This window comes from Centruroides sculpturatus, unplaced genomic scaffold (assembly GCF_000671375.1).
Source record: "Centruroides sculpturatus isolate CEXI.00-Female unplaced genomic scaffold, Cexi_2.0 scaffold240, whole genome shotgun sequence".
NCBI classification, from domain to species: domain Eukaryota; kingdom Metazoa; phylum Arthropoda; class Arachnida; order Scorpiones; family Buthidae; genus Centruroides; species Centruroides sculpturatus.
In genome coordinates, this window is record NW_019384461.1 from 292,067 (window position 1) to 353,014 (window position 60,948).

At 32.4% G+C, this 60,948-nt stretch overlaps 1 protein-coding gene across 3 annotated transcripts; it reads left to right on the top strand.

Annotated features, from left to right (window-relative positions):
• Nucleotides 1-20,654: 20,654 nt before the first annotated feature.
• Nucleotides 20,655-58,876, top strand: LOC111620862. 3 transcript variants are annotated; one of them, XM_023362863.1, is made up of 3 exons: nt 20,655-20,788; nt 24,800-24,996; nt 46,789-49,207. In XM_023362863.1, the coding sequence occupies exons 2-3, from the start codon at nt 24,939-24,941 to the stop codon at nt 49,104-49,106; spliced, it is 2,376 nt and encodes a 791-aa protein (XP_023218631.1). In that variant the 5' UTR covers nt 20,655-20,788; nt 24,800-24,938; the 3' UTR covers nt 49,107-49,207. The 3 variants fall into 3 exon arrangements, with proteins under 3 accessions (XP_023218631.1, XP_023218629.1, XP_023218630.1); XM_023362861.1 differs by lacking the exons at nt 20,655-20,788; nt 24,800-24,996 and adding exons at nt 44,375-44,811; nt 56,262-58,876 and having other exon boundaries at nt 46,789-47,129; XM_023362862.1 differs by lacking the exons at nt 20,655-20,788; nt 24,800-24,996 and adding exons at nt 44,375-44,811; nt 56,203-58,876 and having other exon boundaries at nt 46,789-47,070.
• The last annotated feature ends 2,072 nt before the right edge of the window (nt 58,877-60,948 follow it).

Here is a 60,948-nt window from a genome sequence, read left to right on the forward strand (position 1 = left end):
GAAAATCATATAATAGAAAGGAATTTATCAAACAGGCATCATCGTGCAGGCATGACAATGCATGAACATACTTTGTGAAAAAGCTCTGACCGGCCGGATCGAAATCTTTTAAAAACATTAGAATATTCGCAAAATTGAATGCAAATGAGTTTTCTATTAAGAAAATTGTTTTCAGTGAGATACTGTATTTCAAAAGCAATATTAAAAATTATAAATTGATTTAAAATAAAGATCTGAATTTTAAATAAATTTATTTCTCAAACTTTCAAAATAATTTCAAAAGTTTTATTCTTTTTCATAAGTAACTTTTGTAAAGTTAAGAAAGAAGAGATTAATAGAATTTATAAAAATATTTGGAGGTTTTCTTCGGTATGAATTCAATTCAAAATTCTAATGACCGTGACATCGAACTAATTGGCAAGTCATACACTGATCAAAATGAATATTTAACAGGTTCTGGCTAGTATACTCATATAAAAATATATATGTATAAAAATGTATAACCTGTACCAAAAAAGACTATGTACTAAGACTTATAATAAACTTGTAATAGATCGGACCGAAAACAATTTTACATCGACCGAAATTCTAAGGAACGTTGACAATCTAACACAGATGAAAATGGAAATGATACTATTTTTGTGATAACTGAGGATGTATTTTCTTCATAATTTGAAGTTTAGACTATTTACAAAAAGTCAAAATTAACTTTTGAGTCCATCTTTATCCCTTATACACTACCACAGAAGTAACAGTCTTAAAAAGTGTCAGAAACCTACAAGGAAAGGCTGACACTTGATCTTTTTTAACCTTGTGAGATTTTTTACCAATTTTTACCTGTGTTTAAGAAGAGTTCTTCAAAGCAATTTTTTAAGACTGTTACTTCTGTATAAGGGATAAAGATGGACTCAAAAGTTAATTTTGACTTTTTGTAAATAGTCTAAACTTCAAATTATGAAGGAAATGATACTTTGTTTAACTAGAAATTCCCTGTCAACCATGACAGAATACTTTTTATCAGAAGGTAGAGAGTTCAAGAAATTCAAGAAGATACGTTAATATTTTTACAAATTAAATAGTTTATACTATCTGTTGTATCATAAAGAACAACAAAAGAATATTTTATCTGAAGTAGATAAAAATAATAGGAGTTATAGAGAAATCACTTAAACACACATAGGCCTAAATAGATACTAGATTTTATATTAAAATAATAATAAATTTTTTTTATACACTGCATTCTCAGTAAACACTATTTTAAAAGATTTCCTTGCTGTCTTCCTTTAGTAATAGACACTTTAATACTGTTCCGATGATTGACGTTGTGATGCTGTTTCTGCAGCCCTTGACAAAGCCATTCTTACTCGATGTTGCTCCAGTCGGACTTCACTGCCTTCAGGGATCTCGGTTATTCTTATTCTTTTAGATCTAGAATTTACCTGATCAATTTTACACTTAATCTTTCCCCTAGCCTTTTTTTTTTTTTACAAAATTTCGAGTGTTTTTAATTCCACGTTGATAAAACAAAGATGAATTGTATGTACGATTGTACAATGCGTTAGATGAGAGATAACACTTTTTAAATAACGGGCCCGTTAAATCGTTACTTACGATTGGACAATAGAACGACGCGTGATAACTATGGAAAGATTTTTTTTTAAAATTTGTTTTAGAAGTGACACGATGAGACTATCTTTTAGAAAATGTCTTTGCAAAATTATTTTGCAAATTCGACCAAAAAACAAACTTTATAAGTTGTAAAATTATGTTGAATAATCTTGTTAAAATGATAAGTGATTTCCAATCTCAGAAAACATCTTCAAGCTGTAAAATTAAAAANTGTATGGCAGAGTCGTTCCTAGGTCGTCTGCCTTGTTCTATGGCAGTCTGTGTATTATTGTCGGCTTCCTTGAGATTATGATTTCTCTCCTTTTTATTCTAAAATCCTCTCCAATTGGGTTTTAGTATTCGTAACATCTGATGGGATATTATTTCTGACGTAAATAGTCAGATGTTCGTCGGAGATGTGTCATAACATCTCTCCAAAAGGAAGTTTTACTTCCCTTTCCACAAATTTGACAGAAATGTGTTAATTATTTTCGCGAAACCATTACTTTAATTTTAATAATTGATTTAAATAAAACTTATCCTTTGTCTCACGATTCTCACAATACAATTCTAATTTTATTTCGTTTAATCACAAATAAACTATCAAATAAACGTAAATGCACATATTATCCCGCAAAAATTACTGGCATTTTAAACTTTAAGGAAAAATATTATAAAATCGAGAACATAATTTTTTCATGTAAAACTGGACAATCGGGAGCCTTTATATTGCCATTTCTTACAGTCGAATCTACTCTCCGTCGATTACACTTACGAGTTTCTCCGAATTCTGATTTCCGAATAATCATTTGTTTTCACGTGAGAATGGATTAAAACTCATATCGGGCTCCAGTGTGGTTTTGTAATTTCAATATGGAATTCAATTCAAAAGCTTTGATTTTCTTATTTCTATTCATCTTTACTCCCGACATTATACAAGAACGATTCAAACGACCCAGATAAAACACTTATGTTTTCAAATACAAGAGGGTAAGCATCCGGTAAAAAATGCGAATACACGATTCACAAAAAAGCAAAGAATCTTTCGCTCCCACATATAGGACGACCTAGGAATTTGAAGTTGTGATAAATAAATAAAAACGTCGTTTTATAGGCGAGTATATACTGTACTCCTTTTTTTTATAAAGAATTGCTGACAGTTTTACCGTATTAGAACACTATTCTATGTTAGGAATTGCCGCAAAGGTATGTTTTGGGGTAGTTGTGTATCTAAGAAAAGCATTGTAGGTTTCGTATAGAAATCTTCTAGTGATCAATTAGATGAACTCTACGCGGACTATTATTTTTTATTTTAGCTTATTTTAACCATAGCACATTAAAGAAATATAAATACTTAACCTTTGCTCGTATTATTATATAAACTCAAAAAAAGTAAAATTTTACGTTTTAATGTGTGAAGTTTAAGCGAAACGCAAAATATGTTCGTAATATAAATATATGAGATATTCTTGTATAAATAATTTTTCTAGAATATTTACTTTAACACCACATTATACTGCGGTGGCGGATCTTGGCCCTTGCGCCAAAAAACACCAACCAACCACCATTATACTGCTAGATAGATAAATAAACTAGTAGCACTAAGTTATTCACGTGATTTACCAATGTATCGACCACGCCCGTCTTTTCTCGTTGGCCTCGAAATGTGGTCACTGACGTCACTGCAACGAAAGTGCGATCGCCGATCCGAAATCCATATAACGCAAAATTCTTCCCCCCTAAATTTCGTTAAAAGCACTCAATCGCATCAGAGAGCATGGACATTGTCACTTTGATCCATTGTACTCGAAAACGAAGTCAAGTATCCCCATTTTTTAATTACAGTTTTGGATTCTCCATCGCAATTAATGGAAAATGGGAAAGTTTGATCAAAATCGGTCTATAAAATTTTGAGAACTAATACAATTCTGCAAGTCACTAACACATAGAAGAGGCTTCACTAACGCTCTGCCTCAAATATTCACGTTTAGTTTTCGTTTCTTTTCTTTATCGTAGTTGTTATAATTATTATTCTAATTCCGTTTTGCCTGATGTTACATGAACAAATGTTAATGATGTTAATGAATCATGTTAATGAAGAATTTTCTTACTAAAATTATTGAGGCAAAATACAATTTATCTAGTCATAGCCGTTTGTGTATTAAAAATGAGATCCAGCAGATTTTCAAAGGAGTCATAAGGGTTCCTACGACGTAACCAGATCGTTTCCATGCGTATTTAATCATATTCTTAAACCATGGTGAATAAAATTAGTTTTAAACACGTGAATGCATTCTGCTAATAATTCTTCTGTCATTTAATTTAGTAGCTCATTGTTGTCAGATTTTATCTGATTTCAAGTTCGATCCTACGTATTTATGTTCTAGATTTTTCGATGTTTAACCTGGGTCACGGAAACAATTGTGAAGTTAGCGGCCTACGGAATCATTTTCCTCGTCTCCAATTGGAGACGGAATCATTTTCCTCGTCTCCAATTAACGATTTCTAGTTCCAACTCAACATCCTCCTGAAAGGGCTTCCTTTTAGTCTCTCTTTAGCCATTGAACACAGAAATATCCTGGAAATTGAATAAATCCAGGTTATATCGAATACTTTGCTATTTTGATAAAAGATATGATATTTTTTAACCCCATTTGTGAAACTATTAATGTAAATTTTATTTACTTTCGATAAGAACGCTTTATGTATACTTCTTATGTGTTTCAACAATAAATGGAAACGACAAAAATACACCTGAATTATTAATTCAGGCTTCATTCGTCTCGCTTGTACATTTTAACATCAAAAATCAGATTTTCATCTTTTAACAATTCCATAATTTCTTTCAGCTATTTTTTGTCAAAAGTATATACATATATGTATATAATACATATGCATGCATTTATCGGACACGTAGCCCATTATACAAATTACACGAATAGATAGGCAGAGAGCTTTCCTCGGTGTATTTATAGGCTATAAATTATAGAATCAATATAAAGCCAATTAATGCAGACTAATTAAAATATTTGAAATAATTTTCTCGGTCGTATGTCTAATAATTAATTTATAATTTATATTAAAGGTTCCCAAATTTGTCAGTAATATATTTCATTTAAAAAACTGCAGAACGTCTTTGATATTAAGTGAATCTTATGAGTCAATCATTCTACTCCTACGTCAAATATCTCTATCCATCAATCTTCAAAACAGGGCCCTTAAGTATAATATAATTCTGTTCTTCCTCAACAGATTATAGGTTTCTTTTTCTTCGAAGTTCTTTCATCTGTTGAAAGGTTATATCAACATCCCTCCCGGAATTAAAATGACTTCAGCATGTTTATGTTCTTGACCTATCCTATCCTTAGTTTCATCCCGTTTTACTAAACGAAATGATCTATTATGCTGTCATGCATCAAACGATGATTACCTTGCGGCTGGTTTAAAAATTTGCGTATATTTCTGAACTTAAAAGTCCAAAACTTTCATGAAATTGAATTACTATTCAATTTTATGAAAGTTTTATGAAAGATTAGTCTATAGGCCATTGTTTATAGCCTATTGCAGTATAAAAATTGTTCATCAGGACAAATCTTTTAATGCCACTATTTGAATTAATTTGTACATTTAAATTTCAAATAAAATAAAAATTTTATTAAAATAAAACTATAAATAGGGGAGACCGGGGCAACTTCGGCATGCGGGGCAAGTTTGTCAAGCGCTTTTTTTTAAAAACAAATTAAAAGGAGACTTTGGTTATAGGTTAGGCAGTTGAGTTTTATTGGTGGCTTGTTGAGTGTAGTGTTTTTATTGTTCTCCAACAAGCGTAGTTGAATTATCAAGCAAATTTTCATTTTCGTTCAATTCCATATAATATTTTTTTTCCATTTATATTGAATTGGCAGGTTTTGTTATAATTCCATGATAACGAAAGTTACTTTTCCTGTTAGAAGGATGTAACTTCAACTTATTCACGTGGCCAGATCGTGGCTTGGCATTCTGTTCTCAGGGTTGTACTTAATGTTTCGAAATCATGACTAGCGGGGTAAGATCGGCAACATAAAGCCACATTAGAAGCAAAGGATAAAAATCAAACAGATGATAAATGAAAACATGTTTGCATTTGTTATTCATGTATATATGTCTTTGAACTTGCATTTCGTTGTAATAATATTAAATGGGTGTTGGATTTGTATTTCTTTGTTTTAATAGTGAATTCCAACTTATACATTGTTAATAACATAATTTTATATACGTGCCTATCTTGCCCCATTACTGTTGCCCCTATACCAGGGGCAACTTTAATAAAAATAATTAAAATAATTACAACTTTACAAAAAGAGAGAAGTTGCCGATCTTGCCCCTATACCCGGGGCAACTTCGTCAATTTCTCTCTTCTTGTAAAGTTGTAATTATTTTAATTATTTTTATTTCCAAACTGATTTTAACCAGTTCTATAGTAAGGTAACATTCCAATAGACAATATGCAAAGCTTTTTTTTCAGTTTACAGCAGTATTTATTACACAAAATTTAAGTAAAGCTTAACATGCCGATCTTGCCCCGATCTCCCCTATAAATATACAATTATAAAAATAAAAGAAATTTTCTTAATTTTGTTATTATGAATAATTCTAACATCTAACTTTTCTTGCTACCATAATTATCGAGGCATAGAATTATATCTTATCTAACAGATAAAATTTATGAAATTAAATATAATCTCAGATAACAAGTCCTCGTCAGCATCATGATAATTCTATGGTACTCCCCTTATTGTAATAACTATTAATAGTTAGTAAATATTAATTTTATAAATAAATACTTCGATGTGAGAAACAAATATTAATTCGATAATATTTCCTAAAATATTATAAAATATTATGTAAATTCAGCATTTAAGAATTAATTATCAATATTGTACAGTGTTAATACGTTGTTAATTTAACACGTTAATTGGAAAGATGGAATATGTAATAAAATAAGCGAGACTTGAAAGTAACGAGATGTTAAATAAGATTTAATATGCATGTTAAATTTTAATTAAGAATTTTCTTTATTTTACGTTCAAAATTGCTTTCTTATAATGTAGATTGCATAGTTTACGATGACATTCGCTGTCATCATTATATCGCAAAAATTAATGAATAATAAAAATGAATAAATCTCTAGTATTTTCTTTTTCTCAATAGCTTCTGTGATCTGTTAAAGTATGCCAAAAAACGGGGTGTTTTCAAATAATTTAATCATTTGTGTTCTAACATAATTTTAGATTTATGAAAGGTTTTAATATATTTTTTTCAAGAAAGATGAATATTTAGACAGCACATAACATCTGCACAGTTAAGTTTCTAATATAATGAGAAAGTTTAGCTTATTTTTTTAACAATTTATTCTAAATGTAAAGTCGTCTTTAAAAATTATTGCATATCGAAAATTATATCAAAAGCTGGAAAGTAAGTTTGAAGATATCTCATCTAACTTATAAACTAACTATCAGATGAGTCCAGCGTTGCTTGGGTAAAGAATATCAACTACAAAGATTATTAGATTATTTCATACTTCTAACCATTCTATTATATTATATTATACTATTTGATTTATATTAATAACGGTTATCTTACGTAAAAGTTTATCACATTAAGTGACCAATCTAACACGTTTTAAAAATTCTTTAAATTGTATACAGTAAAGGAATGAAGAATTTTTAAAATGTGTTAGATTGATCATTCGATGTGATAAATCCTTATCTAAGATAACCTTTATAGTTATACAGCCGATTTTACTCGTTTTTACCGGATGCAACTATACCGANCATAAATGCGAGGCATTTGTCTGAGCGTATGTGTTAAAGCACAGTATAACAAAATTATGAATATAAATCTCATCTCATAGTGCCATATCAGGATTTTCCCGACCTCGGCCACACCCGGCGCAGATTAGTAAGCAGTTAGTAAATACGCCAAGGCGTTACTAGGGAAAGTTAGTACCCAGAGTGGTTTCCCGTTGCCTTCTCTGGGGCGCGATGTTACGCGAGGGGAACTAATGCCTTCCGGGAGGACTTTTATGGGAAACTGGCCTCCTATTTAGTCGTTATTGGCAAGGAGAAAACCCGGAAAACTCCAAGCAGCCAGCCTGTCCGATCGCGGCGCGAACCCACGACCGAACTCCCAGTGTTTAGGGTACGAAGACTACTCGGCCACTGATGGGCACATGAATGTAAATACATGCATTTAAAAAATTGTTTATTTACTGATTATAAATTCAATATTCAATAAATTTGCCATTCATTGTTTCATAGTTTCAAAACACATTAAAACTCAGATGCAGGGGTCGCGCTGTTCAGGGCCAAAATCGCCACTTGGCGATATTTTTATTAAAGTGGCGATAAAATCCTAGTCCGCTTGTTTAGAAATTGGCTTGAATTGAATCAATCACACTTCAGGAAAAACAGTAAAATATCGAGCTTCCATACAATGGGAGTCCCGTGCACCACATATGTAGAGATTTCATGACGTCACACGGCAAGTTCGCGGGAAAAAGTGACGTCGCGAACCGAAGGCAGTTTTGTGCAATACTGCCTAGCGTTTCTAGATTGGAATTATTTTATCGACCGACAGAAATTTTGGGGAATTTTTTGTGATGACATTTTCCCTTTGATCTTTTTTCAGTAGACTAAACAAAAATTTTGACACGACAGAACCTGTGAAACACTGTTTAAACATTGTTATCAAATGTTATTGTTATTCGGCATTATTCATTAAAAAATTATTCAAAAATGTTTTTGAATAATTTTTTGATGAATAATGCCCAGTGATAGCCTATTGCGAATAAGGAAGAGCCAGACGTTCGATCACCGATTCGAACGAAACTTAGTGAGCGCGTAGCCCTAAACACAAACAGCTCGTCGTCCAAATAATAAGACCCACTTCTCAAGCGTTTCCAAAAATTGGGCCTCTGAAAATTTAGTGCTTAGCTTATGTCTTTGGAAGTTTCATATCCAAAAGTGGCGATGGCTCAGTGAATAGGACGCTAAGCACTGGAGCTAGATGTTGTAAGCTCGGCGATTTGGTTTAGTTAATTTTATGTGTAACTTTATTATTTTACTGCATTATTATTATTCCTTACGTTTAAACATCGTACGTATATATATCTTTAAACATTACGTTTAAAGATTGAAACTTGTGATGTCATTTCTGTTTAGCGAAAACAAGCCTCTTAGATTCAACTCTTTTATGTCGTTAGATAAAATTTTTATTCCTTCATATTCATTTTCAGATCTGTATGTAACCGAGAGCGAAAATATCTGAAAATAAATATGAAAAAATAAAAATTTTATCTAATGACGTAAAAGAGTTAAATCTATAGACTTCATTTTCGATATACAGTAAATAATGTTACGATTTTTAATCTCCTGTTTTATAAGCTTATTGTTGAAACACTTTTCGAACCCGGGTCCCCCAGAGCAGTAGGATGCCACCTTGACCGCTCGGCCATCAGGCCGCTGATGTTTGCATTCAACACGCATTAAGTGAAAGAAGAAAAATCGAGTATAATTTTATCATTTTTGTCTCACCAAGATAAAATGAAATCCTAGAATTGCCTATCATTAAATTACTTACTTATTTTTTTTTTATCATAAAAGATATTTATAGATAACAAAACAAACTTATTAATCGAAAATTTATTCTAACAGGTGGCGTTATTTAGTCCAGTACAGAGCTATTTTGTTTTTTCTAGAATTTATGTACGAATACCGAGTTACCACTGTATTTCGTTTGCCATTTTTATTAATTACTTCTACGGGTTAAAAACAGTTTAATAACACTTACCTAAAAACGTTTAAATAAACATTACATAAAACGAAGACTAATGAATAAAAACAAAACGCAGTGAGTGACAGTCTTGAATGATAAAGTCTATAAACGATAACAACGACACCTGTTTCTTATCAACAAGTAAGAAACACATTGCATTGTAAAGTAAGAAACACATTGCATTGTGATGCAGAAAGTTTCGAAGCGAAAGTTTGAAATAAAATAAAAATTTTAATTCGTAAAATCAGTGCGCAAATCTGAGACGACACGCATGCTCACTTGTATAAAAAAAATATCGAATAACAGAATTTGCACTTAAAAACTGTGAAATTTTGTACGGAGGTTTCTCGAACCGTGTTATAGCGAAACCGAAAGTCGTGTTGTACGGGGAATATCCCCAATTTTCAAATCGTGTTAGAGCGAAACCGTTTTATAGAAGTATCGTGCTGTACGAAGGACAACTGTAGTTATATCTTTAGAATGTGGATAAATGACTGGCAAACAAAAAATTCCTCCATAACAGATGACTTTAAAAATTCGGATAGTATCAACGAATTCAAGTTTCAAAATTCTGACGATATGTTAATAGGAGAATTAAATAAGATTCTCACGCTAAGAACTGTTTGGTTCTATCTACTTTCGTTTTTGAGAATTTTCGAAAAATGATTTTACAACAGGAAAACGATGACTTAAGTCTAACGCAAAGCAGTCGATAAAAACTGTGATAAACGCTAGGTCATTTTTTGACATTGATGAAATAACAATAAAAGGCTTTCGGGAGAAAATTTTCAACTAGATTATTTACAACTTCCCGTTCTAGTTCGATGTCGGATCCGATTTCTATTAAGAAAAAAACGACCTATCAATTAAACTATCGTCAAAAAGAGACAATGGCAACAGAAACTAACAGTAGATAATTCTTAGTAGGCTACTTATCAAAGCCATTTTGTGTAAACAATCATCATCTGAAAATTATGGAAATATACAACGGATTAAGAAAACGTCTTCCGGATATTTCATATCGTCTTGGTAATCGCTGATGATTGGCAGAACTCCAAAATTTGGTAGCGTGCAGGAAGCAGCTGCCAAGCAAGTTTAGTAATTTCTGATTTTGTATAAATGCAACATTTTAAAAATAAAACTGTTTTTAACTTATTATTGTCGGAGCGAGGCGAAACCGAGTGACGACTTGACTTCATGCATTCCTTGACAGCATTATAACTCTAGAATGAGTTGTCCGATCTTGATGAAATTTTCTAGGACGACTCATCATCACTCAAGAATACTGATAGATGGCTGCCCCACTATCAGTATGCACTGCTGTAGAGATGCGATCTGTGATGCGATTTTTGAGTAGCGAAGGTGTTAAACCTATTGAAATTCATCTCAGGATGACAGCACAGTACGATGATTCCTGTTTGTCCCTGCAGCAAGTGTACGAGTGGTGCAGAAAGTTTCGAAGCGGCGTAACTTCTGTGGAGGATTCCCTATGACTAGGGCAGGCTCACCGCGTAGTGATGAACAAAAACATTGCGTTAGTGGAAAACCTTGTAAATCAAAACAGGCGTATAAGTGTGAACGAAACACCTACAATTTTGGAGATTCGTTTTGGTTAAGTGCAGAATACTGTCCATTGAAAGTGCTTCAATTCGATAAAGTATCTGCGAGATGGGTTCCGTTCCATGTCAGTTGACTGCTGAATTGGAAGACTCGCGTCAATGTCTGTGAAGAACTTTTGCATCTTTTCCGCGTCAAAGGTGATGTATTTCTGGACAAAATTGTTACAGGTGATGAGACCTGGGTTCATAATCATCAACCAGAAGCGAAAAGATCAAACAAGGTATGGCGCCATAGCACATTGCCGAAACCAAAAAAAATCCCGCTCTCAACCATCAGCAGGAAAAGTCATGTTCACTCTCTTCTGGGTTGCAAAGGGAGTAATTCTGGATCATTGTATAGAGGAGTAACAGTAACCAGTACTCCCTAAGCAAATCTACTGAAAAAATCATGTTTGCCCTGCAATTAAGACTTTTTTAAAATTCTTTTCGCCCTGTGGGCACTAAGAGGGCCTCTTTTCGCAAGCCCATTATGGGTTCGGCCAAGCCTACAATGGAGTTCGACATATCCGGACGGACCACTCCCCCAAAGAATTCCTGGGGATTTATTGACTTGTACGGATTCGAACCCAAGTCCCCCAAAGCGGCAGGCGTTTTCTTAATTTAATTAATTAATTAATCCATTGTATCTTTCTAGAATTTTCAGATGATGATTGTTTACAGAAAATGGCTTTGATAAGTAGCCTACTAAGAATCATCTACTTCTAGTTTCGGCTGCGACTGTCTCTTATTGATGGTGTTTCATTGATAGGTCCTCGTTTTCTTTTTCTTAATAGAAATTGGATCCGACATCGACTAGAAAAGAAAACTGTGAATAATTTAGTTGAAAAACAACTCACGAAAGCCTTTTATTGTTAAGTGATTTTTCGTTACTTGAAATACATCTTCAGTTTGGAAAGATCTACAATTTTTAAAACTACTGTAATTTAATTTAAAAGTTCAGTTAAGACGATAAAAGTAGATTTATTCTTACTGCGCATGGCATTATCAACAAGTTAAGTATCAATATAAAAAAATGATCTTGAGTTTATCACCATGGAGCTATAATATGAGCATCTAACTGGTGTGGAAAAGCTCTGTTGATACTTCCGGTAGTACGCCGGTAGTCTTCACTGTAGAATAAACCGCCATATTGTGAGAGACAGAAAGTTTGCTTTTCTTTAGAACTTTACGTTGGAAAAGAGAATGCAAAGATAACGAACAACATAAAAATTCAGTAAAGAAAACATTCCTTTAGTTTATTTATCATAAACAGTGCAGCCGCATTTCTTAATGTTTTATCTATCTCTCGCAACTTCTGGGAAACCATCTCACTTTTCTAAATTTTTACTTAGCCAATTCGATAAAAAAAATTTTATTTTGTTCGACGAGGAACAGAGTTCGATTATAACAAAAATTGACCGGCGATACACTGTAGCCAAAAACATGTAAATTTCTCAAAAGGCTGTTAAGAAACTTATATCAAATCAAAATAAATAAATTTTTATGTGAATTTTTGTCGTATTTTCGGGTATAGCATTTGGTATATTTATCCGGAATTCTAGCCAGGACTCCTACAAATACTTTTTGATGCTCTATCTAATTTTCCAACTTGTAAGTTTGTTACACAGATGTTAAGCTACGCCTTATTAAATATCTTAAGATTGATTTGGTGTAGTTCAGCCGTACTATATCATATTGAAAACTATTTTTTTCGATGGATATTTTTCAAATACGCTTTTTTACTTTTGAAATATCAATTTTTTGGCTGAGATAAGCTAATTTTTATGGCATTGCAATGTATGTCAGCTTTAGATCTGATTCAGTACTTTTTGTGACTGCAGTTAGATATGTTTTAACATCGAAAATGAAAAAAAAGATCTGCTTGAGGTAAGCATACCACGTATGAGCTAAGTTAAAGGAAATCTGCACCAATTGGATTAATCTTGTTTTTTTTTTTCTTTTTGTTTTAGCACTTCTTTGGTACAATTCATCAAACTGGTGGGAGAAATTATTATCCAGCAGTGTTAATATTTATACACCTGTAACAATTGCTGATGAATTACTCTTTCATAAAACCACCTGCACATTGAAATTGCACAGTTAATGAACAAAATCCAGTTTTGTATTTGATAGATTTCCAGCCTTTGACAACAGAAACCTCTGATTCAATAGAAACCATTCACATTAATTACATTATGATGCTGGATTCTGAAGGTCTGAACTTTTAATTCAGATCCTCAGAGAGTGATGCGGTTTTTGAACACGATTACGGCAAAGCAAATGTTCAAGAATGCATTATTTACTGTCTGTGGTTTTCTCTGTAGGCATCGAAGCATTTGCTACATGCAGTACTTTAACAAGATCGGCTTTTAAATTGGATAATGTGGAAAATACAGGCGGATTAATTATTAATACAGGCGGATTAACTCAGCAGAAAGAAATAATTATTAATCACTAATCACCTTATGACTGTGCATCTTCAAATAAATGTTTCTCAGCAGTTATGATTTGGATAAATAATTATTAATTAATCAGTAAACTATGGATTTGATCTGCTAATACAAAACTGTGAAAAATGTTTTGAAAAACATTGTGAATAAATATCTATTTACAAAGACTGCGAAGAACATTTTATTTAACAAGACAGTGAATTTTCCAATTGAAGAACATACAGAAGAGATGCTAGCTTACATACAGTACATCATTATTACGTTCTATTGAGAATACGTCAATACACGAAAGAAAACAATTAACTCTCAAAGATGTTTTTGTAGTAATTTTTATTGTGTTATAATAAAAAAATGGATATTTACTGTTTTTAGTCATTTAATCTTTAATTACTATATCTTTGCAAAATTCAGATTTATCTTATGTTTATAGTATACTACTACTACTACTAGTAAGATAACTATATTCAATAAAAAAACAGACAACTTTACATGTTGTGCCATCTGGCTGATTTTAGGCAAACGATGATAGAACTGAGGACGAAGTATAGAAAACGAAGCAGAATAGAAGTGGAAGGTACAGAGAGAAAAAAGATTCGGTAGAGTTCAGTCAGTCAGTGGTAGCGGGATAAAAGATATAGTAGAGAGTCGTTCATCCGAAAGCCGGTTATCCGAAAGCGTTCTAGTGGGCAAATTTAAACTTCCGCTAGTGCTGTGGCGCTGCAACTTTTGGCTATATTTTGGGCTACTCCAATATTTTTTTCGTGTGTGTGTGTGTTTTAGCTGGCAGCACTGGCACTTTTGTGTGGTGTTTTTCTGAGGACTGTGTGTGTCGTGCTGAATCGAACGTTTTTGATACTAGATTAACTTCTAAAGTATAATTTTTTTTTAGTTTTTATATTTTTCAATATATTTATTTTGTTTGTACAAAATAAGGAAATAATTTTTAACNTCGTCAATTTCTCTCTTCTTGTAAAGTTGTAATTATTTTAATTATTTTTATTTTCAAACTGATTTTAACCAGTTCTATAGTAAGGTAACATTCCAATAGACAATATGCAAAGCTTTTTTTTCAGTTTACAGCAGTATTTATTACACAAAATTTAAGTAAAGCTTAACATGCCGATCTTGCCCCGATCTCCCCTATATGAGAGAAAAAAATTATAAAAATATAGCGCTGTTAGTGGCAGTGGCGTTTCCTATTCGGCAAGAATTTTTACGTATGTTGTGTCTGACATAAAAGCGTAAAACAGAAACTGAACTGAAAGCTGATTTCTGATTCAGTTTTCTGCCACACAATTTTACGCATGTGTGTTCCTGGCCTAACGTTGATGTTTCTTTCGATATAGCACGCGCTTCGCCTTTGACACGATTTGAATATTTGGAAACTCCTGAAATTTATAAGGTTAATTTAGCTTTATAAATTTCACAATAAAAGGCCTCAAAGGCAGTCGTATATAGGCGCTTTCTAATGGTGTCTTGATGTTTTCTGATTCGAGTGCCCGAAGATCTAAAGTCGCTCCAATGTACTCGTAAATACGATCGACTCTGTTATCCTGTAAGAAAATTGAGTAGACCCATTTTATCGTACTTGAGTTCTTAAAAATTGAATTGAATCAATAAAAATCTATGAAATTTTAAAGGTTATAATTTTTGCGATGTTTGAAGATTTAAAAAAGATATAAGGAATTACAGATAAATTTCATATTTAAGCATTGTTAAAGGAGATTAAGACTGTTTATATAAATTTGACTAAGTTAGAAAGTCTTAAGACTTAATTAACCTCCATATTTTGTGATACCTAAAGCTTAATAAAAAGTTAAATTATTTTACCATAAAATCTTACGTATTTTTAAAGTAGGAAGGAAATAGTCTAGCTAATTATATCCGCTTTACGATTAAATTCTCAATTCCGTTGATACTCTATTAATTTGCTTGGCGACAATGAAGAACACTACTTTCATTACTTGACCTGTTTTGTATCATTTATGCTTATATAGAAAAGAAAACAATAATCGGAATTTGTAGTAAGTTTTAAAATTTTACGTTAATTAATATAAGAAAGACAAACATTTTAGAAATATTATTTAATACTGTATTTAGAAATTCCTTGTAAATACACGCATAGAACTGTCAATAGTATCCAGAAGCTCAAAGCCGTTGTTGTGATTTATTGCTTAAAATTTCATATAACTTATTCTTAAACTGTTCATCGAAAATAGCTTATGTGAAATATTTTTAAATATAATTTCGGTAGCGTAGTTTATGTAGAAACACGTGGACACGATAAATAATCCTATGGAACGCACTAGAAGACACGTGCAACCACTTGGCAGCCGTATAAGCTTAATTTTTACAGTTTTGAAAAAGATCCAGCAAGGAGTTGTTTAACTTTCCCGGCAACATTGGAGGCGCTAATTGTTGAGATATTTTGTTTAAAAACCTTTTTATATTTTTAACCGTTATAACATGGCAAAAAACTTCATTTTGAGGATAGGATGAATTTTATACAAAAAAATTTTAAATGCCGATAACCAGTAAAATCGTCATTAAGTCAGACCCTATTGGAGATACACACAACCCCCTTTATCTCTCCACTCCGTCGACCTTTAACCACCAAAATTTACTAGCATCAATCCCCAATACACAAATATTCCAAAATTTCAGAAATTTTCGAAAAAAGCACAGGAGTTATTTAGCTTCAAAAAGGGTAAACAAAATCGTGCCATATACTGTACATACACTAACATTCATACATACAGAAATTACCCCCGAATTGCTTTTTGCATTTCTTGACGTTTCAAGGTGTCCTGAGTCCAAAAATGTAAAAATCGGGGGGGGAGTCATTTTTTGACCGATTGGCATACTTTCCCTCTGTTATACAGTATATAAAAATCGGGAAAGTAATAAAATGTTAACATACTTTTAATCTCTTAATTATAGCACTTTATAGAAATATCATCATCCGAATTACACAGATACAGGGATATGAACCAAAATAACACATCAAAACATGCATAAAAATACAGCTACGTAGGATCATNTGGAAGAAAATCTTTCAAACAGCCGTAGTCCGTAAACTTGACACGTGTCGGGTTGTGATTGGAAGGATTCGTAAGAAAGCGGATTCCTAGAGAATGGAACGTATCTCTATCTTATAGGGGGGTCGACTGTACATCTAACTTAGTTCTTACTGAGGAAAACAATTCCTATTGCCTTTATTTTTTACGATACGTCTTTTCTGATTCGGTGATTGCATCAACAACGAATTTGTACACATATATATAGCAGACAATTCTTCATGAATATTAGCATCCAAAACTAAGTTCTTAATTCGACCAACTGCAGCAGAATCAGAATCTTCTATGTGCAGTGCAAATTCTTTGATTACAGTAGAGCGTCGTTTATCCGAAAGTCGGTTATCCGAAAGAATTCCAGTCGGCAAATTTAAATTTTTGTTAGTGCTGTGGCGCTGCAATCTTTGGCTATATCTTGGGCGACTCCAATATTTTTTTGTTGATGTGTGTGTTTTAGCTGGCAGCACTGGCACTTTTGTGTGGTGTTTTTCTGAGGACTGTGTGCAGTGCTAAATCGAACGTTTTTGATAGTAGATTAACTTCTAAAGTATAATTTTTTTTTAGTTTTTATAGTTTTCAATATATTTATTTTGTTTGTACAAAATAAGGAAATAATTTTTAACGATACAATAGCCACGATTATTATAAAAATTTTCGTTAGGCTTAACATCGACGAAAATTTAACGCGAAGCGACACGCAACGGAGAAAGATTTCAACATCAGATAGATTAATATATTTTTTCGTACATAATCGGTTATCCGAAAAATCTCAGTCCTGAATTGATTCGGATAAACGACGCTCTACTGTATTTATAAGACTACGTGGCATTTATATAATTTAATAGATAGCGTTCTAAGCGTACCATGATCGAATATGTAAGTTTATTAATGTCACTGTTTGATTAATTGATGACAAGTAGATATTTAGTAACCTATCTAGAGACGATTTTATCGGAAGACTAAATCAAATATCTATCGAAATAGCATCCTGTATGTCACTTACTCAAAGTAAATAATATACTTATTATGCTTTATAATTATTTGTGACAAAATTATTATTGGTATACTTAAACAAGACACTTACTTTCAGTAATGAAAATATTTCCCGTATTCCAATGATGAGTGATACTCAAATGCAAAAGTATATACACTTTGAACTAATTTAAATATAATATACTGTATAATGTATTATAAGTTTTACACAACTGATTATTATAAATTATTTACAGCATTTCACCTACAGATAATCCTAACCATTTTAATATACCAAGGTATGATATATTGAGTATATAATTTATTATTATTTTATAATGTGTGTGCTGATGAAACTAATTTTTCACTTCAAGCAAGAGTAATTAAAAGTCTAGAAAGGAGAAAAGTATATTAAATGACTTGGAAGAAGAAACAACAAAAACATATCAGAGTACTGTATTTAAAAAAAAAATCAAAACGAGAAACAACCAGACCTGATATGACTACCTTAATTCTAGGTTGAGAAATTTGAATCGAAGGAGTAGATGTGACATTGAATTATTAATGCAAGAGAAATAAAAAAGAAAAAGAAAACGATGGCTTTTAATAATAATTATTAAATTGTACAGTTTATATAGTATAAGAATTTTTAATAAAGGATGTTTGGGATAGTACTTTGGACTTTGGGACAGTGTACAATTTTTTCCACTGAACTTTGGTACCGATCCAAAACATACATCCAGGAAGACAATGCCATGGTTTCAGGATCAAAATATTAACCTGCGTAAGTGTTGCTCAATCACCTGATCTTAACCCGAGTGAATACATCTGGTTCCTTCTTAAACATCGCTTGTCTATGCAGCTCCGTCTGAAAGCATCCACCAATGTTATTTTGTTCCACTCATCCTGTACACGTTATGGGAACGTGTACAGGATGAGTGGAACAAAATAACATTGCACGATTGCAGGAATATTATTAATTCAATGCCTGATCGTATTAGGAAGATGTTAAAAGCCAACGCAGGCTATACTTGTTCTTGAAGTGTACATTTTACACAAATACGAAATAGATTTTTGTCTGCGTCAAAATCCTTCCAATGCATATGTTCTTTGTATGTTACTATTATTAATAAAATAACAATTCAGATACTTATATGTTTACGTATATAATTATAATATAAGTATGCAATAAATATTAAAGTTTATCGTACTAAATATGTTTTGCAACATTTTCCAGTTCTTTAGAATAGTCTCCTGCGTTCTTTGGATGGATTTTGACGCTTGCTGTAAATAGTGACAAGAAGTGTTGACTTCAATAAATCTTAAGCTAACCTATTTCTGTATTATTTTGTAAGAGATTCTAAATAATGAGCATAATTTAAAGCAAAAGTTTTTAAATTTGAATACATAACCGTTGAGTACATAAGTTTGGAAGAAAAGTACATGATGTATATAGGTGCTCCTTGCAAAATTTCAGAAATTTTTGATAAAATGCACAGGAGTTATTACGCTTCAAAGATTATGAACAAAACCGTCTCCCTACACTAATATCAAAACATACAGAAAAAATCCCGAATTGCTTTGCATTTCTCGACGTTTCAAGGTCCCGAGTTAAAAAATGTAAAAATCTTGGGGGTGGGTCATTTTTTGACCGATCGCCATACTTTCTCTCTTATATATAACAGCCAGAAAAGTAAAGAAAGTAAACAAAACTGATATTTACTTTGTAGCCGTTCAGTTCCTGTTGAATTTAATGTATTGTGTTACTCTATGTAGAACATCTATATTTTAAAAATTAACAAATTACGTCATAAAAAAATAACTTTTTTTGTTAAAATCCCATCTTTTAAAAAGTTCTGTGTATGAACCTGCTTTTAGGCAAAATTGTTTAATATACATCATTTGTTTAACCAATAAATTCTTAGGAAAAAAAAACTCTTCGCTCACTACAGTTGAAGCAATTAATGAAGAACAAATGAATATCTTAAAGTTAAAAGTATTTATAATTAAATACAAAGTTGGAACACAAAGAACGATTATTGATATTGGTTGATATTGGTTAAATTAACTACAAAGCTACCAAGCTGATTTAATTTTTCTCGAGCATTTCTGTCTGGGCTTGGATGCGAAAAACTTGTTAGAATGAACTCAAATAAAGCAGGTTTTTTTTTGTTTTGACATTAGTTATACTCAAAGTTCTTGATATAATATGAAGACTTAGATTTTTCAAATCTGAACTAACGAGAAGTTAATCGATAAAAATTAACAAAAATAATTAATTTATTATTTATAAATTAGACTTCATTGTTTTCTTGGTATATAATTACTAAGGTTAAATCATTATATTATTATAGTTTCAAAGTAACTGCTGACGTTTCCTCCTCTTCAAGCAAAGCAGAAAAATTAGAGGGAGGTGAGTGATAAAAGTAGGCTATATCTCGTTCTCGCTACGTTCTCAACGTAACACAATCTATTGATATTTAATTTTTCTTGTTGATAATAGGAGACACAGAATTATAGTAGCGTAAATTATTCAATAATACAGTATTTCTACTCTCTGTATTTTGTAGGCTAATTCAGAGCACAGTCCCAAATGTAAGGTTTTCTCGACCGAGTGTCCGGGGATTTAAAATCCACTTCTCGGACACCAGTGTAAGGTTTTTGAGATATCGTCCGACGCCACTCGCCTTAGACCAATAAGAAGGCCGTTTAGCAATGTCGTCATAAAGATCACGTGGGACGATAGCATTCGAACTATGGCGGTCGGCAAGCTAAAAAGCTTTATATGTTCACTAATACGTTAACATATTTCACTTATACGCTATATTACTATCCGATTTAAATATTAATGCCAAACAGACTTACTTAATGCGTAAAGTGTTAAGAATGGAGTAATCGTAATTCGGTAACAAAAGTATTCGATATTCCTAACTTTCGACGATTTAGAATAGTTTTCCTATCCAAATTATTCGTTTTTGAGGTTTTTATTTGTGATAAGATCGAAGGTAAACTTAAAAAGTTTAATTGATATAACAAAGCAATCCCGGTAGACGCCATTTTCGACTTTGGCACGTGGCCTACCTACTATTGTAGCTTGTTTAAATTTACGGCTGGCAGATGGCGCGTTTCAATTGTAGGATAATTCCCACATGTGAGTACACGTGACACGGAAAGACGACGGAACGGCAACCGTTTCCGTCGTCCGTTTCCGCATGTGAGTATCAGGCTTTAGTTCGAACAGATACGCCTCAAGTGACATTGTGTTAAGTAGGTCAGTAGTACTGGTTAATGATCCACCCTTGTATTAATTTTTATTTAATAAATTAATTAATAAAACGACGCATTTCGTTTTATTACTTAATTAACATATATATGGTTGTTTTATACGTAATTATTAACTATTTAATTTAAAACTGGGTATTTACATTTTCTCTTAGTTACAATTGGATAAATATATCTTCATTAGAAATACAGAGTTTCATGCAGCAAAAGAACAGCAGGGTTTCCCAACGAAGTCTATGACCCTTTAGGGGTCTTTTGGGGTCGACGAACTATTAGTGTCATCTGGAATCGATTAAATAAGATCTATGTTGTATTATTATATTTTATTTTAAAATACATTTTTCTTAACTAACTTCATCATTTTCGTATCGTTCAGTTTTGTTGAGTGTTTTTGTTCAGCTAGCAAATTTTACTATGTACTGTACAGTAATACGGGCCCTTTAGGCATCATGTGAACACTACCTGACCACGTGCAATATCTTTTGTTTCGGTGAACAAAGTTCTAGTCTAGCAACTGTAGTTCTAGTGCGGATTTTGAGTGCAAGGAATAAGGTAAAAATTTAAATATAAATCAGTTTTATATTTATTTTATGGAATATACGATTTGTAAAAATCAATATATCGATTTGTCCAAATACTTATAAGTATACATTTATATAAATAATAATTTGTCAGACGCGATTGCTTCATTATTTTTATTTTTGGTAAATATTTACATTAAGACAGTGTTTTTTCAACCTGTGGGTCGCGACCCCAGGGGATCGCAAAGCCTTACACGGGGTCACGGGTAAAAGAAAAAGACAAGTGTTTGTAGGTCCTACACTACAATAAAAAAAAAAAAAACTACAATTTCAGTGAGAAGGCTATATCTGTTTATTTTACAGTATACAGTAATTGGTTTTTCGATCGATATTTAGGACTCAACAGAAAGAAAATTAAATACGTAATTTTTAAATCACTGATATAGTTTTAATATGGCCCTGGGGGTCGCCAGAAGTTTTTAACTTGCAAAGCGGTCGCGTATTCAAGAAGGTCGAAAAACACTGCATTAAGAGAATAAGCGATTCTTTTTTATTTTATTTTAATAAGGACGCATATTTAATAGACATTTGCAAAACATATAGAATTTTTTCGGGCGACCCGCATATAAAGAACTATGAACTATAAACAAAAAATGGTAAAAGCTTACTTTTAATACATGAAGCGTTTTTCCTAATTTTAGTTTCTTAAGAGACGTGTCCCAAACAGATAAAAATTTTTTGGGGGCGACGAGTATAATTAGAGCTATAAACGAAAATTCATCGGATTACTTAACGACTACGCACGGTGGAAGTCACCATCGTCTAACCTTGTTTACATCGCGGAGTAGCACATTGGAAATTATGTCACGTGACTTCGTTCAACATCACCAGATCACGTGGCCGCTGACGTTTCCCATCCATTTATTTTTCTGGCGAAAGGATTCATTCTTTCGCCAGAAAAATAAATGATTCTTCATGATTCTTCTCTTGAAAACGTAGTTATAAAACTCCATATTTAAGTAGATCGCATTTAATAATACATTCTGTTTTTGAATAAAATTTAATATTTAACTTTTATAATTTGAATTATAATTAAATAGAAATCTTTTTATGACAGCTCCACGACTCAAGATAACACATTTTCGATTTTCAAGAGTCCGCAGCTTCAGAAACGTTACGCTAATTTCGTTTCTGATATTACGTAACCTTCTACGTAGATCAATTCGATACACAATTTGACGAAAACGATTTATTTTTCACAAAACAAAACAAATTAAAAAAATAATAAATGAAATAATAATCGAATTACTGTACTTCAAAATTCACTTGAAATGCGTAAAATCTTATACAAATTATAAATTTGTAAATATAAAATCGTATTCTTCAACTTTAGTCTTGTATTAATTAATAATGACATCGAATAAATTATTTCAAAATTTCATTTTTTATTTAAAATATTAAATTTATTAATTACACTTTTTGAATCAGTACATTGATTGAAAAAGTCGTCGAAAAGATTTGTTTTTATTTTTTAGTAAGTATATTATTTTACTGGATATTAATTAATGGTGTTACTGTGAAAGACCGAAATTAGAAAATGTCGATATTCTCCGGTAAATGTTGACACATACAACATACGTCGGTGAAAGACCGAATATTTGGTTATGTTATTATACATTCGAACAATCGCCGGTGTATGTCGACAAACACAGATAAGCTTTGATGGAGGTCGAAGAAATTAATACTTTTGAAGAAAATTTGAGCAGTGACCATAACGAATACCATATTCCAAAGGAAAATATTGAAGAGGAGCTGAAACCCACCACGTCTTCATATCAAGCCCTGACTGAATAAGACGAAGTTATTTCTATAAAAAGAACGGCCGCGAAAGAGAATCTTCTACTGCGAGCAACGAAAATGTTACGAACCTCAAAAAGAAAATTTCCTTCTGCTCAAATTGGTGACACCGTACGAATACGAGTCCCTGATGTCGACCGTGGCCGTACAGATGCCCGAAATGTGTTGACGGTTGTTGTTGGAACAGAAGACTTCGACTTTATAAACTAGCAAACAAAAATGGTACCTTCAAGCAGCTTTATTCCCGTAATCAGTTCGTAATTTGTAAAGAAAAGTTACTTTACTTTCCATAGATGAGATTTCTTCTCAAGAAATATCGCCGAGAGAAGCAGCTGCAGCTAATTCGAAAAGTGGAGGGCAAGACTATATACGCTGTCATTGCAAAAAGAAGTGTTCCACGAATAAATGCAATTGTAAAAGCAAGGGGCTCTTGTGCAATTCAAAGTGCCATACAGTTTAAGGTGTTGCAATAAATAAGATTGTATAACATTAATCACATAATTTACGTGTAAGTTTATTATTGTATTATTTTCTTTAATGATTTAGAATGTGCTGTTTATTTTAGGTTCAACAGTTTATTTACATGCGCTGTTACTTAAGCTTTCTCCTATTTTGATGTATTAAAAAGTTGAATTTTTGTCTTAACGTAATAAAAATATTTTTATTTAACATTCACCATCAGTGCATGCTGACTGTCGACATTTGCCAGTGTAAGTGAGAAATAATGATATTTAGCAAATATTTCGTACATACACGAAACGATTGTGTGAATGCTGACATTCACCAGATATCGGTCATTCACAGTAACATATACAGTATATATAAATCTGCATTCGTATTCTATTTTTAATGATGCAAAATATCTTATAAACTACTAAAATATGTAAAAACAATGTGAATGTCATAAGAACTGCAATTTCATACGTCAAAAGTACAAAAGTGTATGAACATCTTAAAAACTGTATTATTACTGAATGAAATCAAATTGTATACTTTATGTAGTATTAAAATTTTAATCATACATATATAGATAATGATTAAAATATCAAGTAACATTTCTTTTAGACTGTATCGTTGCTATCACTGTTAATATGTAACAATACTGTACTGTTTAGTTTTTGCCATCTTACAATTATTCAATTTGTCAACTTCTAACTCATTACCTGCCTGTAAATATGAAAAATGAAATTTCCATTTTTAAACTTATCCTAAACTTATTCTAATTCCTTCTCTTTCCTCTATTAGGCTCATCTGATTTCTAAAAGTCTGATCTCTATTGACTTTTAATTCTTTTCTCTGTAATCTGTTCCTAATGTTTTCTGGCTCAACTTTAATTATTCTCTGTTTCATCAATAAACACAATATCAATTGTAAATAACATTTACCATAGCTCCTTTGTCACTGCATTCTGCAATAATTTATCTATATTAATTTAATAAAAAAGATATGGGCATAAATTAAAACACTCCAAGTTTTTATAACAAAATCTCATAACAGATAGCGCCACATATAATTTTATTTATTTTGATTATTATTACAAATGTTATTTTTAAAATAAAATCTCATAAATGCCGGGAAAGTTACGCCACTCGTTTCTAGCATTGTTTTTCATATTTTTACAGGTCAAAAAGATGGGTGTTTAATTGTCCGAGAGATCTATGCAAAGATTCAAAATATTTGTACAAAAATTTTTGTCTTCTTTCAGATCATTTTGAATCATGTTTTTCTTAATGATCTAAAGATAGACTTCAACCCAATGAAATGTCAACAATATTTAATGTCCCAAACCCGCCAAAACTATCTAAAAGAAAAAGAAAAAGTAAGTTTAATACTACTAATAAAATTTTATATGTTATTTTGTTAGTAAAAATATATGCCAGCTAGTTCATCATTTTAGAAGGTTGTGTAATAGTCTGGGATTCAGTTTCACATATGATTTGTATTATATAATATTTTGTATTTTATAAGGCAGTTTTTTTAGATATATTTTTACTAATTTTTACTGATCTAAATTTTTTATGCTAAGTAATGTCTTATAGCTTTTAAATTCAACTTTAAAATTTAAATGGTAGATCAAAATGGAGAATAAAGTATTATAAGAAAATTCTTATGCTGTTTAGTTGATAGAAACAGTACTACATTTCAAACGATAGTTTCATCGATCAGTTAAGAAAATCAGTAAGTTCAGTAACAAGTTTTCAAACTGAAATTGCTATGAAATTGAACAAAATCCAGCAGATATTGCTTGCATCTCATGTCTCCAGCACTATTTTTTTTTTTTTTGACAAAGCAGTACAAAGTCAATCATGGCTTTCATAATCATCACCTAGAAAGTTGCTTTTAAAGAATCAATTGCAAATTAAAGAAATCGATTTATAGCTTAAATTAAAAGAGAAAATGAAAAAAACAGTCAAATTTTGTAAAAAAAATTTTAAATTAAATATATTACATATAAAAATTAATATATAAATAAATAATCTATAAAAAGAACGGCCGCGAANAGATTCTGATTGGTATTGGGCGTGGTTTTGGCGGCAATTTTCCCACTTTCTGGCTTTAAAGACTAAAGCCAGAAATCGCCAATCTGAGTTTAAAAGGAGTGTAAGTAATAGTTTTATCGTCCAATCAAATGGAAAAGGTTCTCCATAGACTTAACTTAGGAAGAGTTTGTTTCACTGCATTAAAGTAACATACCCATATCGCAACAGAAGTAATCCATAGACACACTTGAAAGAAGGGATTTGGCCTGTACCTTCTGCGGGCCGAATAAACATTGAAAGGGGGCCGCAGGTTGTGCATCCCTGTTTTATGCAAAACATTACAAAAGAATTAATTATTTGACTTATTTCAAAATATTTTTTATGCGGCATTTTTCAGAGACTGATTAAAAAGTTTTAACACATAATATATTCTTATTTGAATAAGATATTTAATTAAAAATTACTCGGAAAGCATGCTAAGTGAAAGTGTAATTCAGACATTTCTGTAAAATTGGTTTAAAGTAACCAATAGGGTATAGCTTTACAAGGGATTCACGTCTTTTGTCCCTCGTGCTTATCGGTTTCATTCAAATTACTTTACTTTCCCTCATAAATCCACTTTATGAATTTCTTAAACAAAACAAAATTTATCTCCTTATTTAAAGCTAATGTTTACAAAAAGAAATTGGATAGTATTTTTACAGAAATGTCTGAATTACACTTTCACTTAGCATGCTTTCCGAGTAATTTTTAATTAAATATCTTATTCAAATAAGAATATATTATGTGTTAAAACTTTTTAATCAGTCTCTGAAAAATGCCGCATAAAAAATATTTTGAAATAAGTCAAATAATTAATTCTTTTGTAATGTTTTGCATAAAACAGGGATGCACAACTTGCGGCCCCCTTTCAATGTTTATTCGGCCCGCAGAAGGTACAGGCCAAATCCCTTCTTTCAAGTGTGTCTATGGATTACTTCTGTTGCGATATGGGTATGTTACTTTAATGCAGTGAAACAAACTCTTCCTAAGTTAAGTCTATGGAGAACCTTTTCCATTTGATTGGACGATAAAACTATTACTTACACTCCTTTTAAACTCAGATTGGCAATTTCTGGCTTTAGTCTTTAAAGCCAGAAAGTGGGAAAATTGCCGCCAAAACCACGCCCAATACCAATCAGAATCTAGAATGTAAACAAATGCTTAAAAATCTCTATTTTCACTTATTTTTATGTTATTTGACGCTATTTAGACGAATGAGCAAGTTTTCGAAGCATGAAATTGAAAATTTCCCGCCAAAATAGAAACTTCCTGATAACACCGGAAATGGCGTTCTGACATCACTTATTCTATTTGATTCTTCTAAAAATCGTCATAATATTATGTATTAGACTTACTTGTTAGAATATTTGTTATCTAACCAGAAAGTGTGTTAACTAGAAATAGAGGTACTTCAACAGCTCCCATTTCTCATATCAGGGAAAGTCATAAAACAGTTGGATGTTAATGACTTTGTGAAAGGGAAAAAGTTCTATACTTAGAAAATTCGATCTTTGGGAGAAGAAACCTTATGTAGCTAACAGATAAAAAGAAAATCGATTCAATTTGATACAATTTTTTTTTTTTTTTTGCCTAGTACGTAGCGAAGTGAGTTTCGCGGGAAAAATTTTACTGCTAAATGTTTCAGATAAAACATTAATGGCTTTATTAAATAGTCAATCAACATAAAAATTAGAGTTAAAAAACAGAAAATATAGCTACTTTAGTTCGTTTGTTTACAAGCGCACTTCGATGAAAGAGCTCCAGTGAGTAAACAAACAATTATTTATAACAATGTCTCTGCATAGACTAACAATAGAAAAAATTTTTTCGCACCAAAACTTTTAATTATTACGTTTGACCAAGAAAATTAATAGTTGAAATAAAGTCATACGACTAAAAGGAAGCCGATTGCACTAAAAAGTTTTGGATGTAATAATTTTTTCAAATCGCGTCAAGCCATGATTGTCAACACTGCCCGCGGCTAAAGTAATTAGACTCCTTGTGTGTTGTAAAATGGTCCGGCCGTCAGTAAACTTACGGTAATTCTAACCTGGCCCTTCAGAAAAGGTTGCGCATCCCTGCTTAAAATATTGATTTTGACATAGAAAAATATCAATAAAGTAATAAATGTTTTTCCTTATTTTTACATTTTATATTCTTAATATTACATCAGTGGTGTGCCGTCCTTGGAAGCGGTGGAACAGCCGCTTCCCTTGTATTTTCTAAAATATAAATACATATTGTGCGATTATCTTCATATTTTCACGTTCAATTAATTAAAATTAATATTTTATTATAACCGCATTATGTATGTATCTTATTACAAATCTCTATACTACATGTGAAAAAAAACAATGAGATTGCTATTGTATATTCGAATATCAGTGGCGGAATGAAATCGCTGTATTATCGAATACTGGACAGCTTCCACGGCAAAAATATCTGGTGTAAATGGTGTAAAACAGCCAAATTATACGCATTCGCACATGCACTTTACAGAGCACAAACCTCAAACAGTTTAGCTCGTGAATAGCACACCAAAATATCGTATAACGCTTCCAATAATTCTATCTAGGACCGGTTATGGGCTGTTAGCCACCTGCGTGCTAGATAGGAGTTTACAGTTGGTAGGAGTTTAAAAAAATTCCATTAAAATATTTCATATATTTATTCTGCTCTCCCATCTTGTATTACTTACAGATTTCAATGTTAAACTTGTGATATTACGATTTAGTATGTTCTATCTATAAGGGGATGCAGAGAAAAACGTGTACAATTCTTGTACAATGTTAAAAAATTAACTGTTACTTTGGCAGCATCATTTACAACTAAATTTAATGAATGAGATGCAAAGGTATAAAAAAAAGCCCTAGAATTTATATTTCTTAAATTTACGATTTATGTATCGTTGTCATAAAAATTTGTCTTTTCACTTCTTTGTAGTCTTTGTAGTCACATTTGTAGTCTTGGGAAAGACCCAAGACTACAAATATTCGAGTACGAAGTAACCGGTTTCAACTTATTTCTACTTAAGAAGTAGTTAAATAATTAAGCGATTAGGGAATTGGGGACGTAAACAAAACCCCGATGAAAGAGCCGGAATTTTACTTAAACAAAAGCTTAACTAAATCAATCTCTAGCCGAGTACAGTGGGGACTGATTTCTTCGTAACATTAGATGTAATAACGACAGAAATTTTTCCAATTCAATGAGAGTGGCCGAAAAGTTGTAAATTTTGGAAATTTCCGTGGACGTCTGGTCCTAAAACGAATTAGTTAGAAAACAAATGAGGGACAATCTATTAAGTTTAACATATTTAGATTTTTACAGCTATGGTGAGAAACGTTTAAAATTTACAACGACCTGTCGCGTCCTTTGAAGTATACTAGTAATGCGACAAAAAAGGCATTTGACATTGACCAGTATCGGCACCCTTGGGATTTGGCAGCTGCGTGCATGCTCGCGCTGCACACCTACCAGGACCGTCTCTGATTCCATCCATTAGCCACTCGTAGGGAGCTATTTGACTAATTGGATTGTTTTAAGATTTAAAAAGTAAAGAATATTTTATTTTTATGTACGTTTCATTACAAAGCTATATTTAATTATAATTTTCTTTAAAAGTATATTAATACAAGTAAAGAATATTTCGTAACAGGTATATACGTATATACCTTGTATATCCACCACAGTTTATTTTACCAAGTAAGTTTTTGTAATTTTATTTTTAATTTTAGTCCTTATATCGTGGCTAGCGATTCAAAATGTAATTGCGATATTGAAAATTTATTTTTAAAAAATTTTGGCTTGAGACTGTATAATGAAAAAGAAAACATTATTAAAAGAGAAAGACCAATGCCTAAATTAAATACAAGGTATAAATACTTCAACAAAAAAATTTGTTCGACATTTTCACGATAAAATTTATGAAGACATAAAATTGCTTTGTGGATGCATAGAAATGCAAAAATTGTTTTATTGGCCTTGCCTATTATTTTCAAATGAAATTAGTGTGTGGAATAAGAATGGCTTTGACGATTTAAATAATTTGAGTAAAGCTGGCAAAAGACACGAAAATCGTAAATCTTACATAGATTCTTTCGTAAAATTGAAGCAATTTAGAAATCAAAACAGAATAGAATTTAACATTAGTAAACAATATAAAATAAATATTGAAAATTATAACGAGATAATTACGGCTAATAGATATATCTAAATTAATAGATGTTATATGTTTTTTCTCAAAGCGAAAATTGGCATTCAGAGGGCATAGGGAATCTATTGAAGCTAATAACAGAGGTAATTATACTGAAATTGTTTATTTATTAAGTACGTCAGATAATCTATTAAAAATACATTTAAAGAAGTCTACGGTTTTTACTGGCTTATCGAACAAACGAATACGAATGGACCCTAGACCAGTGTTTTTCAATGGGGGCGATATCGCCCTCATGTGGGCGTTTTTCCATGTTGAAGGGGCGATTAGTAACAATTTATATTTTGGGGGACGAGTAACAATTTTCTGAGCGATATAGTAAAACATTATATTAAGAATAATTAGATATTTTATTCGTTATATCATACAATAATTAAACAAATAACATTAAACTAGTCATTAGTGTATTCAATGCAGTACGAATTTGGCGTTAGCCTTGGCCCTGGTCATCGGAATTTTGAAGTGATGGGGCGATACTACGTAACGGTTTTATTGAAGGGGGCGATAGTTAGAGGTTGAGAAACACTGCCGTAGAGTCTAGGGGTCGGGAACCTGCGGCTCGCGAGCCACATGCGGCTCTTTGGATGTGAAGCTGCGGCTCTTTAGTTTCATAAGCAAATATTATTTATTTTATCAAAAATAAAAACATTTAAAAATCGTTCTGAATCGATTAACGAGGATTAGGCACCGATTCTATCTCACAGCCACTTGTACTCGCTTTTCACCGCACCTCTCCCCCGTGACACGCGTCGTCACTGTCGTCAGTCTGTCGGAAGCTTTCGAATGACGCCGTCGTCGGATGTTTCTATGAGGTTTAATTCGCTTTCGACGCAAGACAATTTGGCGTCTTCACCAGTGCTTTGGCTATGACGTATAGTTTGTTGTTTCGAGTCAAAGAGTTAGAAGCGAATTATCTTCTCAAAGTTATGTAAAAATTTTGTGGCTCTTTAAAAACTTTGAAATTTTGTAAATTGTAATTTTTGGCTCTTCCGACTCAAAAGGTTGCCGACCCCTGCCCTAGACCATCACTGATTGCCCCTGGAAGTCGGCTTCTTACAGAAACAAAGTTTCCCTATCATCAAATGTCACCGCATGCCACTGTATTATATAGATCCATGTACTGTACAGCATTTTGTACATTGTATATTATTGTATTTTCGTATAATTTTCTTTATTATTATTTTGTCTTTTGTATATTTGTGTAATGTACTTTATTTTATTATCCTTATTTATACATTGTATTTTTAAATGACCTTTATCCTGTGTGTTTTTAACGGGTTTTTATATTATTTGTTGGGGAGGTATACACCAATGGCATTAAATTTTTGCATTAATAAAAAAACAAACTAATTAGTAAAACTATTGCATGTTTTAGTTTAATAAGTTTCTAATTTCCATAACGTGAGTTTTTCAGTTATAATACCTCGTTATTCATATTAAATGAAAGAGCTTAAAAATTAAAGTCATATAATAGCCTACTTTGATTAAACAAACATGTGTATTTTTAAATGAAAAATAAATTATAATTTATAATTGAAGAATGAACATTCATTGAATGTGATTACGAAAATCAAGATAATAAACCTTTATTTGGGAACGAATATTTTTCATTCTTTATTTGATTATCATCATTTTGAATTATATAATGACGATAAAATTTTCTTCGCGACTTGTCAAAAGACAGAAATATTTTTCCCTAATAAAAAAGAGCTGGATTTTATAATCAAGGATATAAAGGATTTTGATCTTATTTGTCCATTACATTAGACAACATTCAAACATAGTTTTCATTTTTGATGATAATTTAAATCATAATACTGCAAAAATATAAATCTTAGACTAATATTTTAGACTAAAATCAGTTTTTTCCGGCTTGCTGTGACTAATGATATTCAACCAGATAACAATATGGCAATCATACCTAAGCTTCGCCCTCAGTGGAAAGAGGATATCAAAGGTAGTGTGCAATTACTCATTATATGTATACTCTGACTGGGTCTAACCAATTATCATTCTGGGGCCAATTGTTCCGCAATCTCAGATCGCTCGTGAGGCACTCCGCAGCTGGACGACAGTTGGATATAACAGGCTACTTTATTTACATTTAAGAATATTTACTTTATTTTAGTTCAATTTCTGATACTGTACCTGCGTATATTTTTACATTTTTATATACACCCAATTGATTTTTGCATAGTGGATACGTTCCGAAAAATGCTTGTACGTACTGGTATCTAACATGTTTAGGCAACGGCGGCTCCAACAGTACATAGTCGGTAAGTATTCTGACGAGTTTTTCAAATATAAAATTCTGTATAATGTATATTAGTCATACATCTTGGATAAGAATTATTGTTACATAACTTTACATTTTAAAATTAAAGGGATTAGTTATATAAAACATATACTGTATATTTGAGGAGGTGCATTAGCGAAGCCTCTTCTATGTGGCTTACAAAATTGCTTTCGTTCTCAAAATCTGTTCGATCGATTTTGGTAAATCTTTGCCATTTTCCATTAATTGCGATGAGGAACTCAAAAATGTAATGAGGGTCCATTTAAATGTAAAAAATAGGAGTGCATGACTACGTTTTCGATATATGAGCCGATCACGGGCCAAATCGATTAACTTTATTTGTAAATCCTAAATATAATCGTTATTATTTTCAAATTTATCGCGTAACTAATCTTATATAGAGGAGAAGGTGGTATTATGGAACCCCAATTACATTTTAGTGAATTGTAAACAAGGTATCATAACTACACCCACATTTTTTGTGAGAAAAGTACTGGTAACTAGTAAACTAAAGGTTCCTAATTGGATTTTTCGCTAGTGTAATTATAAGTATGGTTTTTGAAGGCTTTTGTACAAAAAGTCCGAAAGTAGNATATATACAAGGCGTTAACAATGTTTATACTCCATCATTGGGAGAGCCGCTCGGTGGATCGAGAGCCTTACTCTCCTTAATAAATTTGACAGAAGTTTAATTAAACATTAATATGTATGACGATTAACAACTTAACCGGATTAGTCTTCCCTAACAGAAAATTAACATTGTTCGGTTTTTACAATCTGCACTCCTCCCCTATTCCTATTTTAAGCCAGTCTTTATTCTACGCCTATTGCCAAAATTCGTCCTCTGAAAGAGTATTTGAACTGATTCTTTGTTTTAGTTTTAAAATATTTCGTACGTAATTAATTCTTTCAAAATATTGAAGACGGGAATTTACGTTTTCGTGAGGTTCGTTATTTAGAGTTTTCGCCATTTAGAGGTAAATATTATTTATGTCCTATTTGAAGGGTCTGGGAATTGTATAAATGTCCGTTAAGTAGAGGTTTTCGTTAATGGGGGTTTCACTGTATAGAGGACTTGTATGAACGTCATCTCGTGACCAAATCGTCATTGCTCCACCTCCTGCACCATATTTGTGCCGTGCTGTTCGTGGCATAGTTTGGCTTGCGCCTGAACATTTATCATGTGTGGAAGATGATGTAAGGGAGGAGATGATGTACTTTTAGGGGGAGTCAATTTATCCCGCGTCAGGATTAACCTAAGGGATGTTCGTATCGGAAGAGACGAATGATGACAAGTATCTTACAGCTTTAATATGTAAAAATACATCCTGCAATTGGCATGCAATGTTTATTAAAAAAAAGAATTAAGTTTAAACAGAATTTTTTAAAATAATTTAGGCCTATATTATTAATTTTTATAGTGTTTATTTTGTGGAGTTAATCGATTTGGCAAGTGAGCGGCTCATATAGAGATCGGGCTTATTAAAGCAGGGTTTCCCAACGGGGTCGGTATTGACATGTTAAGGTTCGGTGAAAGTTTGAGGGAATCGCTAAAACTTTGCAAATATAAGAAAAAATTATTTTAAAATATTTAACATTTTGGTAAAAGTACACAATTTCTGTGTTATGCGTTTTTTCTTAATTTTGCTTTCTATCTGTTTAGGACACTAGTAGATGTGTCGTAAACAGATAGAAATATTTGGGAGCGAGGTATATAAAAAGAGCTATAATGAAAAAATCATAGGACTACTTACCGACTGTGTGCCACTCCAGACGTCGTTGCTTAAGCTTGTCGTCGGGGAGCAGCACTTTAGTCGGCGTTTGCATATAAAGCATGTCACGTGTCCTCGTTAACGTTACGTCGGGACCGAGAAGTTTGTCCGTTATTCGGTGATACTGCCGGCGGCTATATTGTATTTTAGCCTGGTGATTATAAAGTGAAGAATACGATGGATTATGAAAACATGAAATTTGCTTCAGGAATATGAGAATAACAAAAAGTATACGTAGAATATATAATTAAAATATATAAACAGTATATTATTTATCTTTTCAGCTGTAAAAATCACATTTTAATTGAATTCTAAATAGTAAACAGATTGTATAGGATACTTTAATTAAATGAAACATAAATTTACTACAAAACGTAAACGTAAACGGTGATTAATTATTAATTCATCAAAAACGATCCGAGCTCAAATAACGAAAAATAAAATTGTTATTACGGACCAAGGTCGGTTTCGACCACGAGAGTTGGAATGTCGAGTTAGGGAGGCGATTTGCTAGCCCCTTCAAGGAGTAAGGAATGTATTCGGTATTTTTGCATTTATAACGTCATTTACGATCTAAGTGACTAATAAAAATCGATATAATAATTTGCCTACTTTGTAGTATCGAATAGGTGTAATTTTTCATTTTTGCTTTTTTCAATAAATGATTTAAAAATTACTTTAGCCACCATAAAGCTGTTAAGATCATAAATGATGTCATAATTGCGAGAAAACCGAATATAGTATCTTCCTATACTTTAAAGTGGTCGACAAATCGCCTTCGTAACACGATCTTTAAACTTTCACCAAATAAACGCTGTTGTTTTAACCTTAAAACTTTTTTTTCCTTTACTACTGTACTACGGTTGTTGTCGAATGAATGAATAACTTCGAAAAAGTTTATGGTTTATTGGTACCTTAAGCTTAATTCCAACAATAAGACAGAAGTTTAGTTCTTGTTCTACAGTTAAGAAGGGCTATCCTTTTAGCTAGGACTTTGCCCTGTAAGAATATGAAAGAAAAGTTTAGGAGAGTTGATGATTAGGAGGAAGAGGAAATAAAGATAGATAGGACAGTGTAAAATAAGAAATAGCCCAAAGCCCCTCCATGGGATCCCATGGGCGCCGCCTCGCATTTATTAAGATCAGAAAACAATTACATTTGAACGTATGTACTGTACATATATACAAGGCGTTAACAATGTTTATACTCCATCATTGGGAGAGCCGCTCGGTGGATCGAGAGCCTTACTCTCCTTAATAAATTTGACAGAAGTTTAATTAAACATTAATATGTATGACGATTAACAACTTAACCGGATTAGTCTTCCCTAACAGAAAATTAACATTGTTCGGTTTTTACAATCTGCACTCCTCCCCTATTCCTATTTTAAGCCAGTCTTTATTCTACGCCTATTGCCAAAATTCGTCCTCTGAAAGAGTATTTGAACTGATTCTTTGTTTTAGTTTTAAAATATTTCGTACGTAATTAATTCTTTCAAAATATTGAAGACGGGAATTTACGTTTTCGTGAGGTTCGTTATTTAGAGTTTTCGCCATTTAGAGGTAAATATTATTTATGTCCTATTTGAAGGGTCTGGGAATTGTATAAATGTCCGTTAAGTAGAGGTTTTCGTTAATGGGGGTTTCACTGTATAGAGGACTTGTATGAACGTCATCTCGTGACCAAATCGTCATTGCTCCACCTCCTGCACCATATTTGTGCCGTGCTGTTCGTGGCATAGTTTGGCTTGCGCCTGAACATTTATCATGTGTGGAAGATGATGTAAGGGAGGAGATGATGTACTTTTAGGGGGAGTCAATTTATCCCGCGTCAGGATTAACCTAAGGGATGTTCGTATCGGAAGAGACGAATGATGACAAGTATCTTACAAAGTTAAAAGCCGTTTATTTTGTCGAATTTATGCTTACATCGATATTAGACAGTTCCCAAATCTCGGTGTTCCTTCGAAGTGGAGAGAGTTTCGGTCTATCGGTCGTAGCCCCGGGGCGGACGAGAAGGGGTGCGGAAGATCGGCGAAGATGTGGCGGCGTCCTATGTGGTCGATGGCAACACAACACAACTTAATGAGCACGACATTGGGCTTAATCCAGAGGAAGACAGTTCTTCGACCTTGAATTACCGATTTTTATAGTTTTTCTCCCGCTATCCGCATTTCTGATTGCTGGCACATCCCATTCCTCGCTTCCCGATTGGTCTCCTTTGTTTCCAGGTGAAAACCGATTCCTGATCGGGTCACGAGAAAGGTCCGATTCGAGGCGTCTATTCGATACCTTTTCGTCGACTATGCCCGGAGATTGTTGATAGAACCATAAGCCTTGCGCTTATAATTTAGCCCGTTGTTTGTGATTTCTGTCATTTTGGAATTTTAACGATCATACGCGATGTTTTTCTATCCATCAAATCTTTCCCTCTTTCCGACTTTTTTCCTAAATCGACTGTTTATGAGCGCTTGAGTCAGGAGTTCCACCTTTCCCGACCAACATTCCATCTGATCCGTTACGTCTTTTGTTTTCGCGTTGATTTTTGTTTGATAGTTACAGTTTCTTTTTCTCCTCTCCCTTACATATATATAAATATAAAACCCATTTAACGGGTATCCGTCCGTCCCGTAACCGTTTGATAACGGACACTAGAGGTGCCCCTATCGTGTGTCATATTTCAAACATTCAAATTAAATTAACAATTTTAATTATTATTTAAATTAACAATATAAATTATTATTATTCATTTGGCCAATAAATTATTATTTGGTCAATATAACAATATAAATAATTCAGTATATTTGTAATAGGAATTTATTATTGTCACGGAATGCCTGTAATGTTCACTAGGGGGCGAATAACGAAAAACCGGATAGATTTGAACCGCTACGATAAAACGATAAGTGAAATAGTTAAGCTAATATTTTAATATAATAATAGAAACCTTTCATGGCACGACCAAAGAAATACGCCACTGTGGGGGAACGTAAAGCTGCCACTGCTGCGAGACAAAGGGAGAGACGTGCGCAGGAAACATTACAGAGAATAGCACAATCAACACGTGGAGGCTTGCAGAATGAAACTCATGAGCTCAGATCTGCAATGTTGCACAGGCAGGCAGAAGCAAAACGACACAGAAGACAAAATGTCACAACAAGGCAAATTGATTCCAAATAATTATACTTTTTTTACCAACAATGTTGTGTATACAGAAGTTTTATGATGGGATAAATGATGGAATACAGAACACAGCTAAAGAATATCTTCAGTCTGTAATACAGAAATACTATTTGCTGTGTATTGATCTGTTAACATTACTTTTTAACATGAACATTTGTATATATTTATACTTGATTTTTTAATCATATTAATTCTATTTATTTGAACAATTTTGAGTAAAGAATAGATTCACTTTCTCATGTACAAATACTGTTTGCTGTTTGTGTATTGATATTTTAAATTTAGTTTCTAAGATGAAGAATTGTATACATTTATATATATTAACTGCATCAAACTTTTAAACATTAAGCGCACACAACTTTCATATATTAAGTGCATTAAACATGCCTCAGGAATTTGTAATGCTGCTGGAACGCCCACTAGGGGGCGTCCCGGGCTACTAGTCTAACCTATAACCTTTGGTCCGACTCGACCATAGCATTTTCGCTCCTAATTAATTTGAAATTAAATTTTTGTTTCGACCCTTTCCGGAACCTCACAATGGCAAAACATGCATTTTACTTTCCCGGCTCTGTTATATCAGAGGGAAACTATGGGAATATTTTTACATTTTTAGGCTCAGGAGAGTTTGAAACGTCAAGAAATGAAAAAAAAAATCGAGGTTTTATCTGTATGTACAGTAAGCGTCAAAATCCTCTCAAAGAACGCATAAAACTATTCTAAAGAAGTGAAAAATGTTGCAAAGCACATTTAGTATTTAGTACGAAAACTTTATATTTATTTGTGTGAGAATCTGGAGTTGGAAAAGATATTTTTAATGAATTTGTTTTAAAATATTTTGAAAGTTAACTTGATAGAAAACTTGTCTATTTTTGTAAAAAAGGAAGCACTTTCTTTGACTCATGGAGAAAATAGAATTGTTACTCCTAAAATGATAGTTCAAGTGCGGTAACTCACTCCACTATCCGCAAAGCCGCCCGACTTTCTCCTCATGTCCGAAGCGTGGCGTGAAATTCCAGTAATCCTATTGAATGTCGATTTATTATAAAAGGTAAAAGGTCATCTTTTAACTTGCTCTTGCTCTTGTTCTAAATCACGGTTGACACTCTTACTTAGTGTTCAAATGTTTAGCTAAGGTTTCCGTTTTGGCGCCCTTGCCGAGGCACGAGACATTAACCGTTCCTCTCATAGTTCTGAACCTTCAGTTGATTTCCAAGGATTACTCAACTCTTCTCTACAGACATATATGAACGCCAGATAATATATTTATATCATGTAAACTCTTTCTGAAATCAGGTTAGATTTAATATTACTTTCTTGTTATTATAGTTAAAAGATATTTCTATTCAATGTGCATATATGATAATTATAATTTGTCTTAATAAATATATAATTTTATTCTAAACTGTCTTCTAGATTAATTTATGACTAATTCCTTCGCAGGAGGGTAATTAAATATGGACGTTACCGCGAAACGTTCATATTTAATTACCCACCTGTTTTCCGTGAACTTCGACAAAGTAGTGTCAGAACTGACTCTAGAGACCTTCCCGATTCTCTAGATAATTTATAACGGCCATTCTCGTTAGACGGAGTAGATCGGAAAAACCTCGTTCTCACATTTGCATACTTATATGTTTACGTATATAATTATAATATAATTATTTGAACAACATAATTATTTTATTAATAATAGTAACATACAAAAAATANATAATTGGTGGATGCCAGGCAGAGCTGCATAATCTGGTTTAAGAAAGAAGCAGATGTAGTCACTCGGGTTGAGATCAAGCGATTGAGACGACCACTCGAACAGGCTAATATTTTGATTCTGAAGGCATGGCATTGCCCTCCTGGATATATGTTTTGTATCATTATCTTGCTGATAAATGAAAGAGCTCCTATCAATGTAGTGATAATCAACAGATTGTAACAAATAATTGTCAAGTATCTCAGTGTAAATAACGCTATCCATTTAGAACAGTAATTCTCAACTACTGTGCCGCGAGATTTTTGAAGTGTGCCGGCACTGCGAATACCCATACATAAGCGACGTCAGACAAGTAGTTCAATCAGTTCTACCTTCCTAGGGCGTTTGGAAATTGTAGCTGCCTTGGTAACTGCCGGTAGTTACCAAGGCGTTTAGAAAACGTGACCTAAATAACCAACTGCGTTTAAAAATCACTGTTATAATGTCACCGGTTGTCCTGCGATACTTACCGAAGTAACTGTGTGCCGCCAAATTTTTAAATTATTAAAAAGGTTGGCAATCACTGATTTAGAACATAGTCTCTTGCAAGGCTTTGGAGCGGAACTGGAGCATGGAGCAGGTGGAGCAATGGATTTTTACTCGGAGCAGGAGCGGAACCGGAGCACGGAAATTTGTAGTGCTCCACTGCTCCGATATATATATTTATTTAATATTTGAGACGATGAGAATGGAAGTGGCATAAGTTGTAATATTTACAAATGTTAAAAATACAATAATTGAACTAAAAAGAAAGGTGATCACAAGCACAGATTAATTTTATATCCATTCCATGTATGTCCCATGTGAAAGGTGGGAACCTCTCTCTCCAGTCTCCACTATCCCCTGACCAAGCTATTCCTTCCCCTTCATGACTCCCCAGTTTATTTATTAAAATCAATGAGGTTGTATGTTAATTTTTTTAATAATAAATTAGTTGTAAATAAACAAGTTTTTTATGCGTACTTATATACCAAAGACAAAAGTGTAATTCCTATAAGAATATTTTAACCGGAGCATGGAGCGGAGCATGGAGCGAAGCTGGAGCAAATACTTTGATATCGGAGCGGAGCTGGAGCGGAGCAACTCAAAAAAATGGTCGCTCCAAAGCCCTGGTCTCTTGGGTATAGAACGTAACATTACAGGCCCAAAAAGTACGTAATACAGATCCAGACCATAAGACTACCACCACCAAATTTCAATGTTGTTTGTATTTCTCGCTCAGTTATAGATTTCATCGATGTAGTCCCTACTCATTTTCGACCAAGCCAAATCTACTAATTTTAGATTAATCTGACCATGCAATCCTCTTCCACTGTTCTAAGGTCCAGTTTTTATAGCGTTTAGCAAAATTAAAACGTTACTTTTTATGCAATTTGGTAAGTTTAGTGTGAGATCCGACCTCAGAATAAGCCCAAATTGTTCATTTTCTCCCCTAAATTTTCGACATATTTGAATTAAATTTGTCGCCTCCTCGTTAAAATAACATTGTCAGAAAAAAGAATCAAATATCGATCCCAACTTATAACTTTCATCGTTAATATAAATATTCGACCCTCAACAACGACATTCCTCTGCCGCAAGACAAAAAGTTTATAGTTAAAGTCCGAATTCGTCATTTTGTTTTGGTCCCGGGAACAACTTTGACCTCCACACCTGCAGGACCAACTCTATCTCACACAATAGGAGATCACCTGACTAATTTTTCCCTACCCGAAGCTATAAAAGCGACTTCTTTCCCCCTCCTCGGGGGAGTCTCACATCTACGGTCGTCGGAAAGGGTTAAGTCGCGAAAAATTTTAACTGTGTGCATCGATCACCGGCAAAAAGGACTAAATTTTCCCCACCTACGTGGAAGTAAAATAGAGGTATGGAACAATTAATGTAAACTTTCTCTCCGCGAGTTAGGAGCTAGTGAACTAAATTCACTTCCCCCGATGTTAGATTTTGTATTCTTTAATTTTTTTTTCTTTTCGTTAATCTAATAAATCGTTGTTTCATTGTTAAATGGTGTCCTTTTACTCGTATATCGCCTTACGCCTCGTCGACGACCCCTCTCACCTCCTCCACTCGACCTGACAATAAGAATCCCGACCCTTCTGGACCGCAATCGAAATTTAGCCATCTTGACAAGTGAGCAGGTTTAACGACCTGTCGCCGAAAAGGGAGAGTCGACGGTTCCCGACCTCCCCGGCGGTTCACATTAGGCTTCTTGGGCTTAACTGTTGTTTTTAATTGTGACGTTTTAGGCATCTGCAGATAGTTGAAGTACTCACTTCTATTCCTAAGCCATGTTCAATTCCCTCTTTGCTTGTGATGATCTATCGCAACGTCCATTCGTTATCAAACGTATGCAATGCTTTTCTGTTTAGGCGCTCGAAATTTTCTTCCTGCTAACTCTTAAATTTTCGTGATATTGTAGCTCACTATTCTTTATTCTGGATACATTCGAACGTCCAACACCAGATTCTAATGCTGTTTTCTCAACAGAAAAACTTTTTCTTTAGCATGTCCACAATAAGGAATTTCTTCTCAATGGGAAGCTTTTTCATGATTATTATGATAAATATTAATCAGGTGCAACAAAAGATGTCAAATGTCTTGATATAACTGTAAACATTAAATGACGTAACAATCTTCTTCGTCATCTTAAATCACGTTGTAGCTTAAGCAGACGACATGAAATTGATATGTTCCGATCCGAAGATCCTACAATCTGACGCTTGCTAAAAAGTCTATTGCTAAAAAATCTATTTGATTCTGCTAATCTCAGGATTAATATATAAAAATACTGTTATATGTTTTGCTTTAATTCGCAATCCTCCTTTTCCTACTTTTTTCATCGATTCTACTCCTATTAATTTAATTATGTTATGTCATTCAACGAGCTCTTTGATACCAATCGTACTTTAGAAACCATATCGATAAAATTGTTAAATCTCTCGCTGTTAGACGTGGAATATTATGGCATTAGGAGTAGAATCGATGAAAAAAGTAGGTAAAGGAGGATTACGAGTTAAAGCAAAACATATAACAGTATTTTTGTATATTAATCCTGAGATCAGCAGAATCAAATAGATTTTTTTAGCAATCAAGTGTCAGACTATAGGATTTTCGGAACGGAACATATCAATTTAATGTCGTCGGCATAAGCTACAGCGCGAGATTTAACAAATACAATTCTCTTAGTGACGAAAAAGACTAATATACAAAAAAAAAAAAAAAAAAAAAAAGCTAGTATAACGTTTGTGAGATCCGAACCGTGAATAAACCGATTTTCCCCTATTCTCATAAACTTTGACATATTTTAAATAAAATCGTCACCTAACCGTTAAAATAACATCGTCAGAAAAAGAATCGAAGGTCTCCTCAACAACGATAGAAGGTTATAACCTTTCTTTTGAATGTAAACATTCAAACATCGAAACAATGTCATTCTCATACTGCAAGACTTATTTACAATTAACGTCCGATTTCATCATTTCATTATGGTCCCGGGAACACCTTTCAACCTCCTCCCCTGCAAAAGTAACCTTTACTTCTGACAACAGTCCATCACCTGACTAAATTTTCGAGGCCAAACCGATATAAGACCGATTCCTCCCATCTTTCAGGAGAGTCTCGGCTTGTTACTGGTCACCAACTGCTGACCAGTGACAAGCCGGACTACACTGAGGAGTCATATCATTGAACTTCCTTTATCAAGTGCGCGCTACGAACGTTAGTCGCGATCTCAGTGGCGTAGCGTAGTGGGGGCGGCAAAATTTCACAATAAATAATAATAATATCTTGTAAAAATTTGAACCATTTCATATTTTTGTCGCACCTACGATTCGGACCGATTGAAATGAGCACGGAATTTTTCATTACTTATTCTGTGACGAAACTGAATTTTAGTCTTTTAAATTGAGATATCTAAATAAGGGGGAGGCGAAATTTTCCTCCGCCCCGGGCGGCTGACACCCACGCTACGCCACTGCGCGATCCTTATAAATTTGTGCCTCGATCCAGAAAGGAACAGTCGAACTTCCGTGGAAATAGTACAGATGTATGATAATAACTCGTGTAAACTCTCTCTCGGCCCACTTCCTTGTACTCGGAAGTTAGAAATAAATCTTGATAGATATTCCATGTTCATAATTGTAATTGTCCATCTAAATATATAAAATTACTTGTCCTGACTGGCTGACTGACTGATTCATCATCGCCCAGAGCAAACCGCTCTGGGCGATTATGAATCAGTCGCTCTGGCGCTTTCACGAAGTACCCTGTGTACTTCGTAAAAACGCGCACTAAGAAGGATTTTTCGAAATTCCCCCGCGGGGGGAAGAGGGAGAGGATTAAAGCTTAACCAAAAGAACGGCTTCTACTGTACTGTTTTAGATGCGATTTTTCGTTTTCAACTACGTTTAATTTTCATTGAGTACTTAGGTGTATTAAATTGATAACATTTCAGATATTGTTATAAATATTTTTATCTATTTCGATTTTTTAACCAAATGTTCGAACCGTTTTAAATTCGAAATTTTTATTGCACATTGGTTCGATTATAGAACGATTGTAAATGTTCCAGAAAATTGATCAAATTGAAAACAGTTCGTTTGATTCTCGGAAATTCTCGTCATTCTCAGCGGTAGGTGTTCTATAAGAATTATTATGGTTGTTGAAATGCTGAATATAAATGGGGTTTGCTTGCAAAATCCTCGCGGGCAAAGCCGCAGGCAACAGCTAGTTTGTTATATAATAAATCTTTGATTTTCTTGTTAAATTGTCTCCTTTGCTCATTTATTGCCTGCGCCTTACCGACTACCCCTCTCACCTCCTTCGCTCGACCTGACAAAAAGAGTCCCGACCCCTCGGGATCGTAAAACGTAACAAGCCATCCACTGACAAAGTGGGCAGTTTTCACCCAAACTGTTGCCGAGAGAAAGAGACTCTCTTTCTCTCGGCATTTCTCTCGAATTCGTCCTACCTCCGGCTACCCACACGTTTGAAACCTAATCCCATGTTTTGTATTAGTCCTTTGTTTCGTATAGCATGGATTTACATAACACAGAACTTTTTCGGAATAGTATCTCGTATCGGGTTATTGCGTATCGCTTATCCTTTGAACAGCCGGCGAAGCTTTTTGCCTGACCATACGAAATTACTCGCGAAGAGCCGGGGAAATACCTTTTTGGAGGTCTTTTAAAAGGATAATTGCCCCTATTTAGGCGTTAGAGACGTGTTGAAAACCCCGTAAACTCCACGTAGCCAGCCCGTCCTGGTGAAGCGCGAACCAAGCGGGATCGCGCCTCGCCAGGAGATATTTACGGATTAAATCCCCAAATACCTCTGGTGTATGAAAACACCTCTTATTAAACTTGTGAATAAAACAAGTATTAATCTAAAGTTTTGTTTAGTTACCGTATATTAAAAAAATATTTATATTATTATATTATAGAATCAAATTTTGCTAGTAATGCCTAAAACTGTTTAAAAATATATTTAGAAGTCATTTATTTCATACTTCAATAAATTTTCTTATATATTTTCTATCTCTTTCTGCTGTAAATGTAATACAGTCTTTTCTAAATGAATCGAGTTCAGTAATTGGCGCGGACAAAACAACCAATCAAGCGAAAATACCATCCAACCAATGACAGGACACGTAAGCCTTCGTCGAGTTGATTTAAAATTATGAATTTTTTAACAGTTGCCAGATGAATTGTAATTACTTTAGAATATTTTTAACCAACAATAATCAATTTTATTTTATTAAAATTTAATACAATTTTTTAATTGGATTTATATTTTAAACAAACTAAAATGACAAAATATTGTTATGGAAGCCAATGGACAAATCCAAATTCCAGTAGAGGTCGGCACTTTAACGTACGAATTGAAACGGTGAAAATTAGTAAGTTGACATTTGAAGAACTATTTCAATTTAAATACTTGAAGTTGTATTATTATTAATTCTATATTTTCTAGTTAACATTTAATCGTTACTGCTTAACTTCTGTATTTATAATCGCATAACTTAGTAAATAAAAAGGCTTCAGAATATGTAAATTTTTATCGGTAACTTAATTATTTGCTTAAGTATTAACTTTATACGTATATTTTTTATCATTTAATATACGAAAGATGCCATTTAACATTTTCAAAAGATGTTTCGGATAATTTTAGTCAATTAAAAAAAAAAAAAGAAAGAAATCAAACGCCTCAATGTCTTTTTCGCCATGTTTGTTCGCTTAATTGTTTCGTTTTAATTAAATTTAAAAGTACTAACTTTTAAAGGTTAATGTCCAGATACGTGGACCGTCATGGCGGCACTTCCTGTTTCAGCCTCGAAACCAGACGGTTTGCAGAGGTGTCACGTGACGCACCGACGCACGTTCTAACCTAACCTAACCTATTCTAATAAATTAGCATAATTATTACCAATTATATTATTAGAATAGGTTAGGTTAGGTTAGAACGTGCGTCCCTACTGTTTCCTTTTCTTTGCTGGAATCAGCGATGAGGCGCCATGACAGCCGCCGACGTTCGCTCGCGTCGTCACGTGACACGTCGTCTGCAAACCGTCTGGTTTCGAGGCTGAAACAGGANAGCCTATATTTCTTTAAGATTAGTAAATTAGTTAATTATATACAAGAAATGCATAATATCAATGCCAGTGCAATTTTACTTTTTATATATGTCATAGCATTAAAAAAGTTAAATGCAAGCATTAAATAGCCATTTAACATATACTGTAATAACAAATAAAATTCTATTAAATTCAAATCATTTTGGAGTCACGTTTTTTAAATATTTTACTTTTAACATTTTATCTGGATAACTGTATCCCCAATATTCCTGTAACAATTGTTTTTCTTTTTGATAAATCAATCTTTTTCAATGAAACACGCACTGATCAAAAATTCATACAATATATAACTTATTAACTATTTTTTATCTGATATGGAAAAATGCACTCCTTTTTAATATCAAATAAAAACAGTTATAAAACTTAATCTAGGAACGTTTCAGTCTGAAGTTTTTTAGGCTGCAATTTGAAGAAATTGTAGGCATAAATTTCCATTGTTGTTGGCCCGTTTGTCTGTCCTTTCTTAATCTCGAGAAGGGAGTTAGGTAGATGAAAGTCGGAACCAGGTATGGTAAGCTTATGGGATAGGAGGTCCAGATTAACTATAGATGAACTTTCGGTTTGCACTGGAAGTCATATTGTTTTAATTTAAAAATTTTTCCCTGAAAGGAATTAGATACATGATCAGCACCATGGCTATTGCTATCAGGAAAGTATGATGTGAAGGGGCAATACACTTCAATTTTATGTGGAGAGCATATATTTTAAATTAAATATGATTAAAAATTGCAGCCCAGAATTGTGACTATATCACAGTTAATAACTTTATATTTTTAATAAGTTATGCTGCTTTTAATTATTTAGTTGAATATAATATATGAGCCTATTTTTTTCGGAAATGTTTTAAATCTTTTAAATATATACGACTTAGTATGCATGAATTTGTGTTTTATGAGAAATCCTGACAAGATTGTCAAATAATTGCAGAAACATCATTCTGTTTCCATTAAATAGATGAACATTATCAACGCTAAAATAAATTGTAAAGATAGAAATTATATATTATCCAATATATGATCATTTGATTAATTAAACGTATTTTTAGGAATTAATAAGTTTGTTTTTATAATGTCTTTCTTTTAAAGATATTACATTCTAAAACAAACGTATTAATTCGTACAAATTATCTATAATTAATGTTTATGTCCTCTCGGACATTTATCTGTTTATAACATAAATTATAATTTTAATTATGAAAATAGTTTTTCTCTTTTTATTGTTTTTTTTTATTTTATTTTATAGATAAAATTGATAGAAATCAATTTGAGAAAATGGAAAATATGGATTTTTCATCTGATCCAGTAGAGACATTTGAAGAGTTAGAAAGATCTCTTTTGTTGTTATGTAAAGATGATAACGAAAATTTAAATAATCCTTGTATTAGCAAATATAATCAGAATTCGTTGAATATCTTTAACGTGAACTCTCTAAGCGAAATAATAGATGGTTTTGTAAACTATAATTTCAGTTTTCCAGGGTACTATCAAATGGTGGAACAAAGTATATATCGAAATCCGTATATAGATGAAAAACAATTTTCAATGAATATAGAAGAAAATATAAATTATAGTTTATGTTCAGTGGTAAAAAATTCTGACATAGCTAATTATTTAAAACAGAGTGACGTAAAATTAAATTTGTTGAATTCTAAACTGGTTGAAACAATTGAAACTGAAACTTCTAGCATTGATAAATCTAATGATTTTTTAAAATCATCTACAGGAAGTGTGATATTTTCAATACAGGATCAAAATGAATGTTCAGAAATGCCTATAAGTGATAAAGATCAAACAATCTTTATTCCAGAAAATACTGACATACATCTGAATTCTCCCAGAAAAAAGATAAAAATTTGTGAAAATGATCAAAATGATAGAAATTCCAGTACACCTGTGAGACATTCTGTAAAATATTGCTGTGTTCGCGATGAATATGAAAATGGGATCTCGCTCCTTATTGAAGGAGATTCTCATTGCACATCGTCGCCAAAATCGCTACATGCTGGTGACGATTCAATAAAGTGTTTATATGATAAAGTCCAAGAAAATAGATTAATTGTAGAATTAAACAACCACAACAGTGGAAAACAATCGGAAAAGGAAAATTCAATAATGGTTACGAATGATGGAATTTCGATAGAAAAAACATGTGTTTCAGATGTTTTGCCAAATAAAAATATTATTTTATATGAGAAAACAAAAAATGATTCTGACGAAAGGCATATTAATAAAAATCCTAATCAGACTGAAACTGTGATAGATAACAACTTAAACATATCATTGAATAATGAAATCGAGCGAGAAAATAAAGAAGTTAAGATCGATTCTACCCATTATGTTTCTAATGAAATAAAAGAAGTATTAGAGATAAAAAGTGACGACGAACAAAAAGTGAATAAATTTCAACTTGAATTAGATACAAACAAAGATGATGGTCCATCACAGCTTAAAATTGCAAATATTAGTGAAGATGAATCAGATTGTCTCATTTTGGAAATTAACGAAATGGATACTATTACGGAACAATCGGAAACAGAAGATGAAAAGAAGTCAAAAATTTCGTTATCTGCTCCAAAAAGTACATCTTTAAAAGAAAAAGATCAACTTAACTCACAAAATAAAATGTTTCCGGCAGGAAGTAGCGATAAGCATGAAATTATTCAAGAAAAGAATATTGCTGAAAATAGTGTTGAGAGTATATTAAAAGAATCTGTTTCAGAGAAATGGAATAAAGAACATGATAAAACAAGCAACAGAAAATTTAATAAACGTAATTGGAGGAGGGAAGATCCTACAGAAAAAATAGACATTGATGATCCTGAATGGGAAAGGGTCAAAACACTTACTACAGACGAAGAACGATACAGTGCCGTAAAAAATTGTTGGAATTCTGACAGCGTACCAAATCCTCATAAAGATCTCACTTCACATTCCTTTAGATTAAGGAGAATGAAGAAAGAGGGCTATATAGCACAACAAAGTATTAATAGAAAAAGAACTGCAACAGGAGATCCTGTGGGAATAATAGGTAATAAACGACAGAAAACAGAATCTATCCCATGTACCGATATTCTCGATAGAAAAATAGAAGATGAAAAGAAATTATACAGGGAAAAGCTAGACTTTGAGGAATCAATTTATTTCAAAACATTGCATAAAATCACTTTTGACAGCCAAAAGAACAGAAATAATATTTTGGAAGAATATATGCAGAAGTTAATGCAAAATGTACAGTCACCTTCGAGTAATCGTTTGCTTTATGCTGAAAGTGTAAAACAATGGAGAGAATGTAACGAAATGTTTATATATAAAAAAGAGAGGGAAGATAAAGAAACGGCCAGAAAACGTTACACAGATACAAAAGAAAAACTGTCTAATGATCACCAGCAAAAGATTGATAAATTGTATAAAGCTAGGGAAGAAATACTTAAATTCAATCAGTTTTATTGCGTTAACCAATTAAATCCAACTATTATTGAGAAAAGAAGAGCTGAAGAAATCAAAATAACTGAAGAAATGTACAATGCTTTTACGAAAATGTACTCACCTGCACGTTTTTAAAACAAGTTTTTGTGATTTACTATCATTTAGACACTTAAGAAATACAGGGATGTCATGTGCAATGTAGATCTGTTTAAGAATTTATGTATTATTTTTATATTTATAGATAGAACGTGCGTCCCTACTGTTTCCTTTTCTTTGCTGGAATCAGCGATGAGGCGCCATGACAGCCGCCGTCGTTCGCTCGCGTCGTCACGTGACACGTCGTCTGCAAACCGTCTGGTTTCGAGGCTGAAACAGGAAGTGCCGCCATGACGGTCCACGTATCTGGACATTAACCCTTTTAAAATTTATATGAGAATAAAGATAAGTAGTCATATACTAATATATAACAAGATGATGATTTAAAAGATTAAAATTATGTGTTTAGTACGATATCAGATTGACTTATTATACTTAATACTCAGCTGCATGCTTGTTAATTACCACAATACTATCTCATTGAGAATTATTTATTAACTTTAACAAATGTTTTCAACCTGTTCTACAGACCATCCTCAGGTTTTTTAAAAAGCACGCATGCATACATTCAAATTTAGCATGTATGCATAAGTATTGTAATTATAACAAATGCCCTTCTTGAGAATTTCTTGACAAAGAACTAAAATATTTCGTTCCTTTGTCTTTCTCCGGACAACGTACTCGCATTGTTTTCCCTCCACAGTTATAGCAACGTTTTTCATCTCCATAGGAATTATTAGGCTTAATCTCAATTCTTGAATATCACTATCATTTTAGCATTTAGTTCACAACTTGATTTCATGTTTTCATAAATTCGCAGTTTTTGTCGAAATTCTTTGATAGTAGTAGCACCATAAAGCATTGTTTTACTTACTTGCTCATCCTGAATTCCAACGATGATGCATTGTATCACCGATTCTTCCTCAATCGTAATTTGTGACGAAATTTCAATCATCCGATACATATATTCCTGATAAGTTTCACTCTGATGCTTCACTTCCATCGAAAGTTGTTTGTGAATTTTCCCGCTGTTCAGTTTTGGAGAAAATTCGGCGCAAATACTCGTAGCTTCTTTTAATGCTCTCCATAATTTAGTACACTGTTCATAGTTTAAGTACTGTACATTCTTACTGAACCTCTGAGTAGTCTTTTGCATACCATTCCAGTTACACATTTCCGCCATGTCTTCGAAATTGGAGATCCACTTAACGACATTCTTCCCGTCGTCACCACTGAACCTTTCAAGGGATTTATCAGCATCTCTAATGGTAAACGTTGGCTTAAAGTACTCACTTTTATATCGCATAATATTACTATCTTCGTCTTCACTTACAGTATAGTCGTCGCAAAAGTGCCGCTTCCAATCTTTCCATCAACTCTCTCTTGCTACCCGTCGTTTTCAATTTTCGTCGTTCTAGTTCGATTTTTAGATAAGCACACTTAAAGATGTTTGACATCCGTCATAGTATTGTCCTTAGATACAACAGTCAGTCGTAGTTCTTCGTCGTTCACCGTAGCTTAACTAACTCCATCATCTTGTCTGGATTCTATTATTGCCTTGCTAAAAGTTCTCATACGAAGTTCGTTCAATATTCCGGACGAACCCCCAAAATTTGTAGGTATAGAAGTAAGAATAAACTTCCAGCTTCTTTAAATTATAGATAGAACGATAATGTTCTGGCATCCGTAACGTCTTTAGTTCTCGTTGCGCCTTCTGTAACTGTCGTCTCCCCTTACTCGTCACCTCCGCAACCCCTCTTTATTTTTTTTAACTGTTTAGGAAGTTTACTCATCTACGGTAAGGAAAAGCGGTTAAATTGGCCTCTAGAGAGTTTCAATTTCAGAAAAAAGCACATTTTCAGATAGTTAAGATAGATTTTAAGCAATGATAATTGTTTGAACTGTAATTAGTTAGCTTATAATTTGCATTGAGATCGAATTAATTCTATATTAAATTATTTTGAATAAATTGTGCATGTATCATATAAAAATTAAATTTATTATGTATGCATACGTACTGTAAATTACAAGAAATATTTTTCCTGAGAATTAAAGTTTTTACAATTAAATATAATAAGCTGTGCAATAATATAAACTGTATGTATCGTTATTTTGTTTCTTTACTTTTGTTATATTACAGTACTTACGCATACTATGGTAATTGTTATAAAATATGAGTAAACTGTGCACTTATCGTATAAAAATTACTGTAGTGTGTACGTAGTGTAACATAACAAAAGTAAAGAAAGAAATTAACCATGCACAAAGTTTTATTATATTTAATTACAAAGAGCAGTTATGAGTAAAGGGGAAAGAATTTAATTTTAAGTCAAAGCCTGCAAAAGAAGTCAAAATAGGGAAAGTGAGCTTCACAGCACTTATAGATTCAGTAAGTGATATAAATTTGATGAGAGCCGATGATTACGTAAAGATGGACGCACCAAAATTAACTGGAAATTTATTAGAATTTCATGGAGTGTAAGTGAGGAGAGTTCTACACTGGAAAGATTTTAGATTTTATTAAGTTTTAACGGAGACCAATTTTCACTTCCTATATACGTGGTTCCTAGTTCATTCCTTGCTTATCAGTTATCGTTCGGAGCAGACTTTCTGAAACAAGTTCATGTCAGTTTAAAAGAAGGTTGTGTTAAGAAAATTATCAAAGAAAAAGATACAGAAGTAAACATTTCAGACGTCAGTATCTACGCAGGCAACATTGATGTTGCCTGCGTAGATACTGGTGGTGTTGACTTGAGCCATATCAATAATGTAAGATATAGAGCTTCTAGATCTAATAAAAAAATTACAAAGCAGTCAGAGACCAGGAAACAGAACCAAGTAAAACTGAAGCTACAAAGCAAAATTAAGTTGAAGAAACAGAACAAAGTCAATCAGAAGAGAAAAGAATTACCTAAAGCAAATATTGAAAGCATTCAAGTGATTGCAAATGAAAAACCTGAAGTGTCACTTTCCAATAAAAAAGAGATTGAAGATAAAAGTGATAATTTAGAAGTTACAGTAAAAATCCAAGCAGGAATTCGTGGTTACTTAACTAGAAAAACATTGAAAGAACAGAGAGATAATGTATCACGAAACAAAAGTATGGGTACTGAAGAATCGCATAAAGATGATTCAAGTAAAATTGAAATTAGCAAAGAAGAGAAAGTACGTGAAATCACTGGAAAATAATTTTAAAAAATATTACATTCACCCACTACACAAGAAATTTCTGATGATTTAAATGAGGATAATGATGATGTAATGCTGTTCGAAGAAAACAATGTATGTATAGTGGAACCTCGGTATACGTCTGCTTTAGAATACGTCCTGTTTGGACAAAACAAATTTTACTCGGTATACAACTTTTGTTTGGTATACGACTTAATTTAATTATACGCACCATCTATGAACAAGTAGCACTATCCGTGTACTAGACCAGACTAGACGTTCGCAATGCCACAGTTTCTAACTTTGTTAAATTTCTTCTGATTTTAATTTGTAAGTAAAATTTTACTACTTCTATTAAGCATGAATTGCAAAAAGGCAAGTGAAAAGCAACAGAAAACTAACAAAATGACTAGAATCACAATGGAACTGAAAAAAGAGATTGTTGAGGAATATGAAGGTGGCACGTGTGTTCGAGATTTAAATGTTGCATACCGTATTCCGAGAACGACGATATCGACAATCGCGAAAAACAAAGACATTATTAATTAAATCTGCTAACGTTGCGAAAGAGGTTAAATCAATTTCTAAACAGAGATTGAAGACATTAGATCATGTTGAGAAATTGCTTTTGCTTTGGATAACTGAAAAACAGTGTGCTGGCGACAGCGTATCAGAAGCAATTATTTACGAGAAAGCTAAAAAGATATATGCTGATCTCATGAAAATCAAGCAGGAACTAGCCAGGAAAACGAGGTGTTTAAAGCCAGCCATTTTTTTTTCATGAGAACGGATTAATAATTTTTACATTATTTCTTATGGGAAAGGTTGGTTTGGTATACGTCCTATTCGGTATAAGTCCAAACGTTAGGAACGGATTAAGGTCGTATACCGAAATTCCACTATACTTTTTCTTCGATTAATATTAAACATAGTATTATAGCTAGGCTCAAAAATGCGCAAAAGGAAGATGGTGAATTAATGGAGATAATTAATATGGTAAATGCAAATAGTTATGAAGTAAAAAGTGGTATTCTGTACAAGTAAATGTATGGGGAGTCGTCAATAGTGGGTTCCCTTACAAATGCAAGCCGATATCAGAGAAGCGCACAATGAAGGTCACTTTGCCGTTAAGAAAACCGAAGCATTACTGAAAAGACATTATTGGTTCAAGAATATGAAGAGTAAAATCGAGAAAGAAAAAGTTCTGTGTTTTGAGGAAGAAATGGATAAAGTTAGAGCAATGGCAAAATAGAACATTAAGAAAATGCAAGCGGGAGAACAGGAAAACTTTTAACAAAAAAAAGGAAAAAGCCCACCAAATTCTTAGTTCAACTAACGAAGTTTTCGACCGGTCAGATGAGGACATCGGTGTCGATGTCAGCTGTCAGGATGGCCGAATGTGGGTGTAAAATTCCTAAACTGTTAGGAAAATAAACGAGGGGTTGCGGAGGAGACGAGTGAGAACGGGAGAGGGAGACGAGACGACAGTTAGAGAAGGTGCAACGAGGAATAAAGACGTTACGGACGCCAGAACATTATCGTTCTATCCATAATTGAAAGACTGTTACGAACGCAAAAGAGTATTGTTACTTCTATTTCTATCGTTATTCCTACATATATACATACAGTACACCGGTATATACACATACATACATACATACATACATACATACATATACATACAGTACATGGAAAACGCGATTATCCGAAAAAATGAATTAAAAAAAATTTTAAAAATTTAAATAAAAGAACATGCACTGTTGTACAGTACATATTATAGTACTGTACTGTACAACACTACACAGAAACCAAACTCTCCATGTAACTGGAAATCATTACGTTATATTTTGATTATAACGCCGCAAAACTAGGTCGTATTGCTCATAACATTACGTTAGATATTGAGTAAATTAATTTACCTTCACATACAGTAATTGCATTGCATTATGGTATTTTTTGTTTATTGTACATGCACACTGCTAAATTGGCTTAAAAATCAAAAAAGTTTCTTGATTATCCGAAAGACCCTTGTCCCATTGTCCCATCAAATTCGGATTGTATATAATGAATTGTAAATTTCAAAAATGTATGCGGTAAAACCCATTTTAAAAACTATCAGAATATGCCCTTGTAAATAGCGAGTTTTATTTTTAAAAAAATAAAAAATAATAGAATTAAGAAAGTAGGGGAAATACGTACAAAGTGACATATGGTTTTATTTCAGGTTCATAACTCTTCATTGGTAAATTATAGCACTGTCATATTCTACAACAATCATCTTTGGTTCTTTACCTATGAAATATAACAAACATTTATAATATAAAAATAATAGAAAAAAATATTGTTTAATTGAGATCAGTCATTTTGTCCGTATACTATGGACAAAATGGCACATTACGTAAGGACAAAATGACACACGTAAAATCTATAAAATTACTGACAAAGTTCACAAATGAAACGCTTGGTTCTTTTAGAAATGTCAACGCAAACAATTTAAGCACCGTAACCAGTCTTCTCCAGGCTTAGATCGGGAAAAAAGATCATTGCAATATATGCATGGACAGTACTCTTCATCATCTTGAGAGTTATCAGGAAAATTTTGTTATGTGAAAGATGATAAGTTTTTAAATAATACGTAAGAAAGGAAATAAAGTTTTATACTAAAATTTCTTAGAAATGTATTTTATAAAATGGTGTATTATAAATTATTTTAATTATTTTTTACTGTAAAGCTTCTTTTGTCAGGATATTATAGTAGGTTAGTGAGGTTAGCATATAATATAGGTCAGGGGTGGCCAACCTTTTGCATACCATGCGCCAATTTTTTGATAGACGAGTTCAGATGCGCAGTGGCGTACCGTGGGTGTTAGCCGCCTGGGGCGGAGAAAAATTTCGGCCACCCTTTAATCAGGTACTGTATTTCAATTTAAAAGATCAAAATTCAGTTGTGTGAAAAAAAAATTAATAAAAAATGCGGTGGTGATGTAGTTACCCGTACAAAATAGTCCCATTTGACATTAGTGGCATACACGATTGCGAATGTATCGTGGATCGTAGAAGCAAAAAAAAAAAAAAAAGGTCAACAGGTGTAGCAGTCCAACCGACTCGTGGACTGTCCGGACGGTAGCACTGTCATTTAGACGCCTATGCACTGATCGAAAATAAACATACATGCATACACTGTAATTTACTATGTGGAGAACACTCATTTTATCTGTAAAGTTGATTGCAACGAATTGTGCAACAAATGAACTTGCCAAGACAGACTATAAAAAATTAATTTTCTATGTAATATTCTTAATTGCAAAGAAGCCAAATCTGGCAATGTTGCTCAGAACTGACTAAAGCGCCACTTGTAATCGTCCAATGCGCCAAGTTTGGCGCATGCGCCACGGTTTGGCCACCCCTGATTATAGGTAATAACATAACAAACAAATATAAAAACGATTACAAAATAACATATATTTAGGGTGATTAATACACATGTCTAGAAACACACTTCCCCCACAGGCATTGATAGGAATGACCCGCGAACATCGACAAACACCTGTTTTTCAAGGTCAAGTAACTATATATAGCGTACTGCATTGTGTGGTATCTTATTGCAAGTTTCTATTATATAAATAATAAAATGTATCTAAATAATACATAATAAAAGAAAACAGTGATATAGGATATTTTATTTACATTTATTGGTTGACACAAATAAAACACACATACAAGAAAGAAAATCAAAGCTTAGTTTGCGACAGACTTCATTTTTTTACATTACCTTATTATAAGTGCAATTTTATAAAAATTATACTTTATTTTTACATATTATTACACGTAAATAGTAAAATATATTTTTATATTTTTTGTCGTGTTTAATTTTTTAAAATTATTTTTTATTTCTAACGCAGTGTTTTTTCAACCTGTGGGTCGCGGGCATAANTGGAACAAAGTATATATCGAAATCCGTATATAGATGAAAAACAATTTTCAATGAATATAGAAGAAAATATAAATTATAGTTTATGTTCAGTGGTAAAAAATTCTGACATAGCTAATTATTTAAAACAGAGTGACGTAAAATTAAATTTGTTGAATTCTAAACTGGTTGAAACAATTGAAACTGAAACTTCTAGCATTGATAAATCTAATGATTTTTTAAAATCATCTACAGGAAGTGTGATATTTTCAATACAGGATCAAAATGAATGTTCAGAAATGCCTATAAGTGATAAAGATCAAACAATCTTTATTCCAGAAAATACTGACATACATCTGAATTCTCCCAGAAAAAAGATAAAAATTTGTGAAAATGATCAAAATGATAGAAATTCCAGTACACCTGTGAGACATTCTGTAAAATATTGCTGTGTTCGCGATGAATATGAAAATGGGATCTCGCTCCTTATTGAAGGAGATTCTCATTGCACATCGTCGCCAAAATCGCTACATGCTGGTGACGATTCAATAAAGTGTTTATATGATAAAGTCCAAGAAAATAGATTAATTGTAGAATTAAACAACCACAACAGTGGAAAACAATCGGAAAAGGAAAATTCAATAATGGTTACGAATGATGGAATTTCGATAGAAAAAACATGTGTTTCAGATGTTTTGCCAAATAAAAATATTATTTTATATGAGAAAACAAAAAATGATTCTGACGAAAGGCATATTAATAAAAATCCTAATCAGACTGAAACTGTGATAGATAACAACTTAAACATATCATTGAATAATGAAATCGAGCGAGAAAATAAAGAAGTTAAGATCGATTCTACCCATTATGTTTCTAATGAAATAAAAGAAGTATTAGAGATAAAAAGTGACGACGAACAAAAAGTGAATAAATTTCAACTTGAATTAGATACAAACAAAGATGATGGTCCATCACAGCTTAAAATTGCAAATATTAGTGAAGATGAATCAGATTGTCTCATTTTGGAAATTAACGAAATGGATACTATTACGGAACAATCGGAAACAGAAGATGAAAAGAAGTCAAAAATTTCGTTATCTGCTCCAAAAAGTACATCTTTAAAAGAAAAAGATCAACTTAACTCACAAAATAAAATGTTTCCGGCAGGAAGTAGCGATAAGCATGAAATTATTCAAGAAAAGAATATTGCTGAAAATAGTGTTGAGAGTATATTAAAAGAATCTGTTTCAGAGAAATGGAATAAAGAACATGATAAAACAAGCAACAGAAAATTTAATAAACGTAATTGGAGGAGGGAAGATCCTACAGAAAAAATAGACATTGATGATCCTGAATGGGAAAGGGTCAAAACACTTACTACAGACGAAGAACGATACAGTGCCGTAAAAAATTGTTGGAATTCTGACAGCGTACCAAATCCTCATAAAGATCTCACTTCACATTCCTTTAGATTAAGGAGAATGAAGAAAGAGGGCTATATAGCACAACAAAGTATTAATAGAAAAAGAACTGCAACAGGAGATCCTGTGGGAATAATAGGTAATAAACGACAGAAAACAGAATCTATCCCATGTACCGATATTCTCGATAGAAAAATAGAAGATGAAAAGAAATTATACAGGGAAAAGCTAGACTTTGAGGAATCAATTTATTTCAAAACATTGCATAAAATCACTTTTGACAGCCAAAAGAACAGAAATAATATTTTGGAAGAATATATGCAGAAGTTAATGCAAAATGTACAGTCACCTTCGAGTAATCGTTTGCTTTATGCTGAAAGTGTAAAACAATGGAGAGAATGTAACGAAATGTTTATATATAAAAAAGAGAGGGAAGATAAAGAAACGGCCAGAAAACGTTACACAGATACAAAAGAAAAACTGTCTAATGATCACCAGCAAAAGATTGATAAATTGTATAAAGCTAGGGAAGAAATACTTAAATTCAATCAGTTTTATTGCGTTAACCAATTAAATCCAACTATTATTGAGAAAAGAAGAGCTGAAGAAATCAAAATAACTGAAGAAATGTACAATGTTTTTACGAAAATGTACTCACCTGCACGTTTTTAAAACAAGTTTTTGTGATTTACTATCATTTAGACACTTAAGAAATACAGGGATGTCATGTGCAATGTAGATCTGTTTAAGAATTTATGTATTATTTTTATATTTATAGATGTAAAAACATCTAATACTTTCAAAAAAGTAATATAGAATAATTACCTTTAATTTTTTCGAATATTTTTTTATTGAATAAATATATATATATATATATATATATATAACTCAACACTATTTGCAGCTGGATTCTTTCAATATTTTATGTAACTACGTAAGTGGATGCCAAGCCGGCTGAAAATTACGTAGTTACAATTAAATACTGATTTTATAGTTTTTCTAATAAAAACATCTAGTAATTAAAGCTAAATATTTGTTACATCAATCCATAAATACTCGACTTCGTCCTTAAACACAAATTTATAAAATCTCAAATTATAATTTAAAAGCTTCAGTATTGTTTTTCATATTAATAATGGTAATAATTTGAATTCTGTTATTTAATGTCAACTTAAATATAATTTGGTAATGATTAAATATCAAAAGCTGTTATATAACTTTCAAATATTTTTACCTATTATAATTCTAATTATAAAATTTCAAAAGATGTTAAAAGGATGGAATTATTTGACAACTACATCTAAATAAATCTGATAACTATAAAATTTTATTTTCTTGTATACTTAAATAAAGATTTAAATTTTGATAACTTTTTGATTTTTTTTAACATTATATTAATTCTTCAATTAAAAAAAAGTAGAAAAATGATTTTAGATAAATCGATCGTACAATATTTAAATTCTGAATCGTTTTAAAATTTATAACTGGAAATTTTTGATATTACCTTAACAATTAGATAAATAATTTAGTACGTTGTTATTCAAAATAGAAGTTAACGAGATGCTTTCATCTTGTTTAAGTTAATGCAAAGTGATATTTGGTATACATTAATTGTTAATGAAGATTAAATTTTGTACAAAATTGTTTAAATGTCAAATCAACTCATTGAAACGATTTTAACCGAAAACAGACTTGTATATTAGTTAATTTGCAATAAAAATTTCAATTTAAATTTTGAATTGTTGGACGTGACGTTTGTCCTTTAAGGATGAAACATGCACATCAATAATGAATATTTTGAACTTCGTGTCAGTCTAATAAATTAAAAAAAGAAAAAATATATATATGCAAGGGCTCTTGCACAACTTTCCCGTCCTTAGGATCCTTAAGTCTGATAATTTTCTGAAATAATGGAAACTTAAGAATAATTTTGTTGAATCATCAGAAATTTCTCTATTTTTCAAACAAATTTTTAAGTTTAAATTAAAAATTTGTCTGACAATCTTATGAGATTTAATTTTAAAAATATTAATTATAAAACCGCAAAAGCTTTACTTTTTAGGGGTAGAAGTGAGTTTTAAAAAATTGTAAATGCTAGGAACAAATAAACTTTTCGTTAAATTGATGACAGTTGACCTTTATTTTCCACTCCTTTCAAATTTTTTCGTTTATTCAGACCTGAAATATTGCAAAACAGACTCCGACGTACTCATAGAATTTTTTTAATTATTTATAATTTTCGTCTCAAAGTGTCAAAACGCCCAGAAATGCAGGGAGGAGATTAAAAATTTGACCGATCAGCATATCCCTATATCATCTCTTCCTGTTATATTCTATAACAGCCGAGAAAGTAAAAGATTATTGTAAAGTTCGGTTTTTCTCTTTCCCATTTAGTATTTCGTGATCAGATGTCGATGCTTATTCGCATATTTTTCTTTAAAATATTTGTTTATAGTATATTTTTTATACATCATCATCATCTTTCATATATATATATACACATGGTGATTATAATTAAAGTTTCGAAATAAGAACCACTGACACTACATTTTGCGTGAATATCGTGAAGCAATGGAATTTTGTTCAAAAAATTTGCCGCATGGGGTGGCAATTCGTGCTTTATTACGATGGAAAACAACACAAAAGTAAAAAACATTTACGAGTGACATAACAAATGTTCAATATGATATCCATCGCATTCTGATACAAGTTGAAAATAGCATAAATTGAGTACTAGCCCCCCAAAAGTACATTAAAACTAATAACTTGACAACACTGCTAAAAGGGAAGGGCTTATCATATCAGGACAAGACGGAAAAAAAAGACACGACAATCAGATATAAATTTTATCGATATAGAAATGCATTTCGGGTGCTAAAAGTCCCTCATCAGCCCATTTAAAGAGACGAACATGGCAGTTAACACTATGAATATTTACAATATTGTATTAGGACAAAGATTACAGTCTGGTATCAAATAACTCAGTGCACCGAGTTTACAACATATTAGATACTTTTATGGCTTAATTTTAACAATAACGGGTAATATTAAATTAAACATAATTAAATTTGTACAATACAATAATAAATATAATTGATGCTTGTAGTTAATCTTATACAGTCAGTTGGCTTCACAAACATAAAATTGGTTCTATTAATAATAAGTTATTAGTTACTTTTATGACTTAATTTTAATCAATTAAATTTAAAAAGTAAAAAATTTTGAGGTAATTTACTTTATTAAATTAAATTTTTTTTTTATTAGTAGACGTTTGTTGAAATAGGTATGCATAAATTTATATTGGCCTGTTAACATCATTAATACAAAGGTGTACAAATAGATATCATTAAAAATAATCTACCCTCTTCGTCTATAGCTCAAC

What these genes read in the sequence shown, in the direction of transcription:
- LOC111620862 (XM_023362861.1), top strand. Translation starts at nt 44,721, where the DNA reads ATGACAAAATATTGTTATGGAAGCCAATGGACAAATCCAAATTCCAGT. An exon ending in AATTGAAACGGTGAAAATTA is followed by an intron (nt 44,812 to 46,788) that starts GTAAGTTGACAT and finishes TTTATTTTATAG; the next exon opens with ATAAAATTGATAGAAATCAA. An exon ending in ATTATAGTTTATGTTCAGTG is followed by an intron (nt 47,130 to 56,261) that starts GTAAAAAATTCT and finishes TTATGTTCAGTG; the next exon opens with GTAAAAAATTCTGACATAGC.